Source organism: Neltuma alba, unplaced genomic scaffold (genome assembly GCF_004799145.2).
Source record: "Neltuma alba isolate B1F8T4 unplaced genomic scaffold, ASM479914v2 tig00012803_pilon, whole genome shotgun sequence".
In the NCBI taxonomy this organism is placed as follows: Eukaryota; Viridiplantae; Streptophyta; class Magnoliopsida; order Fabales; family Fabaceae; genus Neltuma; species Neltuma alba.
In genome coordinates this window covers 1-72,036 of record NW_021637200.1, presented here as the reverse complement: position 1 = coordinate 72,036, position 72,036 = coordinate 1, and the positions used below count along the sequence as shown (strand labels likewise).

The following is a 72,036-nucleotide window of genomic DNA, read 5'->3' as shown; positions in this document are numbered from 1 at the left end:
AGACTTCACAATCCACCTCCTTAGGACCCAACACCGTCGCTAGCATATCAATCCGACCCTGGCTCTGATACTAAAGTGTCACGTCTCCAGATCTCAAAATACAGTTGTAGCCACCCCAATATGGGACTTCACAATCCACTCCCTTAGGGCCTAGCATCCTCACTGGCACACCGATCTGATCCTAGCTCTGATACCAAAATGTAACGTCCCTAGGTCCTGAAATGTAGCCATAGCCACCCCAATGTGGGACTTCACAATCCACCCTCTTGGGGCCTAACGTCCTACTAACCCGACCTTGGCTCTGATACCAAAATGTAACGTCTCATGGTTATAAAGTGCAGCCATATCCACCCTAGGATGTGGCTTATATATATTGTTCACTTTGGTGCAGCTGTAGTTACCTCATGGTTTTGTTTCCTTAGGTGCAGCTGTAGTGACCTCACCATCATGCAATATCATTATGATGTTATTATTTCTCATGAGAGGATTAATTGTTTGAGCTGCACCACTTGACAATCTTAGGACTCGATGACTTGAAGTTAAACTATGAGTGAATGTGTTGATAGATGCTGAATGTATTAGGACCAAGTGAGGTTCACCAATAAGTGGATTTTGCCCAATAAGACCAACAATATCTCTGGTATTTCCTTTTATATAGTCATCCTCAAATCAAAGATTTTGAAAATCACTGATGAGCCTACTAAGTTCAGTTGCTAGATTATGAGGTTGATTGCCTATGTTGGCAACTCTAAATTGAAGGTTTCCTGACATTTTTTTCAGTCTACTAAAAATAAATAAAAATATATTGAGAAAAAATAAAAATTAAATAAACATTTAAGAAAAGACAAATATAAATAAAAAAATAATAGAGAATACTACATTAATCATCGTTGCTCCGTCTCTATGAAGGTGGAGGTGAGTGGATGGTTTTGTGAGGATGACAACGGGTTTTAATAAGAAATAAACATAAACAATACGTGTCCAAAACTATCAGAAATAAACATAAACAATTCATGATTAAATGTTTGCACATCTCTAAACAAATGCTTGGCCCAGGTTAGCTCAAAAATTTGTTTGTAATTTTATTTTTATTTTTTCATCACTCAAAATTTTAAGTTGAAATTTGAAGACGATATATAAGCTAAAAAATTTTAAATTTAAAAGATGAGTAAATATGTATTTCATTTTAAATTTTAATTTGATTGAATTATACTAAATTAATATTATATATAAAACTAAAATAATAAAAGTCATATATAATTTTTAAAATTAGAAGATAAAAATTAAGAGTAAAGTAATACATCCGCCTCCATACAGTCTTTTGAAAATTACATAGAGCTCTTTCTCATTTTTAAAATTTATACTTTAATCTAATTAAGAGAAAAGTTATTCATAAATGCGTTTTCAAAACAATGAAATTTTAAACGAGGAAAAAGAATGAACTCCTAGTAAATGAGTAGGCAATCCAATGGTGTTGAAAAGTTAAAAAACGTAACCTTTATAACTTTTATTAGGCCGGTTTACTATTTTTATCTTAAAGATCATGGGAAATTTTTTAAACATTTTATTTTGTTTTAGGAAAAAAATATCTTTCAAACTTATTTTCTTTCTCACCTTTTTATTAGGCCAGGCTCCCTCCCTTCCTCCGCCCCTCATCCATCCACTATTCATTCTTTCTGTTTAATCATGAGAAAAACTCCAGCGGATGAGAAAGAATAAATCAATTCATTTATCCTTTTTATGATTCTTTGACTTTGAAGTTTGATTATTTTCAAATATAAACACAATAGCTTATGATGCCATTAAAAAGTGGAATTCACAAAGAAAGAAGAAGGAGAGGCCGTTCGTTTTAATTTGCAAGCAAAATGTGTACAGAGAATGATTTAACTAACAAGAAAATTAAACTGTGGAAGATGATAGATAGAAGAGGAGGAAAAATGATTTTACTAGGAAAACAAAGGAAAGAACTGATGAAGAGAACTTCAAGCAGAGGCGGTGAGGTGGTGCTGCACATGAGATTACAATGGCAGTTAGAGGAAGCTCTCAAAAGAGAGATAGAGCAAGAGCAGAAACAAAAACTACTGAAAATGGCAGGCGAAGAATATGAACCATACCAATCTCAGCTCAAAGAAAGCTATGGAAAACAATTACATACCAAATACAGTGGTTTTTCTGTTCTTGAAAACCTGAGAGAAGAGTTATTAAGAAAGTGTTCTGGATCAGGGGATAATATATATGGTGAAGATGTATGTGTGTGATGATTGTGATTTTAAAACTGAATCGGTGAATACTCACTCACGCAAAACTAATTTCATGCACAGGAGCAGCTTTTCTTCTTATTGACCTGGCCCTCAATAGAAGCATGAACCAACAAATTAAAATTAAAATACCAGAAGTTCCTGACAAAATCTCATACCGGCATGAACCAACTAAAACACAAAGTTTTCTAATAAAATCCCATAATATCTCTACCTGTATAGAGCAGAGATGCTTTTTATTAAATTAAAATTTAAAAGACTGTGTCCTGCTACATCCATTTAGGCTTCCTATTTCCCTTCTCATGTTATCCTTGTGAAGGCAGAGGAAGAGCATATCACAAGTTTACAAAATAGGATGTACATATCAGAGAAAATCATCAGAGAAGTAGGTATATGTGTGTGTATCTAACCACAATAGTAAGAAATATCATAGTGCGATGATTGATTATTTATTTATTTCCCTTCCTCCCCTCTTTTACTCATCTATTTTTCATTCTTTTCGTTTAACCACCAGAAATGTGTTAAACATATTCAATGTTGTGGTTAGATGATTTAGTTAGGTTTTTGGGCTTTCTTGTAAATAATGATAGTTTTCAGTTTGGGCCTGTGCCTATAAATATTAGCTTTGTGGACTGGTGTAAGTGTGAAGCAATATTAATAAAACAATATTATTCAGTCATGCGTATTGGGTCTGCTCGTTTATCATGGTATCAGAGCAAGCCCATACCCATTTGAGGTGTTTCGGGTATTGGATCTTGTCAAACCGATCCAATTGAAGACCCATCAAAATTCACCTTCGTTCTTCTGCTCACCAGAGTGTCTTTCAAGATTAGGGATTCAAGATCCTCACTCTATCTCATCAGATCGAGTCACAGAAGGTTGCGATTCGGTTGATCTTTTGCTCCTTGATTGTGTCATCAATTTGAACTCGTCATCTCTGGCACATCTGCGAGTCGAGCTTTCCGTTGAAGTGTGTGAACCAGCATCGGCCTCAATCTTCCTCTTGTTCTTTGCATTCGATGGCCAGCCATATTTGATTGTCAAGAAAGGCTTTTATCAGCCTGGTTAGTATACTATTTTCCCTGCTTATCAATACTTCTTCTCCCCCTTTGTCCGTTCTTGGTGCCTTCTCACCCCTGCTAATGAACTTCTTCATTATGCCAGAATTAGATGAACAAAAAACCCAGAGTCTTGATTTTCAACATCCTTTGTTTCTGCACCTGGCTGACACACAGGCACACATGCTTGTTTCACGAATTCTTCGAGGATTTGAAAATTATGCTGTATCGAGTCGGGCTATGCATTTGGCTCTTCTGGGCAAAAGCAAGCTTGGCTTCATCTAGGGAACATGTCTCCGAGAGAAGCAGGAGTCCCACCTTCAAGAGCAATGAGACTGATGCAATGCTGTTGTACTGTCTTGGGTCATAAATTCGGTTGATGCACAAATTGCTAGTGGGCTTGTTTTCTCTTCTAATGCGCATTCAGTCTGGCTTGATCTCAAGGAGAGATATGATATGGTCAATGGTGCAAAGATCTTCACTCTATACCGGTCAATCATTCACTTGTCCAAGGAACTATGACTGTATCAGTATATTACACCAAATTGAAAGAATTATAGGACAAACATTCATCTTAGTACCCATCTCCAGCTGTTCTTGTCACTCGTCTAAAGAATATGCCAAAACTGTTCAAGAATAGAGGTTGTTCCAATTTCTTATAGGGCTAAATGAAATGTACCATCAAGTTCGAAGCCAGATACTTTTAATGAAGCTTCTCCCGTCTCCAAACCAAGCATACTCTATGGTCGTTCAAGAAGAGACACAGAGGCAACTTTCCTTTGGACAATCCCATGCTTCCTCAGAAAATTCTATTCTTGTTACCAACACAGGTACAGGAGGCAAGGGTCGGGGATGAGGTCATGGGAGAGGGAGATCCTAGGATGAATGTTCCCACTATCATAAGAAGGGACATCAAAAGGAAATGTGCTATCACCTTATTAGATTCCCACCTAGTTTTGGGTCCGGCAGCGAAAGAAAGAGTCAAGAGGACTAAGTCAACCCAGCTGTGCATGATTTTGTAAAGTCATCTGGAAGCAATGAAGCTCCTCAGAGTTCTTTGTTCACACCAGATCAGTATAAGCAGATTCTAGAAATGCTCAAATGTGACTCAGACCCAACAGAAAACGCAGTGAGCATTCAGGCAACTGCTCCAGGTTTGGCTGTAAACTTAGACTCTGAATGGATTCTAGATTCTGGGGCTAGTTTCCATATAACCTGTAGTTCACCTTTCTTAGATAAATATACACTTTATATTGGCCCTCCTAAATGGGTAAAAATTCCAAGTGGTGAAAGAATTAGAATAACTCATGTTGGACAAGTTAGAATTACCAGAAATGTTTTTTTGAAAAATTTTTTATACGCAAAAGAATTCTGCTATAACCTAATCTCTATAGCTAAAATCACTCTAGATAGTTTGTATGTGGCTTCCTTTTTCCCTAATCTTTGTATCTTGCAGGACATGTTCAATGGGATGATCAAAGGGATTGGTAGACTTTTAAGAAATCTTTACTTGCTTCGGAGAGAAACTGCCTCTGAATTCATGAATGCTATGAACAAGGTGATTCTATACATACTGTAAATTTTTCTGTTTGGCATCTTAGGCTAGGACATGCACCTGTGGATATTATGAAACACTTGAGTGACATGAAAGCCATTGATTGTACTCTTGGTAGTAATAAATGTGAGATATGCATTCAAGCTAAGCAACCTCGGTTGCCCTTTACTTCTAGTACTTCCCAGTCTTCTTTCTGTTTTCAATTACTACATGTTGATGTGTGGGGTCCCTACAAAACACTCACACATCAAGGACATTTATATTTTTTGAGTATAGTTTATGATTATTCTAGGGCAACTTGGGTTTTCTTAATGCTTTTTAAATCTGAGGCTAAAAAATTTCTTAAGACATTTGTTGCTTATTCTGAAAACCAGTTTTTTGTTAAAGTTAAATCTGTTAGAACTGATAATGGAATAGAGTTTGTAAATAAAGAAATGGGTGAATTTTTGATAATAAAGGCATTATACACCAAAGATCTTGCCCTTTCGCTCCCCAACAAAATGGTATTGTTGAGAGAAAGCATAGACACATTTTGAATGTTACTAGAAGTGTCATGTTTCAATCTAATGTTTCTGTAAAGTTATAATATGGATAAAACAGACTTCATGCCAATGGAGTGAAAAATTAACTCAATCTTTAATCAAAAGGGGTTTTCACCAAAGCAAGTATGATTATGCTTTATTTCAGAAGGAATTTAAATCTGGTATAGTTTTTTTGCTTGCTTATGTTGATGACTTAATGATTATTGGTAGTAATATTCATATTATAAATGAAGTGAAATCATTTCTGCACAAAGAATTTAAAATCAAGGATTTAGGGCCTCTAAAGTATTTTCTTAGTTTAGAGGTTTTAAGATCTGAACATGGTATCATTCTTAATCAAAGAAAGTATGCTACTGAGATTATTGATCAGATAGGTCTTGATGAGGGACAAGCTGTTACAACACCTATGGAGCAAAATCTAAAGCTCACAGCCCAAGAAACAAAAGATGATCATTATATTGATGACTTTGGAGTCTATAGAAGACTGGTTGGTAAACTCTTATATTTAACTTTAACCATACCTGATATTTCTTTCACTGTGCAGGTATTAAGCCAGTTTATGCAAGAGCCCAAGGAGTCTCATCTGAAGGCAGCATTGCGACTAGTCAAATACATCAAAGATAGTCCAAGACGTGGCATATATCTCTCATCCCATAGCTCCTCAAAGCTGGAATGCTTTTGTGATTCAGATCATGGAGGTTGCACAGATTCAAGGAGGTTCGTGACTGGGTTTCTAATCAAGTTTGGAGGCTCTCTTATCTACTGGAAATGTAAGAAACAAAGCACTGTTTTTATATCTTCAGTAGAAGTAGAATACAGGGCGCTAAGAATGGCAGCAGCAGAGATCACGTGGCTTGTAGGACTAATGAAAGAATTACATGTTCATGGCATTAAACCTGTAAAAGTACATTGTAACAGCAAGTCTGCCATTCATATAGCCACAAATCTTGTTTTCCATGAGAGGACCAAGCATATAGAGATTGACTGCCGCTTTGTGAGAGAAAAACTATTAGCTAGAATGATAATGTTCAAGCATGTGAGCTCTGAAGAGCAACTGGCAAATATCTTGACAAAAGCACTTGGAGGTTCACAACATGAATATTTTTTGAGCAAGTTAGGAACATGTGAATATAGAGTTCCTAACTTGAGGGGGCGTGTTAAACATATTCAGTGCTGTGGTTAGATGATTTAGTTAGGCTCTTGGGCTTTCTCGTAAATACTGTTAGTTTTCGGTTTGGGCATGTGCCTATAAATATTAGCTTTGTGGACTGGTGTAAGTGTGAAGCAATATTAATAAAACACAGTATTATTCAGTCATGCGTATTGGGTCTGCTTGTTTATCAAGATGCTTTAGCAAAAAAACATATAGGATGAAGAATAATGGAAGATAGAGGAATTGATTTTGGCTTGGGACCACTGCAATAGAGGAAGAGTGTGCGCGATGTAAATTAAAAGAAGTGTATTAGCTCATTAAAAAAAAAAAACAAGAAGTGCATCAAGTGACCGTTTGGTATAAAAAAAGGGGAAAGAATATAAAAGAACGGAATGGAAAATTTGGATTTAGTTTCAGTGCCCGTCATTTTTTATAAGCACTAAAATCTGAACCATCCAAATTTAATTTGAATGGTCCAGATTTTTTTTTTCATATTAATTGAAAAAATATGTTAATATCTATAAAATCTAAAATAAAAGCAATATCTTAACTATCATTTTTAAAAGATAACTTTCTCATTTAAAAATAATTAGTACACGCACGAGTGCAATTAGATGTTGATTTATGAAGCGTAAAATATTGGATGGAAATAATGTGGTTAATAACTTAAAAATCACAAATTTGATTCAGTAATTACTTAAGAAAACGATAATATTTATATTATAAATGTAGGCTATATGATAATAACATAGGATAATCTCATAATCAAATTACACCATAATATCAAGAATAAGGCATCCATAAATTTTCAAATTTATACAATATATCCGGATTCATAATCAACATTTTAAGTTAATACATACACACATATATGTTCTAAAGTTAAAATTTGCAATAAATTCAAATAATTCATCAATAAAAAAAAGAAGAATGGAACATTATTGGATTGATCACTGCAATGGTATTAACTTGATACTGCCGCATCTACCCCGTGTCCTCTTCACTTCTTGACCAGACTCATTCTGGTTGCATTATTAATTTATGCTGAAACAACATTTTTTTATTATTGGACAAACTGGGGGACCCTCTTTTTCCTGTAAATAGAAAGGCGTGTGGCAACTTTTATATGCATACTAACAACTTTTACATAACATTAATAATTTTTGTTTAACAAGTAACATAGTCACTATTTTGTGTCATTCACAATTTTTTAGTCAAATAGCCTCATTTATATATTTGAAGAAAGTTTAAAATTTTAAAAAAGTTTAGCAAATTGTTTATATAAATATGTGAGTTTAAATCTTAATGTTACTGTTGCGAGGATCTTAGTAATTTAAGGATCTATACAAACAACTTTTTAAACCATAAAACTTGGATTGATCTCATTTAAAGTTTTATTTATAAAAAAAGTCTATTCACTTAATCTTTTTTTTTTAAACTTTGAATATTCTTAATTAAATTATTAAAAAAATTATTATAAAGAATTTAGATGAGTTGAATTTCCAGAGATCAGATTAGCAGCATTAACAATTAAAGAAGGCTATTTTTATTGTTAAATTGCTAAACTTTCAGACAAATAAATGAGGTCCTTTGACTATAAAAGTTGTGCTCATTTAAAGGCTTAAGAAACACAAAGCCCCAGCAAGAAGCCATCGTAAAATCGACATTAACGTAGGATTTGAAGAGGTGAAAGGTCGAGTTTCGCAAGAGCAGAATCGTCATTAAGGGCTGAGTTGAAATCTATGGATAGGATTTGTGAACCATTTGTGTAAACGATTCGATTTTGTTGGGAAGATTGTTGAAAATGGAGCCTCGCAAAGTATGGATCCGAGATGAGAGAGAGAGCCATGACTTGGGCAAACACTTTATAGTTGTACGCATGAGAAATTCGATGGGCAAGTGGGCAAGGATTTTTAATTTCAAATCACTGGGAAGGTTGTCCATGATTTTGGGTCAAGGAAGGAATGAGAGGGATTGTATTTGATGGGATTGATGCTTCCAATGTGGATTAATACTATTTTTAATTTGTAAAATTTAATGTCATTTTGGTTTTTATCTCTGAAATTTGAAACCAATAATTTTAATCTCTGAAATTTGATTTTATTTTGGCCAGACTACTGGTGCTACAATAAGCTCTCATATGAACGTTTATGCGTAATTTGCATGCATGTCATGTATTTAGGAGTTTCATAGCATTGGGTCAAAAACTATTTTCCATTTGGCACTGCCAAAGCTCATAAAAAGAGATCTGGATTTTTGTATTTGAAGGTGAGTTTTGCTGGTTCATTCAACAGAAACAGGCCGTAGCAATGAGTAACTTAACCAGTTTCACTGGAATTAGGTGGCAAGTCACCACTCGTAATGTTCAATGGTGATGATGTTGACAAGGCTGTTGACCTTGCCCTCTTTGGCATCTTATGCAACAAGGTAAAATTGCTTTTTCAGGATACATATCTGCTTCACAAAAATGAGTTATACTTTCAGTGCTGATCATAACAAAATCCATAACATAAAAGGAAGGGGAAAACGTAATTGAGTTTTATAAATTAAAGAAGTTAAATGGTCCTTAACTTGATTATTTGATTCAGTTGTTATGCCAAAAAAAAAAAAAGCTTAACATAGTTGGAGACAATGAAATTTTAGTTAAACATTATAAAAAAAATACTACTCCTTTATTCCTTAATATAAAACCTAATTAATTAACTCATTTGAGTAGATTAAAGATGTTAGTTAAATTAGTTAATATGACATTTTTTTTCAAAACACCATAATTATCTTTCTTAATTTCCTTCCTCTCTCCCCTACCTGATTCTTGTTGAGGGAATATCAATAGAATTAATTTTAAAAAATTAATAAAAATATAAAATAAATCTTATATATAGGACCAACATTAATTTTTAAATTAAATCCTATATTAAATATCAAAGGAGTAATATTTTAGTGCTTATCATTATTTCTGATGAAAATTGTAATATCCCGAATTTTGGGTTTGAAAATATAAAAATTAGCCTATAATGGGTAGGTTATTATGTTCCTTTGAGTAAGAGTTCCAGAAATGTGAGAGGAAAGTTAAAAAGCTTTCAAGAACTAAACTGTAAATTCAAAAGGCCCTAGAGGTTAAATGTAAATAAAATTAGAGGTTCTAGTGAAATCTCAAGATCCAAAAATGATAAAAGAGACTAGTTACAAGTCAAAGGTTATGTAAGAGGCCTCAATGAAAGTAATTTATCCCAATCAAGGACAAAATCATAAATTTAGAAAGTTTCTGGTCAAAAAAGGTAAACATGAAAAATATTCATAAAATTCTAGAAAAATTTTAGAAAAATGAGATATGGCATTTTAAGGCCTTTTGTAAAGAGAAATGACAAAAATATCCTTAAGATAACTTTAAAGAAATTTTTAAGATTATTACTCATTTTGAGGTATATAAATAAAATTAATTATTTGAGCCATACGAAGGTCTCAGAAGAATGAGTACAAATGAGGTCTCATGAGTTAAGAGATTATAAAAAAACTATAAAATTAGCCTCATCTGTAAAAGGCCAACATAATGACTTTAAAAATATTTAAACCCCAGTTATACTATTTAGGGGCCATTTTATGGGAGTTTCAAAAAGAAATACCTACAGGCTGAGTTATGACTTGTGAAAATTTAGAAAATTTTTCTAGAATTAAAAAGAGTTTATGATATGGACAAATAAATTTTTGAAGCTCTAGATTGTTTAAAATGCTTCAGTCAAATATTAATTATTTAATATTTTCTAAAGAGGAGACAAAAATAAAAAAATATCTAAAGGTCATTAATGAATGTGCTGAGTCACTAAAATGCATTTATGATGCCATTATGAAGGCTCTAAATCATCATCTGAGTCACCAAAAGATATGCAATAAAGCTTTAGCTGTGCTTCTATGGTCTTCCATTATAAAGAACAAAAGAAAATATTGTTTGCATGTTGCAAGTTTATTAATTTTAGAGTGAAAGAACAAATTTACTTATTATAATATTAAAAAAGAGCACAGGTACCATAATAAAATTGTGGGAGCAATAATATACATGAACTTTTGAAAATGAAGCCAAAAAAATGCCATTTTCGTTAACTCTCATGAGCAGCCGTTACTTTTTTTTGCTGGCCTCACCCAGTATCCACGTAATATGTACTTTATCCAATAGAAACACACCACTTCACATCACATTAATCCTATTTGTTATAGGGCCTGTTTGGGTGACCCTCAAAACCATGATTTGGGAGGCAAAACCATGGTTTTGGTGAGATGTCACCCAAACAGCATCAATTTTGAGCCAATAATCTGAAACTATGGTTTGAGCTAAAGCTATGGTTTTGGAACCCAAAACCATGGTTTCATAAGAAGTGAATTCATTATACTTCTAGCTCAAATTGGAGAGATGATTGTGCCTGTCAGAGTAAATTTCAACAATAATATAACTTTAACATTTCTCAATTATTTTTTTATAAACATATTTAACCTTATATCTTATAAACATATATACACATATTAATTATTTATTAATTACATTATATTATGTATTATTAATTATGTTGGTAAAAAATATATTATTAACAATTTTATTCCTTCAAATTAAAATATATCATAAAATTTATCTTTTATATAATTATCATATTAATTTTTTTATAGTAATTTGTATATATAAAAAGTACTTCTAATAACAACTATCCGAACACTCTCACTTCTCAGAATCACTTTTTTACAAAATCTATTCTCCAAAAGCTATTCTCCAAACTATGATTTGGTTTCATCCAAACCACCCCATAATCTCTCTTCTTTATAATTACTTTACTTTAAATTATTTTAAATTTTTTTAATTACCTTCTAACCTAGAGCTTGTGTCGGCGCCAGAGACTTACCCTAACATCGCCACCTCATTGCCTCTCTGTCTCTCACGCACAAAGGTCTTGTTGCTTTGCAAACGAAAATCGAAACCTCGCCATTGCTCGGTCACTGTTTCTCGATCACCGTTGCTTGCTCCCGTCGTTGCTCGAAGAGTTGAAGCCTCATGTTTGTCGTTGCTATCGTGCTCAAAAATTTAAAGCCTCAACCTCGTCGACACTTGAAGCTTGCTCAAAGATCATAGATTTATCAACTAATTTATCACTAGGATAGTCGAATGGTGGTTTGAAATTTCTTGTACTTGTTGCTTAAGTCGTTCTTCACTATCCCGAGCCATTATTGACTCTTCATCTAGCTGAGAAGCTCTTCATCTAGTTGTTTGAAGTCACACTTGAATAAAATTCTAATAACTAATTTACTGTTTCTGTGCAGAATCACTTGATTAATCACCATTATCATTTTTCGAAGTTACTTTTCATTCATGGTTTTTGTTGTCTGTCGTTGCTACTTTCATAATAATGGTTTTCTACTTTCTATGAATTTGGAGCCTCTGAAATCAAATTAAGTTAATTCTCAATTCTTCGGGTAGCTTTTTCAAATTAATTTAGTATTTGTTGGGAGACATTTAATCTTCTGGGTATCTCTTCTTCTATATAAGGGATCTCTGATCATGGTGGTTTGGATCAGAACTGTGGTTAGGGGTTTAGTTGACTTTTGCTTAAATGCCAGGTGAGGTCTATCACCGGCTCTCTCTTTCTCTTATTCAATTCTGCTTGTTGTTGAAGTCGCTCTTCACTATATCTGAGCCACTGACTCTGCATTGAATTTTTTTGAGTTCGTTGGGTGACTTGTAAAATTTTCACGATCCATTTAATGTTTGTGTCGATGGTGATGGTGGCGCCGGTGAGATGATTGTGGGAATTGGAATGGGATCAGTCATGAGGAGGAGAAGAACAGAACTTTCATAATTTTTAGATTTTTTAGTCAGGATATTATTATGCCACGTATGTACCCACATCAACATTTTTTTAGTCAAAATATTCTCTCCAAATGGTCAACATTGAAATTTGAAACTATTAATGGCATGGGTATTTTTGTTCCGTTTTCAAAAGTACATGTATATTTTTGTCCCCAATATTTTATTATGATATCTGATGCTCTTTTTTGATATTAAAATAGTTATATTGGCCCCTTCATCCTTAATTTTATAATTTAGGCTTCGGTGTACATCTGTTTATTTCCCCAGCAAATGATTTAGGCAGAAGATTGCAATAGATTGACGAAGGTTCGATTTGCTATTAACTTAGAAGGATCGCGTTTAACTTTTGGTTGCTGATCTCTTTGAATACTATCACTTAATGTTTAGAAATGACAAACCGGAATTTAGGGGCCGCTATAGCTCCTTATTTTGCCGTCCGCTCCTTCCCGACTGCGGCTGAATCCTCTCTGCACCATCACGGCATCACCCCAATGCTCTGTCTTTTATTTTTTTTAAAAAAAAAACCATATTAAAAGTACATATACTTTATTTTAATTTATAATTAATTCTTATGTATTTTTTTCTCTTAATTAAATCATTTAATTTTTTTGGTAACGTTGGCTCTTTTTATTTCACATTATGTATTGGAAAAAAACACTTTGTTGATCTTAAGTTTAGACTTGTTATTTTACAAGCGGGACTTGTCATTCTCACATAAATAGTTATCATTTTTAATTAATTTACATGTTATTTCACATTATATATCTAGAAAAAATGTCTTGTTAATTTCAAGTTTAGATTTGTCATTTTCCAATCAATATTTGTCATTCCAAGATAAATTGTTGTCATTTGAATTAATTCACATATTATTTCCTATTATATATCAGGAAAAAATATATTGCTAACCTCAAGTTTAGAATTATTATTTTCCAATCAAGATTTGTCATTTCTAGATAAATTGTTATCATTTTTTAATTAGTTCACATGGTATTTCCTATTATGTGTTAGGACAGAACACCTTGTTATATCAAGTTTAGACTTGTCATTTTCCAGTCAAGATTTATCTTTGCCAGATAAATTGTTATCATTTTTAATTAATTTACATGTTATTTCACGTTATATATAAGGAAAAAAGGCCTGTTAATTTTAAGTTTAGACTTGTCATTCCTAGATAAATTATTGTTATTTTAAATTAATTCACATGTGATTTCATATCATGTATCAGGAAAAAAACATCTTATTAAGTTTAGACTTCTTATTTTTTAATTAAGACTTATTGTTCCCAGATAAATTATTGTCATTTTTAATTAATTAACATGTTATTTAACAGTATTTATCAAGAAAAAAATGGCTTGTTAATCTCAAATTTAGATTTTTTATTTTTCAATTAAGACTTGTCATTCTCAGATAAATTATTGTCACGAGTTGAAACCAGAGTAAAGAATCTAACTTTTTTTCTTTTTTTGCATTATAATGTTAAGAAATCACTGGTGACCTACTTTTTTGTTGGTCCAAATGATCATGGGGTTGGGATTACCATTTTCCTCAAATAAGTTCCCATAGCAAAAAAAGAAAAAAATCTGCCAGAAAATGAAGAAAAATCCCACCGGCAGCTACCACGCCCAATGGCTGTCGCCAGCGTTGTCTCTGGCAAGGGATAAACATTTTTTAAAAAAAAACAAGAAGGTATTTTTGTTATTTTTTTAAATTTCAAAATTTCAATTTGAATTTACTTACTTCTATGTCATTTTTAACCCTTAGCTTCCTAAACTACGAAATCACAATTTCAGTCATCTTTTTGTTTTCACTTTCCCTTTTAGCAAAACATTAAAAAAAAAAAACTTATTTATTACTTAAGATTTTTTTTAAAGTTTTATCCTTCATCTAACGTCAGACTTTTTTAAAATTTAAGAGATATTATTAAAATAAGTAATAAATAATAATAATATTTTAAAATTTAAATGACAACTTATATTTAGAAAACATTCTTTCAATTCCGCTTATAGCCTCGTCCTATCATTAGTACCTGCCCCTTTTCACAAGGCAATATAATATAATGTTGCTCCAAAAAGGATATTCCGGCAGGAAAAAGAAATAGTGATGATATTTAGTATTGGCTTTTGGCCGTGTCATGGTTCAGTTTGGCACCGTCATTATACGACATGGCAGAATATGATCCGCATAATCCGGGAGAACATATTTAATTAAAAGACGAGAATTATAGGGTTTTGAGTTAAAAATCCACGTGCTTATAAAACACTGGGATTCCAAGTTCAACTATGAGAAGCTTTCTGATTCCAGTCACTGGATGATGTGAGTTGAGAATGAAGATATTGTGGAAATGAAGCTCAAGAAAGAGAAGACGCACCTCTTAATCCTATGTTTGGTATGAAGGAAATAGAAAGGAGAAAATGAAAGAAAAAATTTTAATGAGTTTGATTTAAAAAAATTAAAGAAGTGAAGTTTTAAAATTTTAATAAAAAAAAGATGTAAGATAAAAAATCAATAAAAATTAATTAAAAACTTTTAATTTCATTTTTTTTAATTTTTTAAGTGGGACTCATTAAAATTTTTCTTCCTCTCTTTCATTTTTCTCGTACCAAACTGGTTCTTAAAAGTCTGTATTATCCATGCAGGTCCCTTATGATTTATTTTCTTGCTCTCAGAATTTTGATCAAGGTCCCTTGAGATGCCAGCCTTGACAGAGAAAAACACAACTAATAAGCATAGTCTTGAAGCAATTGCATGAATCTAAATATTTTGTTCATCAAGTGGGTTTTCCCATTTTCACACCTAAGATAATATTTCGGAACTTTATAAATGTGTGATTTGTTCCTTTTGGCTTGATTGATTTTTTCCTAATTTTTGAAATTGTTTTTATCATGAACAATTTTAAGTATGACATCTTGTTAAATACTTTTCAGATGTCGGTAATTTTACTACGTGTGGTGTGTTAGTAAAGAAAAGGCATTTTTTCCACGGGCAAATGTATATTCGACAGAAGAATATACAAAAAATTTGGTGTGAAAAAGTGAAAGTTTGCGTTAAACGGAATTCAAAGCGTTTTAAATGAGGTGCTATGTTCTTTTCTTCATTACTACTATTAAATAAATTTAATAGATATTTAGGTAGAAATCAAATCATAATTTTAAAAGTGATTTTATAACATTAAAAATAAATATGTAAGAAATTTTGTCTCAACTTATGTTAAAAAGTAGTTTTTATTGTAAACTTTAATTAATTAAGAGCTAATTTGCTTCTATCTTTATAAAGTTCGTTCATACATGCCAGTTGCCACCCCGCAACTCCTTTAACTTTAATTAAGAGCTCATTTGTTTCATCTTATTTTAATAAATAAAACACTTTTTAAAAAATTTAAGAAGTTTGTTTAAGTTTTAATAATATTAAAATTTAGTGGTTTTTTTAGAAACTACCATGGCTAACTTTTTTTCCCCCCCTTGGGCAAATAACTTATTCAAAGTAGTCAGATGTGCTACATAAGAGACAGTATCGCTTTCCAAAACATGGATGCAAATGAAGATCTTATAGACCGTAAAAATTACTGAAATATACATATAAATATTTTTAATCATGGTAACCAAATGCAAAAATAGCTTATGTTTTTTTTTATAGAAAATTTATAAACAATTCTCAGTGAACTTTTTTCTGCTTAAGTTGTAATGCGTCTAACAATTAATATAAGTTTTTGCCGTTTTTTTTCAAAAATCCATACTACTCTTTTACTCCATCAGTTATCTCTAATTAATTGAGGTGCTAAACGGATAGTGTGAGGCAGTACCTCCAATATAAGGTCGAAGAATGAAACATTAGTGGATGGATCACCACAATGAGATTACTAACTTGATACCGTCACAACTGCCCACGTGCGCTCTTTATTTCTTTATTAGACCCCTCCTTATCTTCACTTCACGTTTCAATTATAAGATTATAATTTGAATGATCCAAATTTTACAATTTATAAAATTAAAATTTAAATGTTAAAATATTTTTAAAATAAGTAAATAAAATTAAACTAGTAAATTTTAGTTGACTTAAGACAACAGTAAAATGTGTCTTATTTATAAATTTATAAAATATAAAATATACATCGTTCACTTAAATTTTTTTTTTTAAGTTTAGGTGAGTTGGGTCCAGGAAGCTTATCAAGGTCAGGGCATGCCTCTAGGGTCAAAAAACGCTTACAGAGGTATTTATAGATTATCCACCAATAAGGTCCTCATATTAGCGGTGAGATTCGACCTCATAACCTTGTGGGTTATGAGCCGACTTCTTACCAACTAGACCAACTCTTATTGGTCATTCAATTAAAATTTTAATACTTGAAGTGGGAAATAAATGGAAAAAAAAAAAAACCAGAGTAGAGAGGCTCCTTGCATAGTTGCATTATTATTTATTAATTGGTCATGTTGCCACATTGTTTGGAATTTATTTTGGGAAAATTGCAATACATTCCCATCTAAGAGAATTAAATACAAAAAAGTCCATTAAAATCATCAAATTATTCTAAAGTCTCAAGGGATTTTATTGCAATAAATTTTATTTGTTTAACTACCAAATTGCTCTTATTGTTTCTTTTTAAGTTTGCATTGACAATTGAAACTAAAGAGCAGTCGTTGATAATTTAAGGTGCAAGGATTGACAGCTATCACGACAGGTATTGACAACTCATACATTACATTTTGTGATGTGTTGAGAAAATGTGTTGTCAACAACTATTCTTTCAGTTGTCAACACAAACTTTAAAAAAAATAATAAGGACAATTTGATAATTAAACAAATAAAATTTATTGCAATGAGGTTCCTTGGGACCTTAAAATAATTTGATGATTTTAAGAGACTTTTTTGTATTTAATTTCTTTGGATGGGACCTTATTGTAACTTTTCCATTTGTTTTTTATGTATGTCAATGCATGGGTTGCCACAACAAGTGAAGCCACTAGACTCGCATTTATTCTTTTACGTAGAGTTTTTTGTTACAACAAACACTTACGCTAAAAAGGAAATCAAAGCATACAAAAGTCTTCTGGATGCAAATTAAAAATAAAGACTACAACAGCATTAATCATTCTCACCTGCCCACATTACTTTCTCAAAAGAAAACTGACAAGTTCTGTATCTTATATCCAATCACTTTCTCAGCTTTTCTAGATCTTTTGATCCAAGAGATGACTTTTTCTTTCTCCAATACACCCATTTATCATGTTACTCTGTCTCTCTCTGTAAAAGGTAAGATTTATTCAAAATCATCAATTAAGTTAAAAATTGTAATATTGTCATTCAAATATTTAAAATCTCATGAAAAAAGAATCCTATTTGATCTGACATTTACAAGCATAATTAAATGATTAAAATATTTTTGTATCAAATTTTTTAAAAAATACTTGTTAATAGCAATTCGCAACTTATTAATAAATAACTTATTTGATTTTTGAAAGGCGTGTTCTTAAAAAACAAAGGCAACTGTGACTCAAATACCACAAAAGAAATCTCAGAACTCACATGCATTGAAAAGTCTCATATATATATGATGTATATATACACGTGTAAAAACCTCTTGTGCAAATTTTTTGTAAGGTGAAAAGGGTTGATTGCCTATATAAACTTCTACTACCATAAAGATAGTCACATGTTTTACTATTGAGCATCATTACCATGTTATTCTTTCAATCTTTCTCCCCACCTCGAAACCTTTTTTGTGTCAATTTTCTTTCTTTTTCTTCTTTCATTTATATAATTGTCTTGTTTTTTTCCTTATTATATGTGTAACGTCTCCAAATCTCAAAGTGTACCGTAACCACTCCAAATGTCGCTTGTAAATATTGTCCATTTTGGTATAGTTATAGTCACCTCACGGTTTTGTTTTTCTGAGCTAGTATTTAAAGTTTTTCCCAAAAAAAAACATATATAAGAAAAGATATCTGCACCTTTATAAGGCATGCTTTGTTTTCCTCTTAAGCTGATGTAGGACTTTACAATCCACCACCTTTAGGACTTACTGTCCTTGCTAGCACACCATGACTCTGATACCTCAGTATCAGAGAACCTAACCCTAACTTTGATACCCTGGTATCAGAGCTACAGTATGCTAGAGAGGACATTGGGTCTTGGGAATGGATTGTAAAGTCTCACATCGACTGAAGAGTGGAGTGAAACACGTTTTAACGAAACACATGTAAATACTCATATACTTAAGATTTTTGAAACAATACTTATTCGCCTTGTAAGAAATCTTGATGGTGCAAGGACCTTGAAATTAGAATAATAGATGACCAGTGTTATCGACCCTCTCATAGAATAAGGCGCTGATACCTTAGTTTTTCTATATAGTCACACATGACAGTAGAGTTAAACATGATGATTCAAGAACTAAGTGCTTTGAGAGATGATCAAATAAATGAGATTAATTCTGTCGTACTCGATGTTATTGGAATACTAGAACATAATGGAGCACATGTAAATACCCATATACTTAAGATTTTTAAAACAATACCTACTCGCCTTGCAAGAAATCTTGATGGTGCAAGGACCTTGAAATTAGAATAAGAGATAACCAATGTTATCGACCCTCTCATAGGACAAGGCGCTGATACCTTAATTTTTCATGATAGAGTAGCAAATCCACACAATGTGAGTATAAGAAGGGATCAAGCTAGGTATCTTTTGTCACTTCGTAGAGAAGATAGGCGTCCTACTTGGAATCAAATGCTGTTTGACACATATTTTGAAAGTTTCCATGAAGTAGAAATTTGGCTATTTAGAGAACGTCATGCAGGCAACCGTAAGAAGGGGTAGAAGGGGTAGTCATACGCTTATGAAAATTAAGAGGTAAGGCCTATTTGAGTTTTGGATTTAATTTGATTGGGTTTATTTATGTTTATTTTAATGAGTTGTTTGTAATCCATATTTATTTGGTATCAAATTTTAATGTATTTATTTAATTAATATAAGTTTTTTTCTGTTTTGTTAAAAAGTTACGTATCCTTGCTCTTTTTATTTTAGCGACCTTTGTTTTGGTTTTTAGGTTCAAGAATAAAAATGGCAGCATGTGCCTTAAATGGATCTTAGTGAATGGTGATTTGGCTTGATGTGACAGAAGTGTTCAACATCTAGTTTTTTCTTGTAAGTTTTGATACCGTGTATTTTTCCCTTGTTTGGGTTTGATATTGGCTGCTTAGGCTATTTTTTTCTTGTTTGTTTGGCTATTATCGGCATGTGTACTGAACAATTCATCATGTTACTGAAAACTAGATTGGACTAGTTTGGTTGGGTTGGAAACCAATGACCAAGCACTTGTTTGATCCGGTCGATGATCAGCTTTAGTGGGTTTTTTATCCTGGTAACATGATGCAATTTAGGAGTAACTCAAGTAGCTTGCTATGCTAAGCAAGTTACTTGGTTCACATTTTTAATTGCTTGAAAAGTACAAGAACTCCGACAAGAAGAAAATCTCGAGAAACAAAAGAAGAAAGGAGAGTAAGAAGAAAAGGAAAAGAGGAGATGCTTATTAGACTTGGGATATGTGGATGGCATGAAAAGTACTTTTTAAAAATATTTTTTTACAAATCAAGACAAACTCCTCCATATATTTACTTCGTATATCGTAAATCATTTTTAAAATTATAATTTGATTTCTATCCAAACACTTCCTTGAAAGCATAGAAGAATGAAGAAAATGACAATTTTTAAGAATATGAAAGCTCATAGATCTTTTTTTTTTCCTTGTTGATCAACGCTTAGCACTCAGCAATGATATGCTTTTCAAACAAAATATTAATATAATATTATGTATTTTCTTTCTCTTGTTTTTTCATAATCCCATATGTCCATCACCATCATCCTATATACCTAATTAATTATATATGAAGAATTTTATCAAACAAAATTATATATGAAGAGAAGAAGGGAAGCAGATCTTTTATTAATTATAATAATATATACTCCTTTATTTTGGAGGGAAAAAAAGATAAAATAGAAATTTAATGTGATTTAAATTTAGCAAACTTGATGACAGAGATAATATATGAAATCAGATGACGTCTTATGATCGCCTTTGTTGATTATATATATATATATTAATTTATAATTAATTATCAGTAATTTTTTCAAAAAATATATGATGATATTTGCTTGCTTTTATTGAATTCCTGGCACGCACTTCCTCCTAAAATGTACGTCAATGGGAACAAGAATTACAGGCCAACAATCGCCAGTGTTCCGCGCACCCCACGTGTTTAGCATAACCTCCTCACCTCTTATTTTCGTTTTTTCTTCTTAACTTGTTTTTTTCACCATCTGTACTTAAACTATTATGTCACTCAATTTTTTATTTTCATAATTTTTATAATTAAGAAAATTAAACATTGTAATTATTTTTAAAAAATATATATTTAAACTAACCCCCAACTAATTTTAATTTAAAGCAACTCCTAATTATCCCTAACATCATTAACACTTAGTTTTAACGCATATAAAACACTCTATTTCTATTTATAATTCATTTGTGGAATTTTTTTTTAAAATTCGTCCCAAATATAAGTTACTGTGCTTGCGTTGCGTGTTAATTAATGAGCTTTTTGTAATTTTACTTATGTTGACTTAATAAATATAGAGAGAGATAAATTAAATATGTAAAAATATGTAAGAAAAAATATAAAATATTTTTAATTTTTTTAATAAAAATGTGAAAAATAATTATCGATTTAATACATTTTTTTTATTCACAGACTTGAGATATAAGTAACTTATAAATAAAAATATAATGATGTTTTTATACAAAACGAATAGAGCGAAAAGACAAATAAAGAAACTAAAGACACGTTTAGATTGTCTTTTAAACAAGCAAACGTGCTTTGAAATCTGTAAAAATGAGATTTGGACTTTATTTGGAGACTGTGGATTATTTGAGTGGATTTTTAGCCAAGTAACTTGTGGAGCAAAATTCTAGACAGCTGAGGAGAGCCATGTTTTAGCATTTAATAAGCTTATTTACTATTAAAAACATTTAATGTTCATTCAAAATTATTAACTACTAGAGCTTCCATTCTCTCTCTTCTCCCTTACACCTGAACGTCTCATTTTTCCTCTTCTGCAGAGCTCTTCTCCCTTCCTTTGCCAGTCACCTGGTCTTCCCCGATTCTCCAACCTAGTTTGCACCATTGTATCACTTTCCCAGTTAATCTAGTGCATGCAAGGGATAAGTGGCAAGGTTTGGTTTAAATCAAGTGTGGCGTCCAATCTGGTGTGTTATGGCATAGCTTTCTCTGATCAAGTTCTTTTCTACTTCTCCCTTACAGAGCTCGTGTGCTTGGCCTAGGTTTATTTGTAGGACAATTGGGGTATACAATCCACAGAGAAATTTTTGCGTGCACTGGAAGCATCATGTCATTTTTTTATCTCCCTAGTGAAATAAAACTAAGGACCCGTTTGGTTTAATTTCAATGGACCATGCAATGTAATGCAATGCAGTGCAATGGGAATGCAACGTAATATTAATTAAAAAAATATTGTTTGGTATGTTTTTAAGAGGGGTGCAATGAGTTTTTTTTTTAATAATTATCTAAAATTAATATAGTAAAAGTACCAGTTTACCCTTAGTAATAATTCAAACCCTCAAACGCTGGAAAGCTGCTTCAAGATTCTAACCCTATCGGCCCCATCATTCATCTCTTAATGGAAGACAATTTTCTAATGGAATTAATGGTCTATCCTTGTCCTTGTGGATTCTGGCTTTATGGTTCTTCTCTCTTTGCTAAGACAATATACAACTTTGTACATCATTTTCAAGTTAAAAGTTGTCGCTTTATGGATTTTTTCCCTATGTTATTTCTTCTTGCTATTTTGCTTCTTTTTTTTCAGGTTTTGATTTCCTATACTTTCATTTCTGCAACTTGATAGGCTTTTTTTATCATTCATATGAAGTTCGGACAATGATGAGCTATCAGCTTCGCTGGTCTGGGTAAAGGGGGGAAAAAAAGAATTTATCAACTTCTGATGAAATCCTCTGAAATTAGAGTTAATAGGAAAATGGTTATCAACCTCATTGTGAAACTTCTTGAGTTGTGAAACTTCTGCATAGTAGGGGGTAAATATTGTCTTCTTACCTAAGTTAGTGAGGACAAAATAGACATTTTATAAAAGATTGTACATCCGCAATGAGTATTCATAAGGGGTCCCCTGTAAATAGACATTACCCAAAAATGTGCAATCTTTATTACTAGTACAATCTTTTTTATCATCATTAAATCTAACCAAACAGATCATTTATGGTAATACAATGAGGATTATGTGTGCAATGACATTGAAGTATTGAACCAAACGGCCCTAACTCAGCTAAATTCAGTCATCACTGGTCTTAAAAATAAAAAGTCATGTGTCCCACAAAATTTTTTAACAATTTCTCTCCTGTCAATTTAATGCCTCTCTCTTCCTCCCATTTTCACTTTCTCTTTTCCTCTTCCATCAACCCACCAAATCCGTCAGCTGTTCAAATTTGAAAACCACCTCAAAAAACCTTCACTAGTTTAACTACATTCCACCAACGTGCCCTCCCCACAATATACTACCTTCAGTTCTAATTATAAGATTTTATTTATAAATTATAAATAAGGTTTTATAATTATGACCGGAGGTAATATTAAAAATATTTATTTATAAAATTTATACTAACTAAATTAATGTTATAAAATAATAAATACATAGTTATATATATTAATTTTTTGAGTGGAAAAACTATTCTATTACTTATTAAATTTGATTGTTATTTTAATTTTGCAAATTCTTTTAAATTTTAAGTCACAATTAGATAAATTTTCTAACTTGTCAATTTTTAATTGAATTGTCACACACATATACTTTTACATCTGTTTTTTAATATAAAAGTTAAATAAATAATTTATGAATATTAAAAAAATTACTGTGTTAATTATTTATAATAAATATGCATTGATTTTTTTAAAATATTTTTTAAACCATATGCATTATAACTGTGTTGCCCGTCTATTCGATCAAATCTTGTTATATGTGATTTTTTATTTACATATACATATGCATATATATTACTTATATGTTTAAGGTAAAAAAATTTAATAGATGTAAAAATATATTAAGAAACCCCTAAAATTTTACAATACCGCCGAATTTTATTTAAATGTATATCAGATATAAATAAATATTTTAATATATAACTGTGCATTTATTATTTTGTAACACTAACTTAGTTAATATAAATGTTATAAATAATTATTTTTAATAATAATTAATATATTGCTGAGAAGCACGCTAGGGTCTTGGTGGAATGAAATCAAAAGGATGGAAATTTTTTGGGGTGGTTTTCAAACGGCCGTGAGATTTGGTGGTTTTTCATGAAAGAGAAAATAGGGGCATTGTTGGAAGTGAAAATTGGAGGAGGAGGGAGGCAATAATAAATTGGCGGTGAGAGAAATTGTTAAATATAAATTTTTGTGGGATCCACGACTTATTATTTCTGTTACCAGTAATGCCATCCGAGACTCATGTAATTGGTAGATCACAAATGACGTGGCGTTCTCAGCAAGAATTTCTCACAGTCTGTATGATTTTGATTTGTTGTCTCTCCCATCAGATCTCCATGGGAACATTAAAGAAAAGGACGGATGGAAAATGGTTGATTTGCATCTTATGAGGTGGATCTTTGCATTTAATTAGTTGTTCTCTCTTTTATTTATTGTCAGTTATTTATTTTATAATTATAATGTTAGTTTTTTTTTTTAACAATTATCATGTTAAAAACTTAAAATCATATAGTATAAAACACTACTATTCAATAAAATTTATATTTTAATTTAATATCTTATTTTTTTAATCAATCATTTAAATAAGTTTTAATTTTTGAAACTGATTTTTTATAAGTTTTTATAAAAGTTTTTATCAGTGCTAATCCAAACTGATTCTAAGGCAGGAGAGCTTCCAAGTGCGTAAATAAAGCGTCAGGGCCAAGTATTAATAATCCTCCTGATGATGGCGACGGCAGGGGTGGCCATGGAAATCAACGTTTTCGCGGTGGCGGAAAAGGAAGAGAAGAGCGTCCTCATTTCTCGGTGGATGTGACGGAGGCGTGTTGCTCGGGAAGCAATGGCTTGACGAAGCTTTTTGTCTTTTAAATAGCGTTTGATGAATTCAGAGGAGTATATTATTTAAATTATTTTTTTTTGGGCCAAAATTTAAATTATGTTCAGACACATAATTATATAATATTTCAAAAACTCGATAAAGATTAAAGATAAGAAGTGAAACGAACATGTTTAATATATTTTTCTGTACTTAATATAGGACTTAATTATTAAGTTAATTTTTGTCCTAAATATAAAAACTATTTCTCATATTTATTATTTTTTTCTAAATTACCCATATAGATACTTCCTCAACTATAATCAAGTAAGTGAGGGAGGATATTAAGAAAGATGATTATAGCGTTTTAGGAAAAACATGTCATATTTTTTATAATTAACTAACTTACCTAACTTTCTTAATCTAATCAAATTAGTTAAATAGGTTTTATATTAAGAACCGGAAGAGTACTAATTTTAAGAAATTCTAACGATTACATAAAAAATTATAATTTCAAGGGAAAATTAGTGAAAAATCCCTGTTTAAAATTTTAATTGGCCAGAAGAACCTGATTTGTACAAGTACAAGTATGATCCGTGAGTGCAACATGTTATCCGCTGTGTGCAAATTGCATTTACCAGTTTTTCCTAATTCGAATGCATTTTCCATTCATGATTAAAACAAAAATTGGGATATATGTTCAAGTTTTATATAAATGAATTAACATGCACAAGATCCAAGCTTTAAATAATTATATAAACCTTTTTTTTTTGTGGTGGTGGATGATGAAATGTACAAAGCGGGCCTAGCAGAGCAGTCTACTTTTACAAATAGTGTTGATTTTATTATCAGAAATTATTTTTTGTCTATACAAACCTATTTATTGAAGTTTTTCGCTGTGAGAAAAAATATACAAAATTTTTTTTAAATGAAATAAAAATGACATAATCATTAAATGATAAATATATCTATGTTGATAATTAACCCATATGGACTAAAAAATACCATCTCCTATCCCATTAGTAAGATCTCATTTGTAGGCTATAAATAAAATCTTATAATTGAGAATAAAAAGACCAAAGCTGACGTGGCAATCATCCAAAACCACCTGGTTCATTCGCCAACAGCCTACCTCCGCCACTTTGCATCTAACCACAACCTGACCCTGTTGTACCCGGAAGCCTCGTTGCAAAATAAAGCTAGCGTGAGAAATTCGAGGAGTTCGAGTTTCAATTTTTGTTTATATGAACAGATATTCCCAGATCTTGATTTCAATTTTTTTTTTTTTCAATACAAGATTTCAATTTAAGAAACTAACGAAATCATTACCAACTACGGGATTCAACATATTTATGGCTCTCTCACAGCTTTCTGCCACAATACAACGGCTTGGCTTTTCAATGCAGGATGCTAATTTCTCTTGATCACCCACAAAACTTACAGACACACAGGTGTGTGACATCCATAATTTTTAGTTTTAATGCCTTTAGTGCCGCGATAGAGCTTTCTACAAGAGAAGTGGAAGATTCTTGGCCAGCTAAATTGGATCCACACGTAGTTATTTACAAGGGCCTGACTCATATTTCATATACAGCACAATAATATAGTCCATTTACACCACTGCGTGAAGGATGCAGTAAATTTGGTAATGAACAAATATCTCCAGCTCCAATGACTCAGCTCCAACGTACTATTATCAGGCCATAGTGTGAGTCCTTTATTTTCAACCCAATGACTGAAGCAGATGAAAAACAGGTGAATTAGCATGTTTCCTTCAACTCATCAGCACAGAAAGACAGGGGACACAAAAAGAGAGTACAAAGTGAAGGCTTCTGTAGTTCTGGCACCGTCAGAAACTGACTCCATGGGCCTCCCACATAAGCATGAAGAAAGAATAAAATGGGTAGATAACTTTAACGGCAATGCGTGCAAGTTGAAGTAGTACTTGAGTGGTTTCTCATGCATTTTTCATTAGGTTATTAAACAAATAAGCTATGCATAGTATTTATTCCACAAAGCTATCTATGGCAAGGCATGCCCTCTGAAGACGTCTAATTGCTATCAACATTGTTAGAAACTTAGAATTTCATAATTGTTCATGGTCTCTGAATAATGCAATATATTAAAAATTTTACATCTTCATACTGATTTATGTTGATTCCCTATCTCCTCCTTTATAAGTTCCAATGCAGCTAATAAGCTTGCAATTTCAAATTTCGAACAAATAAACGGCCTCTGAAAGATTTATGCAGTTACACGCTATCCACAAAAATGGGATGACTTAGTTAAAATATTAGGACAGTAATGGAAAAGGAGTGCTTGCTAGAAAATGTATGAGAATGTGACAGAATGTAATAGATTTGGTAAGGCGCTAAGAGCTGCAAGAGTTGAATAGAGCATGTGGTATGAAATCCCAATACAAAGTATTTAAGAAATTATTTGCCCATGAATGAATTGAAAATAAACATGCAATTGCCAGTAGCAATTACAAGTGGATAATTTAATCCCATTGGAAAATAAAAGGCATCCTTGCTCATTGGTCAAAAATATATAAAAAGGTGCAAAAAAACGATGGAAGAAGGGGATAAATAAAACTCTCACCTCAGGGTAGCAGTCTTGCCGGATGACAGTCTGGTTATTTGTATTCACATACACCAGACATGATACTGTAGCCTGAGTTGAAAATACAATGTTTTAGATAGATGGCAGCAAATAAGTGAATAACATGCATATGTTAATTGCGTTCAATTAAAATCATGAAAACAACCAGACAAGATGCGCTAACAGGTAACATTCAGAAGCATCCTTCAGCAGGACATCACTGTGACTATGTAGACTCTTAGCATGCACGTACAACATAGAAAAATGTGTAAGCATTTTACTCAATAAGGTTCAGCTCCAAACTAACCACTTTAGGATCAGCATGACTAGAATATAAGTAGACAAAAATTCAAAGTAATTTGCAGCAGAAACAATCTGTCAAAAGTTGTGGTTACAAACCGGAATTGCCATATTTTATCTTACAATCTTGGTAGCTAACTTAGATAACACTTGGCACACAACTTAGTCTGATGGATTTGAATAAAGTTGATTATCATGACACAAGAACTCCCATCACCTTACTCTTGGAATTGGTATGGTAGCCTCTGTACTTGTTACTTTATTAGTTATCTTATTGTTCTCAAACAGATTGTTCCCATCAAAATATCCCAACATAACTGATCAATTCTGAACTTTATGGTTTCTATGATACCATAGGCTGAACCCTTTTCGTTAAATCATGTAGTACGGTAAAGTTTGTCGGCAAGAAAAATCACACTCCGTGTAAATAGAGCAAGAAACAATCCTAAACTAAACTGCTCTGCCTTCAAACAAGAAAAGCCCCACTCCTGGTACAATTATAAAGACAAAAAATTTATGTCGCTGACGAACAAGCCAACACTCAAAATTTTCATACCCAAAAATAAGCGACCCATCAAGTCAATGCTAAAACCAAAACCAAAATCGGGGAAAAGAATAAGCAACAAATGAAAAAATAGATAATTTTCTTAGAGTACCTTCAACGGAAAGTTGAAGAAGAGCAGCCCGAGAGTCCCTTTGACTCGCGTTTCAGCATCGAAGGGAATGACACCCTTAGCCAAATCTTCAAGCAAGTAAAAGACGTCATGGATGACCTGAAATCCATTGAGATCAAGCGTGGCGTTCATGTACGACGAACCCCTCGCTCTGAGTCGACCACCGTTAGAACTCACACTCCCGAGCTCTCTCCCTCGGTAACCCACCGACACGTTAATGGAATCATAAGAAAGAGAGAAGAAATTTCTATTCCGGACCTTAACAGTGAGGAAGAACGAAACGTCAAGGACGAGTTTTGGGGAGGTCTTGATCCCAATGTGATTGAGATGCAATCGGGCAACCCGAATATCGGGATCCGACGGGTAAAGGAAGAAAGTAGCGGCGGCTAGCAGAAAGATGAGGAAGAGTGCGCCGGAGCAGTAGAGATAGCGACGGTGGCGACGGCTGTAGGGAGGACGGTAGGCGGGGAGGATTACGATGACGTTTTGACTCGGCGGGTCAGGATCAGGGGTAGGGTTCGCGGGGAGGGGCGAATACCGAACGAACTCGTCCTTCCCGGTCATGTTTTTGTCCGTCCACTCGGTATCTGTCTCATTCGGCAGCCTTTTACCTCTGCCTGCCTTGGACTCTATTCTCCTGGACGTACATTACTGATTTTCTACGATGGTGAGTTGGCGTTTCACTTTTTTACTCGGTCTTGTTCAGTATATCTGATAAACAAATGATGCAGTGTTCATATTTCTTTTTTTAAAAAGGGAATAAAGTAAGAAAAATGGCTAAAAAGTACTTACAAACAAGTTTTTTTCATTTTAATTTTAATATGCATGAGCGGGATAATAAATTTTAGGAAAAGTGGCAAAAAAAACATCACTGAAATAACAAAATTGCAGATAGAGATTGGTTTACAAAAATTATTGTCAAAACACATACTATTGTTATCAGAACCCATACTAATAATATCATGAGTTTTTATTTATAATTTTTCTATTTCGGCTTTTTTTTATCATTTTTTCTAAATTTTAAACTAATTTAGTTAATTTTTTGTCAATAATTTATTTAAAATTTTTAATATAACTAAATTAATTAACTATATTTTATATTAAGTAACAAGTACTCTCTCTAATTTAAAATATAAGATAAATTTAATCGATTTATGTTTATCAACAAATCAGTTTAAAATAATAAAAATATAAGACATGTATTTTTTGTATTTTTTCCTAATATATTTGTATTAATGAAGAAAATAAGTAAAAATACAATAAATGAATTAAAAAGAAAAAAATGTATCAAGAAATATTAAAAAAAACTCATTAAATGTTTACACAAAACTAAAATATATTCCTTTGGTACTTAACATGAATATATTAAAGATGTTAGTTAAATTAGTTAATGTGATTTTTTTTTCTAAAACACTCTTAATTAATAACCAAAGGAGTATCTTGTAAAAAAATTAACAGGATAAATTTAAGAAAAAATTAACAAACAAATAAAATAAATTATATATATAAAATCAATGTCAACTTCTGAATTAAATTCTATATGTACCAGAAGAGCATCTTTTTTTTTTAAAAAAAAGCCACATAACAAAATTTGTCCTAATATTTTACATTCAGTTTACATGAGGACAATACTTTCACCGTGAAAATATTTCATCGGGAAAAAGCAACACTCCGGGTGGGATCAGCCACCGGTAGTTGAAAGAAGTGTGTGCGCGGGTGCCTTTTAATTTTTTTTTGGTCCGTATCTTCAAAATTACTTTCTGCTGTCTGAAAATTAGTAGGGGCAGGAGCAATCCTGTGGTTGAGCTCATTAGCCGGAGCTGGAGTCTTCGTCGCGAAAGGGAGAGTAGTCTGAGAGTGAATCGCAAGGGGTTCGAGAAGCAGTCGATCCTCTCGTCGATCTCGGCTTAATGTCGGTAAGCAACGAGATTATATAGTTACTTCGTTAACATCCTTGTTCTGGCATCTTTGCTACGAGGAAATTGACTTTTCCTTGTTAGCACACTCGAAGAAATAATTTTTTGCCTTATTTATGTTGTTATATGAGGACCACTTGCTATTCCTGCTGTTCACAGCTTTATTTTCTTACCATTGTCGATGACTTCCCTAGGTATTCATGGGTGGATCTCATGAAAAATGAATAAGAAACCAGACATCAGTTGCAGTCTTTTATCTCTTTGTGAAACTCAATACAGCACGAAAACACAAGTTATTCATTTGGATAATGGCCCTAAATTACTCATCATGTTCTTTTATGAATCTGGAGATACTTTACACTAAACTTCTTGCATTGAAACTCCCCTACAAAATGGCATTGGGGAACGAGAACGTCAACAGATATTAAATGTTTCTCGAGCGTTGCTTTTAATCTCACTCCCTAAAACCATATTGGTGCTATTCTATTTCTCATGTAGTCTACCTTATCAACTGATTGCCCTCTACACTAGTACAAAATTCTGCCCCTTTTGAGCTATTGGATCAGAAATCATTGACATTAGACCATCTTAAAGTCTTTGGTTTTGCGTGTATTGCTTCTGCTTCATCTGAAAATCGATCCAAGTATGGTTCTCAGGCTTGAAAGTGTTTCTGTTTGGGTCCTACAACTCGCCAAAAAGGTTCCACATTTCTTGATATTCTTAACAAAATCATTCATTTCCAGACATATCATATTCTATGAACATAATTTTCCTTTTGATACCCTTTTCTTATGGGCATTCTACAACTCCTCTACCGCAGAGCTAAAACTTTTTGGACTTTCCTGATCCTCTCCCCCCCCCCCTCATTTCTCCTGCGATAACAGAACCTCAGCCCGAATCTCCTATTGTTTATGTTTCACCACCTCCAATCCAAAAATCCACACAGACACACACAGCACATCATTGTATCCGCAGAACTATCATTACTCACTTCAGGCCGTAGCAGGACCATTTTCCACTGGAAGAGGTCATCTCTATCCTATTTTGTCTGTTTTTCTTGCACTAATTTTTCCTCTTCTTACAAAGACTTCACCTTATCCATTTTGACTCCCCAGGAACCTGAAACCTATAATTAAGCAGTCAAGCATGACGAATGGATAAATGCTATGGTTGCTCAAATTAAAGCACTTGAGCTGAATTAAATCTGGTCTTATGTCTCTTCTGCCTTGTAAGCAACCCATTGGCTGCAAATGGGTTGATAAAATTGAGTATAAAGCTGATGGTACTATTGAGATGACAAAACAAATTGAGATTGACTGTTACATGGTTTACGAAAAGCTGCAAGCTAAAGCCATTCATCTCTTACCTATTTGGTCCTCTTCTCAGCTAATTGATGTATGTATATGCTACAGTTTTTTAGCTAGTAATGTTAGTTAATTGAGACTTCAGACTAGTTGTTATTCCTCTGTAAATGTGTACAGTATAATCATAATGAAAAGTATCTTCTTTGGCAACAATGCTTCTTTTTGTCAGTTCCTTTAGGTTACGTCCATGTGAATTCAATCTAGTGGTTGTTGGTCCTAATCAGAAGGAACGAGCAGATGGGTGTTGATTAAGTAAGATTTGGCCATTCAGTGCTAAGCCAGTATGGAGTCAGAGAGATTCCATGGAAGTTGTTCTAGGAACACCAGCAACAACAGTGTCAGCCAGTTAAAGATGGTTAGTCGCAGAGAGGTAAACCCATCATTCATTTTTAATCCATTTCATATATGTGAGGTTTCTGAAATGTTACGGTTCATTTTGTAGATTCTTGCCAAGAAGAAAGCCATTCAAGAACTAATAAAAGCAGCATATTTTGTGAAAGACCATATTGCTTTTTTCCCCTCATTCTGCCATTATGACAAAAACGGTGAGAATATCAGAATATAATTTACTGCCCATATCGTAAAATAGTGATTCTTCATGGTAGTAATATCAATAAGCCTACAATTTGGTGGTGTGATTAGATGGATATTTTTCTTCATATTAATCTATGGTGAAACTTATTTATATCAAAGTAGATCGGTCATTATATAAAAAGGGACAACTATAACATATGAAATTCTGGTTCAATAAAACTTCCAACTACGGAACAAAACTATTGCTCGAATTTCAGAAGTACTACTCATTCTGTATTTGGTTTACTGTTCATTCCTAAATTATAAGGCCACTCCTTTGGACTGTAAATTTGCAAGGGAAATTATATATGGTCAAAGTTCTTTTGTAGCCAGGTGGTTTCAATGTTTCTTAAATAAGTTTTTGGCTAGTAAAAATGTTTGTTAAGTAAATTTCTGCTACACATGACACTGCATTTTGTTTGATATAAGAATTTGGAGTCGATGGAATTTAGATGAAGTGAGAAGAAAGTGAAATTCAGAATAATCACTTTTTAAAGTGGGATTGGTTTAGGGGGGTAAACTGGAAGTTACAGGAGAAATGGCAGTTAGAGGGTATAGAAAAAGAGCAAGTGTGATGGAACTTGAATTTTACTATTATTTATGTGGCAATTCCAGACCTTGGCCCATGTGATGGACCACTGTTTCGTTGATCTGAGAGTACCCTCTATCTAAGCATCTAGTACTAGAAATAGAAAGCAGAATAGAAGAATCAAAACGGATGCATAGCATTCCATCCTCTTGGCATTTGAGAGACTAGGATACTCTCATCTGAAACTAGAAACTCCATACCCCCTCTTAGTGCGCCCTCTCTCTCGTGCACGCAACTGCAAAAGCGAGTTACATGTTTCTGCCCGCTCACCCTCTTTTCCTCTTCAGGCCTGCTTCATCTTTCTTCAGCATATGTGAGGCCCCATTGTGCCATCCTCTGGGACGCATTCCTTTTCTAGTATAAAATCTCCCCAGTGTTTACAATTTTTGTCAAAGTAACTGGAGGAAGTATGGAAAAATTACAAAAAGAGGTCTGGGGAGAGTGCCAACCTCTCAAATGCTAGTCTGGGATCTGTTGTATCTGTTTTTGTCTCTCGTTCTGTGCAGCTGTTGTCTATGTTTCTTTGTTTTATTTTTCTGTTTCGGAGTTAATTTGTGGTTCTTTGTGAATTATAAATTATTGTGATTTTTCCATTGCTGTCTATTTTTCTGTGCTAAAATTTCCATGAAATGCTTGTGGATTCTATCACATTTTCACTTCCTCATCTCCTGGCAAGTTTCACATTTTGATTGATCATTTTTGTGCTTCTTGGCGCCCTCCACATCAAATATTACTTTTAGGTCTCTCCGTGTATTTGGAATCTGGGCGTGGCGATAAATTGTCCATTACTGTTAAGAACTACATTCAAAATCTTCTCAAGGTAGAAGTAGTTGTCTATAATCCCCTCGCTGTTTTCCAATTTGTTGAAACTTCTACAATAATTTTGGAAACATGTCATTTTTCTCCTGTTCATAGCACTGTCTCTGTTTTCGTTTTAGTGTCTACTCCAATGTTGCACTTAGCTTCTTCATTATAAATGGAAAATGCACCTGATTTGTCTTTCCCTTGACTACAGCAAAACATGGAAGGACATTATGGCTCTGAGTGGCTAGTGGAAGAAAAGGTGAAGCGCAGAGAAACGGTTGCTCCGGAAGCACGTTACATATTTGTGCATGAGGTTACCAACACAAATTTTAATGAGAAGACAGCGATGTTAATTGGGGAAAAAACTTCAACTAGCTTAGAAAATAGTGGCCCCCTCGTTGGATTTGTACAATACAGATTTATTGTGGAAGAAGACATACCAGTGCTCTATGTGTATGAACTGCAGCTTGAGCCTCGCATCCAGGGGAAAGGACTGGGAAAGTTTTTAATGCAAGTAATCGAGCTTATAGCCCACAAGGTGCTGATTCTTTTTTCACGCTTAACTGATTTTGATTAAAACCTTGAAGTTTTTCTGTGCTGCTAAGGACAAAACTAGTAAGCATGGAAGTGATGGGCTGTTAAATTTCAAAATATTATAAGTGAGCTCTCTCTCTCTCTCTCTCTCTCTCTCTCTATGGACACACATGCACAGAGTCAGAGGAGTTTTCTTTGGTGAAAGATTAGAGGAGGAACTAATAAGCATTGGATTAAAAGTAAATGTTCAAAATTCAATATTGATGCAAAAATCAAAGAATATGTTACGCATATCTTAATGGTGGGATTTGGATCTTATATATTCAATGCTTGCATTTATATCTTGGGATTTTACGGCTCCACATCAATATGCAGGCATTTTCCTGGTCTTATGAGATTTTGATGATCAAGGTTATATCAGAACTGCAATCCCTGATCTGCTCTCTTCATTTATTGCAGAACTGCATGGGTGCTGTCATGCTAACCGTTCAGAAAAAGAACTTGTTTGCTATGAATTTCTATATAAATAAGATGAGGTACAACTTATGTATGCGGCCAAATTATATTCCTTTCTGAAATCCTTGCTTAGCAAATTTGAAAAGGATGGAAGGAAAAGAAGGATTCTTTTTGCATGCCACCAGTTGTTCTTGTTCGCTACATGTATATTTCAAGAGGAAGACATTCCATTTAAAATAGTTTGTCATACTGGTTGCTCTTTTTTTTTTTGGCCAAAGTATTGAGTTGGGCATATCGGTTTATTGCTTAATTTCATGGCGGTGTGCCATTCTTAGGATAAATTAAACGTTTGAATCTTGATGAAAAGCATTGACAAATAATGTATGGACTAGTTTTAAGGGGAAAAATTGGTGATAACCTGAAAGATTGATATGTATTCAAAGATTGTAGCTGACATATTCAAATCACAGGTTCAGAAATAACTGTGTTCTATGTAGACCTGATAGCTATATGCGGGGATCTTATCCACAATATGATTATCACGAGCCTTTCTTTGTTGTGCTTGATTTTTTTGTGTTAGGTGACGTCTACTTTTAATGATATCATTTAGAACGATCCCATCCATGAAACTATGCTAGTCCATATCATTTTTAGCTGGAATTTGCTGTTAGAATACCTAGGTGAATCCTAACTTTTTCTAACTATATTTTTCGTCTATAATTCCCAGTTCTTCTCTATGTTACATTTGTCTTTTGTTTAATTGATCAAATTGTCATCTATACACTGCAGATATAACATATCAACTATGTCTCCATCAAAGGTTAACCCAATGGTATATTGCTGTTTTCATTGCATAATGCTAGTGATATCCCCTATTTTCTACTCTAATGAGTTGCAGCATGTGTACCTTGTGCAGATAGGGAAGGAGAGTAGTTACGAAATTCTTTGCAAAACATTTAATGAAGAAGCTAAAACTAAATTGGAGGTAAACACTAATTGTTTCATCAACTGTCTGAATCTGAAATTTCTACAAGAGCTTTTTCTTTTTGCAATTATCTGAGGTAATGACGTTTTCACTATTATATCGGACTTCTATTTTCCCCTCAGATTCCAAAATTTGAATGTATGTCTCAGAAGATTGTTTCTGTTTTAACGTCTCCTTCTTTCATGCCTTGCATTAGTTGTGCTCAAAAGTGGTTTCAAGTTTTGTATGGTTGGATTGTATGTGTCCTCCGAGGGACTTTCGAACGTATCTGTGCTAACTGGTCATTGGAGCTGACAAAGATGGGGGAAATAACAATTTAGAAATATTTGTAACCTTATGTTTCTTTCTTTGAAAGACATGGAATTGGAGACCTCCCTAATTATGCTGTAGCACCAGATGTTACATGAAAATGTATGGTTAATGATAAAATCAAATCTCAGGCGGCTTCTTTGTTTAGGCTTGTGCTGTAGTGGGGATGGAAAACAAAAATACGGAGTTGACATTTCATCTGAGACTTTTTCCCCCACAATTATATCTATTATTGTTTTCTTTATCCATAAGGTCTACTTTCTGTATGCAGGATCCAGGATGAATTGAAGGAAGTTATCATGCTGTGCGTTATAATTTTTCAACAGCATGAATTAGTTGGATGTACTTGTTCCCATGGCCATGAGAATCTGTTGAATTCTTTTATGATGCTTTCGTCGTCTACTTTTAAAACGCAGAGTTCTCTAATAGTGAAGAACACAAGTTTGATGGAATTTAGTTCAAAGTTTTGTGATGTTGAAGGAGTTTAACTCGGCTTCTCAGTATGTAGTGCTAAAACTGAAAACTGTCAATTTTGAATGAAATTTACTACTTACTTTGGTTTTAAATATAAAAACTAGTTTGAATGTTTATTTTGATTTAAGTATAAAAGCTTCATTCAATTTGCCTCTCAAATTTATAATTTTTTTAAAAATTATTTTTATTGATTGTATATGTAAAAAGGAGTTCTTATTTATGGAGTAATGATAAAAAAGGGTATCATAGAGAAAATATATATACATTTACTGTAAATAATTAATTTAACTATTTTTTTAAATATTTATAAGTTGATTATCTAACTTTTATATTTAGTATAGGATTTAAGTTTTGATTTGATCTTAGCCTTAAATATAAGATTTATTTTTTATATTTGTTAATTTTTTTCAAATTAATCATATTAATACTTCTTAAATCATAATCAAATAAAAGAGAAAGAAAAAATATTAGAAAAGATAATTATAATGTTTTTAAAAAAATATGTAATATTTTTTTATAATTAAATAATTTATTTAATTTTTTAATGTAATTAAATTAGTTAAATAGATTTTATATTTAGAATTAGAAGAGTAATAAATATTTTGCGGAAGACATTCCGCCGGAACAAATTTTTGACACAGCGCATTTGGCGGAGTTTGTGGCGTCAGAATCTTGCATTGGTTGAGCTTCTATTTTCGTGCATTTGAACAGTCTTCTATTTTTGTGATAGTAATTATGTATTATTTTTCTGTGAAGGTAATTATGTCTTTTTGTATATAGCCACCATTGTTTTAGAAAAGTATATAATATTTTGATATAATCACACAGTTTTGTAGGAGTATTAATATTTTTTTCACACTTTTGTCAACACCTTTAATTTTAAAAATAAATCAAAACAATCAATATAAGTATGTTCATTAGAATTTTAAAATTTTTTTATGATGATAACATATTTTCCCACATATTTTTAAATTTTCTGTAAATTATTATTATCAAAAGTTCTCACATTCTTTCTTCTTCTTTTTTGTTGACCAGGAAAGTTCTCACATTCTAAAAACGCTTGAAGTCAACTTTCGATTGAATAAAAAAACGAGTAGATTGACAGGATAATGTGTATACAAATATTTATTCTAAGTTCTTTTAACAAAATGCATAATCTTATATATCTCTAAAATTAAATTTTAATTAAAAGGAACATAAAAGTTATGTTTTTGGGACTTGAGCTTTTACCTTAATGGCCTACGCCTAAAACATTAAAAAAAAAAAGAAAAGAAATCTTCCATATGATTAAAAATTCAAAAGTCAAGATTGAAATTGAAGTATTTTCTCCGCTTCAGCTTGTTATTTGTTTTGGGCTTATCATGTTACGATCTCAATTAATTCAACAAATTGCAACCAGCTGTCCTTTTCAATGAGAAGGCGAAAGTCTACGTTGAAAAAATTGAAATGTTCAAAGTGATTATATCAAGAGAGGTTAATAAATAGCATCCTTCTGGTTTCGAATAATGGTATATCGGGGGAAAACAAACTCTATTTCTTAAATTTATATTTTCTTCCTAAACTACTCTAATTAATTACATATAAATTGAGTATTAAACATCTTTATTGATGAGAAATTGAGAATAGCTAGTGTTAACGTAAATAAAGGAGTATTTTAGAAAACCAACACATGCCTTTATAAATATTTAACTTAACTTATTTTTTAAGTCTTTATAAATTAATTATCTAATTATTATATTTAAGAATAGAAGAAGTATTATTACTGTTTAAACTAACAATAATTAAAAAAAAACGTTGGGTGAACATAACTGATGATTCAACAGTAGGAACAACTAGCAATATAGTATTGAGTACAGATAAGGTGCATCCTCGTATGGTTCATTTCATTGCAAGCATATATATATATATATATATATATATATATAATTAAATATGAAATGATAGTGATCAACATATTCCATCTTTTCAATAGGGCAGGTGGGATAAGACCCATTTCTCATCCATGATTATCCCTTTGGAAATTATCTTGTTTCTTTACTCTTTGAAAAGGAAGAACATAATTGAAACAGGAAGAAGACAGCGACATATACATATATTTATATATATGAGTGTGTAAAAGATAAGGATACAATAATTATGGAATTGCCATGTCATTCTCAAGGTCGGCCACCCTCTGTTGTTGTCATTTTCTTGCACTGTGGATGAGATTTTGGCTAAAATAATAGAAATTCCCCAATCCATTTTCATTATTCTACGCAATTCCACTAATTAACAAAGATCTATTCCGATCAAGAATCAAAATCATGTGGACGCGTGAGCCAGATCTATCAGCATCATCACAGAAACAAAAAAGAAATTAAAGAAACAAGTTATGGTAAGAACAAAACCAGGTAGGTACGTAGATCATTCATGAGAGAACTCGATCAGAACACAGAACACAGATTTACATAACAGACGGATACAGAAGTTCTTAGTGAAGAGATCACAAGGCGAGAATAATCCCAGAGCTTTCTACCACAATAATAATAACAGAAGCATCGTGAAGAATCAAAAGAGCACAAGAAGAAGAAGAAGAAGATTATTTAAGTAGCAGAAGATGGAGGAGAAACAGAAAGGGAATGCTTGTTGTGACCAGGCATGGAATTAGAGCGTTTGATCCAAGGGTTTGATGAGGAGGAGGAAGAAGAGGATGAGCGATGAAGACGACATCGGAAGGAGCCTTCGTGGGTGGTGGGAGAACACAAGCAGTGGCCTTTTCCGGCGCCGTTGTCGCTCGTCGGGGAGGTTGAAACCACCAGCTTGCCATCGGAGGCCTGAGAGTGAGAAGCCATGGAGGATGAAGTGACGAAGGAGATGTCGCAGAGAGCCAAATCCAGGACAGGAGGAGGGAGCAAGCAAGCAGTTACAGTCTCACATGATAAGGAATCATAGGACCGAACCCAACATTTATTTATATAGCAGAGGCTGGTGCGTGGGTCCCACCACCAAAAGGACCCAAAAAAATCTACCAGGTGGTGCGCCCTCATTAATGCACTTGTTTTTCTATGTTTTGTGATATCTCATCCTCTTTCAGGATTTTGGATAAACTTGAGAAAATATAAAAAAAATTATTTTAAATATAAAATATAGTTTACCTGTTTATGACGCATTGTACTACAAATTAGAAATTACATCAGATGTCCTCAAAGCAAAAGATGTTATTAATTCTTCAAAAAAATGCTCATATTTAGCACTTCTCCTATTCTTAATATAAAACATAATTATTGAGTTAATTTTAATCTTAAATATAAGATTTATTTTTTATATTTATCAATTTTTTCTAAATTACTCTAATGGATACTTTCTCAATCATAATCAAGTAGAAGAGAGATAGAAGATATTAAGGAACATGATTATGGTGTTTCAGAAAAAACATGTCATATTTCTTATAATTAACTAATTTACTTAACTTTCTTCATATAATCAAATTAGTTAAACAGGTCTTATATTAAAAATCGAAGGACTAGTATCTAGCAGTATATGGTGCAAACTCTTGATAAAAATACACTTGTGTTTAATAAATAAAATAAAATATTAAAAATACTATTCATATTCATTTAGCACCAATATTTTGGAAAACTATCCTTAGCAAATCACTTTTCCGTCTATGTTATACTGTAACCTGTGAAATTATTCCAAAAAATGTTCTATAAAGCAAAACGGAGGGAACATTTTGGATCTCATATTCAAATCAGTTCAACTTAAATTTTAAAAATAAAGAACATCATTTTTTCAATTAAAAGATCAAAATGCCATTAAAGATAACAAAAGATAAAGCACATCATTTAAATTCCAATGATAACAAGATTTGCTTGAACAATGGTTAGAATTAATATAAATGTGGTTTAATTAGTCATAAATAAATTAATATGTTTAAAATAAAATAATTATTTTTCATAATAAAAATGTATATTTAAATTCAAAAAAATTAATATATATAGTGAAAAAAAATTCACCAATCCTCATGATCTCATACAAAGCATATGTACTTTTTTATTTATTTATAATTTTAAAACATGCACTGCACACACACACATATTTCTTTCCTTTTTTTCCCCCTTTCCTAGTGCTCATTGAGTGTAGATTTGCATTAATCATGTCTTAGAAACATGAAGTAAAATTTTTTAAACAGTATCAGTTGAGCCAAACAATCCTAATCTATTAAATTAAACTTAAAACTATAAGCAGGTTGCATGTGATATCCAACATAAATATTGTAAGATGGAGGGAAACAGTGATGAGACTGAACTTCCCTCTCTTTCTCTTTTCACTTAAAGTTTAGGTCTAACTGGAGGGAACTTAAAGCCATCTTTTATATTATACCAACTTTGAAAAATGAATCTCATTAGTTATAAATAATAAAACTTTTTGTAATTTTTTTATTATTCCAAAGATTTCAAAGTCTAATGATATTCCATCTCATCCCTAATCCATATGAGATTTTTTATCAAATGGCTTTTTATCACATTCATATGTGGGAGGCCAAATTTGTTTTGAATTTTTATTATTTTATTATTCTTATTTAGAAAAATAGCAAAATTTATAATAAATTTTGCCATTCATATAAATTATAATATTCAAGTAACACTTGTAAACTAAATGAACTTAGAAAAAATTGGTAAAAAATTACTGTTTAAAAATTTAATTGGCTAAAATGATCTGAATTTGAGCAAGTGCAACTAGAATACATGAGTACAACATATCTTCCACTATAAACAAATGACTTCCGTATTAATGATTGTTACATATTATTAATGATATATTGTATATAATAGAAGATATATTGCACTCACAGGTTATAGTTGCACTCGTTCAAATTCAGATCATTTTAGCCAATTAAATTTTCAAACAGTAATTTTCTACCAATTTTTCCATGAATTTATACATTTATAGTTTTTCATTGTCTTGCAAAGTTAACAAAAACAATAAATTAAAATAAACAAACTCACAAGTCACAAGTCCAATAGTGTGTGTGAGGAAATGGTTAGGACAAAAATAGTGAATAGAGAAATTATAAGAAACAAATCCTTCCTAGAATATTAGGCCAAACTAGAGAGAGATTCTAAATTTTTTATGTTGCGTTGTTTATTCCCCCTAATGTTAATGAAATCACTCTAAAATCCTTTTTTATTAATAATTTTTTAAAATTAAAACATGAAAGGTGTTTAATTTTTATTAAATGAAACTCATTTAAAAAAAATCATGCATATCATAGTTTATAAAGAATGGTGTGTAAATTACTTTTTCACAATGCCAAAGTTTCTAAAACCTGCATTGAACTAAATCAGATTATGTCAAGCTAAAGTCCATCTATTTTGGCAATTCAATCGATTGTTTTGGTAAAAAAATATTTTAAAAATAATATAAATAATTTGATTATCGTCTAGAAGTTAAGATAAGAAGGGATCTAATCTGTGAGGATAAAGATGATAATGGTTTTGGGGGGAAAGGAGAGAATCAAATCAAGAGAACATGAGGCACATGAAAAGATGAGGATGGGCACGTGGGAAGCATGTGATTTCCATTTGATAGATTGTTCACGTGGCCAGTTATTCCATATTCAATTACCCAACAAAGTCATTTTTTTATTTTAAATTAACTTGATTCGGGAACATTTTATGTTGACCCCGCTCATCAATCATAACTGTGTTTGGTAATTACACGGCACGACGCCGTATATAAATCCTTGGTGGTAACGTGTGAAAGTGAAATGGAGCAACTGATACATGTGAATTTTTGAGCATACTGTTTGATAATAAAAATTAGGTTAAAATACACTTTTACTCCTTTAACTTCACACAAGATTTTATTTTGGTCTTTTAACTTTAAAAAATAAATTTTTAGTCTTCTAACCCTAAAATGTTAACAAAAAATGATGATATTGAACTCTTGAATAATGATAAAATATTACTAAATACTAACATATTAAGTTTAATATTCAAAACAATCATGATTGTTACAAAAAAATTTCATTTAAGACTAACAATTTTGGGTTAAAAGAATAAAAATATACTTTTTAAAGTTAAGAGACCAAAATGAAACCTTACATAAAGTTAAAAAATTAAATATAAATATTTTAACCTAGGTGGTGAATTTTGTTATGCACAGATAAGTAATCATGTTTAAGACACTGTTAAGCATTAAATATACAGGCACATCTTATAATGAAAATTTGAATATTGGTTTACACAGATTAAAAATATTGTTAAATGATATAGACTCTAATAGAATCCAGCAATATTTGAATAAAATAATGTCATATTAAATTATTTTTGTGCCGTACCTAATTATATTCACCGATAAAAATATAAAAATGAATAAAAAGGACAAAAATATTTCATTAAAGTTTGACAATAAAAAAATATTTTAAAAAGTTCAGAAAAGCTAAAAGATAACAATCATTTTGTGTGTTAACATGAATTGGTTGAATCTGAGGCAACTAAGTAAACTTAGTTGGGTAATCTGAAGTCTTAAGTAATACTTAATGGAGCAATCAAACATTATGCTTCGTTAAGAACAAGGAAGTGAGGTGAATTAGGTAAATTGCCTTTCACACTAATGCAACTAATTTTGTCGTGTTTAGTGCCAATGGATAAGAAGCGGTGTGGAGGGTTCTTAATTAACTAATGGCCATAAATGAAGGGGCGGACTTTAATTAATAAAAGTAAATTTTAAGTGTGCTGATCGCCTACTGATAAATCCTTCAGCTTTATGGTGAGGATGCCTGCCTGCTTATTAGAAATCTGATCCAGCACAGAGTGGGCCATTGGGCCCATTAATCCACTTACTATTCTCCCTTTTGCATTTGCAGCTTGGCACTTTTTTGTCTATTTTATTTTTTAAAAAAATACTAAGAAGAGTTGATCCAATTAATAAAGAATTAGCTTATAATCCATAAAATCGTGAGCTCAAATCCCACTACTGATGTAAGAATCTTGTTGATTGGTGATCTATAAGTACCTTTGTAAAGCTTTCGGGACTCAGCTTATCTAAACTTTCTGTTATAAAAAAATAAAAAATTGAAAAAGTGTTATTCTTTATATTATTTTATGATAATCATTCCTCATTTTTTTGTTAATAATACAAAATGTGTGTTTCAAATTACAAAATCGGTTTTTTCCATAATAAAAAAATTACAAATCAAAATTTCAAAATTATTCGTTTTCTATCTCTTGTAATTTTTATTAAGGTTTTAAAAATGAGTCCGGTAATTGAATCGAACAAAGATGTGGTTTGAAGGTCAATAATCAGACTATGGTCGCACATTTTCATTTTGAGGAAGTTAAATTCCTCCTTTTTTTGTTTTAATAGGATAATTTTATATTTTTTGAGTGATCTTATGGGTTTAATAGTGTTTAAGTCCATATCAACAGAATTAACACTACCTGGGCAACTCATAGTTCTTTTGGTGTATTTCTCAAAATGAAGGAACTAAAGTTTTAGACAGAGAAAACAAAAAGAAGAGGAAATCACAAAAATAAATTGAAAAAATTGAAACGGTATTTTCCCAGTATTTCAAATTGAATGCTTTGCATGGTGTAATTGTTATTACAAGATATTAATTTTATTTTAGAAATAAAATAAAAATACTAACAAAATTATTCTCATAACTGTGGCCAGGGACACAATGTTATTCACTTTTTTAAAAATAAATAAATAAATAGCAATGTTAGGACAATCTAGGCCATAATTGAAGTTTCAAGTTTTTTTTTGGGGGGGGGGGGTGTCATATATATATAAATATAGGATTGCCTTAATTTCGTGTGAAAGTGGGAGAAAGAATAAGACACATCACACAAGAGTACAGCTAAAATGAGTTGAAAATAGCATACTTACCAGTCCAACTCCCAAAACTACCAGTCTTCTCCCCCTTCTTAAATTATCATCTCTTCCAATTTCAATCTTACAAACTCGTCAATCCCATTCACATCTCACTGTGTGGCTCCCCGGAAATAGTCCTTCGCGTCGTCGCTGCCATTTCCTTCTTCATCACCACTTCGATCATTAATCCCTTTCTCTGCTGTGTCCTCAATTTCTTCTCTCTTTCGTACTCATAACTTTCTCTGGGAGATTCAACACTCGTCATTAGCAATGGTGAGAAGCAGAAACAAGAGTTTACAGGCCAAACTGGTGGGTACGTCTTCCCTTTCTTCATTTCATAGTAAAGGGTTGATTTCATTAATTCATGGAATCAGCTTCTCCTTCTATCATATTTTGATGATGACCAATACTAGGAAACTAAACAGAACCGTCAGATTTCTATAGCATAGCCTGATGATTCAGGACAGACATAGGCAATTATGTTTCTGATCAAATTTATCTGATTTGTGTCTGCCACAAACTAAATCTGCAAAATTTGGGTGCAGGTACTTCTTGGGCACATGGGAACAGGGAAGACAAGCCTGGTTCTGAGATTTGTGAAGGGGCAATTTTCTGAGTACCAGGTTGATTAACGTTAAATATATATATATGATTGAAGAGGTTTGATTTGAATATATAAGATTGTTAATTGTTTTGGGGGAACAGGAATCAACAATAGGAGCAGCATTCTTCACACAAGTGTTGTCATTAAGTGACAGCACCGTGAAGTTTGATATATGGGACACAGCAGGCCAGGAACGTTACCACAGTTTGGCTCCTATGTATTATCGTGGTGCTGCTGCTGCTATTGTTGTTTATGACATCACCAGCATGGTATCTATCTATCTACTACTTCAATCTTTAATATAAGAACTAGCTGATTAATTTGAGTAGATTAAAAAATTAGTTAAATTAGTTATTTGTAATAAATAGTTGTCTTTAAAGTATCCTTATTATCAAGTGTATTGGCTAGAACTACCATTATTACAATGAATACTTTAGGGGGAAAAAATAAATAAATATAAGAGACAAAGTAGATTGAGGTTATATATTTAAGACTGAAATAAAAGTAAAATGAGTTCATATATCCAAAACCTAAGGTAGTACTAGTACATTCCTTTTTCTTTCTTTCTTTTAAATTAGTAGTACATTCATTTTATATTTGATAGGATCGTATTATAGGGTTATATTTGACTATTGTTTGATCTAATCAAGAACACACTCTCAATCGGAACTTTTTTCTTGTTTATAATGTTCAAATTTCGACCTTCATTGAAGAGGGCTCGGGTCCACTTTGAATAAACATCAATTGTTTGGCACCAACGATCATATTTATATCTATCTTCAATTTTGAAAATTGTGGTTGAACAATTGAATAGGATCTTGTTTATTCATGTATCTGCTCATTTAATGGTCTTTCATCATCATCATGTTAGTTTTAAGCATTAAGGCATTCAAAATTTAATGGTTGTTTTTGTAGAAATTTAAATATCAAAATTATGAGAAACTATGGCCTGCTATGTGCAATTCACTCAGGTTGTCCCAATTATAATTTCTAGCCATTAACTAGATTGATTTGAATTGTTAGTCTGTTCCTTTCTTCCAAGCTTGGTATGCAATATCTACTTCTTCACTATTTTGGTTAGGCTATGGATTTGAATTATTACTCTCTCTTTTTTACCTGCTTAAATCATGGGGACGAAATATTTATTTCCTTTTATTTTAATTCAACCGTTAGAGCTTAGAATTGAGCCAAATTATTTAGAAAAATCGAATTGAGATATGATCCAAAATTATATTATTATCATACCCTTTTTTCTTTCTGCTTTCATTACTTTGATGCTTAGTAATTTATTTTTCCTTCTCATAGGTAATGGATTAGTCACTCAAGTTGTGTCCAAATGCAATACCAAAATCTAGTTAGCTTTTAATAATTGTTAGTGGCAGAGTTAACATTTCAAGATTTGTTTAGCAATTAAAATAAAATGAGAAAAAATCACTTCAACATTTTTCTTTAAAAAAAAAAAAGTAAGTCTTGTGTCTCACCAGAAAAAGATAGAAATAAATAAAAATTGTCCAATAATAATTGAAAGAACACAATGTAGGGGTTTCATTTTCTTTTCCATGCCAAATGAAGCTTTAAAGTTAGTGGGCACAATTCATGTTCACTAATAAGTTCAAAAGTTAAAAAATATGAAGACATAATATCCAACTTCAAATATATATATATATATATATAGATTTTTTGTCGCCTTAATCTGCATGTGGCTCCACCACGAATGATAGTTGCTAGTTTTAATAGCTACTTTATGATGTTCTTAGAACAAAGTATAAACACACTTGAGTATCTTAGAATGCTTTATTTATTTGGATATTTGTGGGCCATGGAAGAGATTGGGATGTGAATTTTGATTTTGTGTAGAGAGATACCAAAAGAATGTGAAATTGATTTGGTTAGATACTTAAGATGTAGATCCACAGTTGATATTCAAGTTTTGGTCATGGATCCTCCTTTAGGTCGCAAAGGTCAATGGAGTTAGATATTTTACAGCACTTAGGGAACTCTAGTTTTTGTTTTGTTTTGTTGAAAATTTTTAAATAGACAAAAAACCAGAATGACTTGCATCTTGAAGGCTTACCATAAAAGTAGTTAAATTAGTTATTTATTAAAATATGTATTAGTCTTCCTAAAATATTTTTTTTAATTGTTTGCATTGGAATTACTCTTTGATACAAAACCCCCCAATATATGGGCAATGATTAGTTTGAAAAAAAATTACAAATTTAAAGATAAATAGATTGAAATTTTATATATATGATGAAATAAACTCAAAGTTACTTCCTGTGTCTTCCACAGCCGGAGGTAGCAGATTTTACAACTAAAAGAACACTCTTAAAAATATTTATAGGGTTAATACAATTTTTATCCCCTTTCATCTATCGAGTGTTTTTTTTCATTTAAAACATTGATCCATATAATTCAATAAAAATCTGGATCATTTTTCTTTCTTGAAAGACCAAAATCTATAATTTGAAATTTAAGGGATCAAAAGCAAAATGAGGACAAACTTGAAGGACTAAATAACCCATATTTATTATATATCACCCGCTAATGAAAATTGAACTCACATTCTTGGATAAATTCTTTAGAATTAACTCTTTTTGCTTGTATATTACTTGTTGCGTTGCCGCCTAATTAATTTTGATGTGTGTGTCAGGATTCATTCATACGAGCCAAGAAGTGGGTTCAGGAAGTGCAACGACAAGGTAACTTGGGTGATAGCCATACACACACACAAATATATAAATATAAATATATATATATATATATATATATATATATATATAAAGGAACATGCATAAGAATATGATATTAACGGGACAGTTTACTGAGCCGGGTAAATCAAATTTCAGGAAATCAAAGTATGATAATATTTTTGGTGGCTAACAAGGCAGATTTGGAAGACAAGAGAGAGGTGTTAAACGAGGTATTCCTAAATATGATTTTGCTTTTATCATTTGTGACAAATTATTTACTAATATGTAGCACTATTGACTAATTGAGATTCAAATTTGATTATGGAATGGGAAAGAAGGTTTTATTGCCCTTGGCTGTATGGTTTCAGGATGGAGAGCAATATGCCAAAGAAAACGGCATGACTTTCATGGAAACTTCAGCTAAAACTGCTCAGAATGTAAATGAGCTCTTTTATGAAATAGGTAACTAACTCATTACTCACCCTTTTACATTGTTTTACTCCAAAATACCACTACCACCTTAACAAAGTTTGAAATTTTATATTAATTTTTTTAACTTATATATTATTTTCAATGAAATTCAGCAAAAATCCTTATAATTCTCGAATCCTCTGCGTCTTCCCCTATCCCCTTGAATGAGCTATGATGCTCTTGCTTTACAGATAGTGGATTTTCATAAATTTTACTCTCCTTCGGTCCTTATTATAAGACCCAATTTGACTTTTATTTGGTCCTAATTATAAGACTCAATCCATTTTGTCTCTTATATTTATGTATTTTTTTTCCAAGATAATCTTTCTAATAATGATAGTTTTAGCCAATATACTTAATTAGCAAGGATATTTTAGGAATGACAACACTTATTTATTATAAATAACCAACTTAACTTACTTCCTTAATCTCCTCAAATAAGTCAATTGGGTCTTATAATTAGAACCAGAGGAGTACATTGTTTCTATTTGGCACATAAGCAAGAGATTAGTTGGAAAATTTGGAAGTGTAAAATGGATGAGCGTGTGACATTTTTGCAGCGAAGAGATTGGCAAAAGCTAACCCTTCACGTCAAACTGGGATCAAGCTGCATAGCAGACCTCAACAAGAAAATAGGAGACGATTCTTTTGTTGTGCCTGATCATTACTTCTCTTCTTATCTTCTTTTGCTGGTTTTCTTTCCTCCTTTCCAAGTATTTGCTCAGTTATCATATGTCTATTACACTCCACAATAAAACCTCAAAATTTATGTTACTTCACTGGGGGACCACTTGCACATCATCTCGCAGGAGCAAAATTACATATGCCCCTCTTCCTCATCCGACTCAAATACCATCACCAACATTTGTTTTGTGTACAAAGATCATTGTGCAAGCTGAAAAATGTTTGTGGAGAGTATTTCTGCTCTTCTTATATCAAAACTAATTCCATTTTGTGTGGCTTTATAAGAGGCTGGCTTATTTTATTGTATGATTGTAATTTTTTATTAAAACAACATTGATATGTTCCCTGCTTTTCTTTTCTTTTCTTTTCTTTTGTACATTTAATACATTTCATGAAAATAGGATTCTTTAGCCATGAACAGAACAGTACAGGACATAACAATGACTGAACATAACAGGCAGAGTTAATGCGAGAAATAAGGCTTCTTGCCTAATGGGGTCGAAGCAGACAGCTGGAATCGTCCACATCGAATAACAGAATACACAGTTTTTGTTCGTTTTTCTTTAATACGGAGCATTGGAATCAGACGTCGAGGTCCCTCAAAAACAGAGATCATTACCAATTTCATTTTGATCACGAGAAACATAATCTAACAAGTATCATCATTTCTCTTCCAGCCCATACTACAAAATTCACGTGCACTCTCACAATCCCAACGACAGAAACTTTTTTTTTTTCCTCTTTTTGGTGGTGGGGTGGGGGGAACAGAGCTTGCTATCACAACCAGGAAGAAAACAAGAATGCAACATCAATATGCATTTCTATGTTCAAAATGTGGAATGAGTAAGTGGTGAGAATCAAGGTTTTTTTAAAACAGAGATCATTACCAATTTCATTTTGATCACGAGAAACATAATCTAACAAGTATATCATTTCTCTTCCAGCCCATACTACAAAATTCACGTGCACTCTCACAATCCCAACGACAGAAACTTTTTTTTTTTTTACTCTTTTTGGTGGTGGGGGTGGGGTGGGGGGAACAGAGCTTGCTATCCACAACCAGGAAGAAAACAAGAATGCAACATCCAATATGCATTTCTATGTTCAAAATGTGGAATGAGTAAGGGGTGAGAATCAAGGTTTTTTATTTTTTTTTATTTTTCTACCTTTCTTTCCATTCTTTTCTTTTTGGACCAGAAAAGAAAGAACGGTAAGGTAAGAACATGGGTGGCCGAGCCAAAGCCATGCCTGCAAAAGACAAAGCGATTGTCATCTTTCTTCAGTGTCAGGCTGCTCCACTGCCACTTTTGTTCTTCCCACATACTATGTGTGATGTTGCCCCCACAAATCTTACAACATCTCTGCCTTCAATTTGCGCTGCAACTTTCTCATTTCTCAGCATACAACCCAAAAGAAAAAAAAAAACCAAAAACAGAGTAAACAGAGGTGATGAGTGTTTTGGAGGGAAAAGAGTTGTGACACAGCCTTGGCCTTCACAAAAGTATGCACATATAACAAGGGGGAAAACCAAGAAGAAAAGGCCATTTATGGTCTAGCTTAACCATTGAATTGAATCACCATGAAGGAGAAGTGCAGGGGGTGGCAGATGATGTAGATGAGAGACCATTGTTACTGTGAGAATCACTACCTGAATGACCCAATGACGTTGCATCTTTGAGAGAAACAGAGGAAGCCTCTGGAGGGAGCTTCTTCATGGGAGAAAGAGGCGTATATGAAGGTGAAGCCTGAGTTGCCTCATCTTCATCAGAAGAACCAACTGTTTCCAGGCGAGAAGGTGAAGTGTGTGGTGTTTGGAATGGAGTATCTGATCGACTACTTCCCTTGCCTTCCTCGTCGTTTTCATAAATGGGATTCGAAATGTACACAACATGTTCCCCACAAATAGTCCCCCTGCTGGGATCATCACTGCTTTGAACTGAGTCACGCGCTTCTTGAATTGACTGTGGTGGAGAAGAAGCAGAGACAAGTCCAAGGTGACGAGGGCTTGTTATGAAATCTCGGGACTGGATTTGAATAGCCTGATGATGAAGCTCAACAAGCTGTTTCTTTGCTTCAGTTAGCTCCTCTTTGGAAGAAAGTAGAGGGAAAAGGAGGTTTCTTGGAGCTTGGAGGACTCCTTGAGCATAAATGCTAGTGAAGGAGGGAGGAGGAGGAGGAGGAGGAAGAGAATGTTGCTGGGGATATGAGGAGGGTGAAGAAGGTGAAGCATTGGTTCTGCTTGCGGCGGCAGCGGAGGCGGAGGCTCTGAGAAGGCGGCGGCGGCGGAGCAAGAGAGAGCAGTAGAGCTCAGTCAGTAGAACAAGGATGAGGCCAAGAACAACCGCAAGGGTCACCACCATGATCAAAGTGGCACCCATTATCACTTTGGACGTGCCCTTCATCTATGTCTCCGTCTGTCTCGTTCTTCTGCAGCGAAGGGAAGAAATTTATGGCGGTAAAAGTCTACACGAAGTAAAAGGCTTAAGTAACATCGGGGAGAACGAGAAGCCCTTTTTGGCGGGAAAACAGCCATTTAGCTTAAGACAGAGAGAGGATAGAGAGACCGAGTTGCGAATCTTGAAAAGGGTAATGGTCCTACTGTCCTTGGGAATGCAAAGGCTTTTGTTATGATTTCTGAACGAGCTAGGCGGAGTCAATCCTTCAAGGTCAGACCTGTCATCTCTCTTAAAAGTTATTAGCTTATCATAATCATCTTGTAAACAAAAACACTTGCCTTTAAGTTTAACCCCCCTGCAAGGTTGCAACAACAAAATACGCCACAGGAAACTGTGAAACAAAATTTCAACGCAGCATGGTAAGAACCAATGACAGTAATTAATCAATTAATTATATTACTCTCAACTTCTTTTACCGTCAAGTTGTGAACATGGGCACGCCAGTTTTGGTTACAAACACTTGTACAAACATTAAAGAAAAAGGGGGGCAAATTGAACTGAGATGGCATATAACTTGAAGTTGCATCAGAACCGAGCAACTACATAGATCTAAGCCCACAGAGTAGTCAACAGTTTGCTATTGAAATTGAAGCACCGCCATGCCATGCAATCTTTTCTTCAACGACACACCAGAATGAGATAAAGGTTGAAAAATCAAAACGCCTTATCTATACAGGCAAAGAAGCTCTTCCAACCACCCTTTTTTCCATTGTTCTTTCTTTCACCTTCCTCTCAAGGCCGCAAACCTAGCAGCCAAATCATCATAGTCAGGTAACTTGGGATGCACATGCCGAGCAGCACTTGGTCTATCCGGCTGAAATGAAGCAGCTCGAGCGAATTCTTTGTCTTCTTTTGCTGCTTCCGTTTCCTCACGGGGAAGAGAAACCGATCGCGGTGGAACAGCATTTAACGCTGGTGATTCACCATTCCTTGAAGATTCTCGTGCTGAGTTATCCCTTTGGTGTGCATGACGACTTCTACTCTTTCTCCTCCATTTTTCAGGCAAGATGGATGGTTTTTTACTATAATGGAGCAGTAATTTATCCATCATCCTTTCCTCTTCGTGACTTCGATAGCGGTCGTCGTCAAATAAGAGTTGCAGGCCACGTCTTGGGTCATCTCGTCTCCTGCTCCTCAATTTTCTTGTCACAACTCCAGTATATTCGGCGCTGGCATCATACTGAGTAGAATTGGCATCATGGTGACTAGAACGTGACTTTGAGTGCTTACGCCTTGAAGATTTCGATTTAGACACAGGGATTTCAGTAGCCAATTCCTTTTCTGAACCTAACTGCGTCCTCTCTGATGCAGTAGCCACAGCAGGCTTCCCATGTGGTGAAGGGCATGCAGAGATGTTGCCTTGGTCCTCTTGTGGTAAGTCGACATTGGGTCCAATTTTACGGTTCTTCTGTTTAGAACTGGATTTAACATAAGGAGGTGGCATGTGATTATTGTGATGGGAGCTAACCATCGGGGTTTCATCCCTATGAGGAGTTCTGCTTCCCCACTTTGACCCATCTTCAAATTGTTCCATCCTTTTATCCTGGGGCAAACCCCCTTTTACAATAGGCTTTACCATACTATCCTCATACTGGTGTCGCCTGTCCTTCTTAACAGTAAGCTCTCTTTTTTCATGGTCATGGCTATCACGTTTTAGAATGTCTACATCGCGACCCTTTTGCTGCTTTAATCGATATTTAGGAGGCCTGGATCTAGATTGAAGATCATCATCGTCTCTTTTTGAGACAATAGCATCATTGCTAGGATGGGCTGGACTTTGCTCCAACAAATCATAATACTTGTCTCCTTTCAGGGCACCGTCATTGCCATGTGCTGATTTATTATCATGGGTCAAATGGTTAGTTTTGTAAATTTTGTGGTCCTGCATAGGTCGTAAATAAGAAGTGGTTAAAATTTTAGCAACATTTTCAAACAGAATTTGCCTTTTGGGAACCAAGAAACAATGCGCAGAAGTATTAAAAAAAAAATTTTGGGGGGGGGGGGGGGCCTTTTGAAGTTGGCAATTGGGGGGGGCATCACACCTGTGCAAATGCAGAGGGTTTGGACATCCTCTCCTCAAAAGCCTTCGAGTCCCACTGTATTGAAAACTCTGATGCAATCTCCTGCATCAAGCTAACCTTCTTCTCCAGCGTAGAAGGCCTCACATTCAAGTTTGCAGCAAACTGGTGAAAAGCAATAATTAGTCATCAGTTCAGGTCCAGGAAGAAGTCGAATATGTAGAATTCGAATAGATATGAAAACATGAAAAATGACCTCTTGGTTGACATAGCAATAAAGGGAATTCCCATATCTCTCCTGAAATATTTGTCTAAGCTCACGTAGCTCTGGAAGATCAGAAAATCTTGCAGCAGCAAGCATTAGAGATGATACAGCCTCTCTGCATTCCTCAGGGCATCCACTGTAAATGAAATGAAAGCATTCATTGGTCGCGCTTTTACCTTTCCCATTCTTATATGCACATCATCAAGCATTAATCTAGACACTCGAGATATCAGTTCAGTCAAGTAAATTTGAGCGTTGAGATTCCAATTCAAATAACTTATCACTAAGAGGCCTACTTATGACATGAAAACTTGTGCCACCTGAATCTGATCAGTGTTTCAATACCAAAATTATCATAAAAACATCACATTGCATGATCATTTTAACTAAAGAATATGAAGCCACCTAGCATAGAAAGACTACACGTTCATTTCCCAAAAAAAAAAAAAAAGGACTGCACCTTCACACCAATGTTCAGCCAGAAACTTATAAAATCCGACCATGCACTCGTGTATTAATTTATGGCGCAGTACTGGGGACCGTTAAGTAGTTTGGTTTAACATGACAAAGTGTCATACGTTGTACTCTGAAAATTTGGTAAGGAACACATTACAAGAGTAGAAGAGAACGGAAGCAGGATGAACAATTAATAGCATTGACACTTGAAAGTTTGTTTGTTTCAGAATATCAGACCAAAAACAGATGGCTGGGCCCGGTTATTGAATGCAAAACAATATTCTTTTGTGTATTTGTGCCTATGTAGGCGTGGAGTTCATTTTTGCTTATTCTTCAGTCCTGCCAACGGTTCAGGTAAATAAATTTCTGCACAGGTTATGCAATTACGACGCAGTATGAACAATAATACTAGATAAATAAGTCCGGCAAATTCACTGGATCAGCCACGATTAAAATTTAATAAAGGAAAAAAAATCGACAGGGAAAAGGAAAACTAATAAGAGCAAACATCTATACCTCAGTTTCTGCATCGCCGGAAGGTGCTTCATTACAAAGTCACAAGATTGCTCGATGAAATCATAACAAGACGAAACCGTCCGCTCAACCATAAGTCTATCAGCCTGTTTCACCGCCTCGCAAGAAGGATAAAGCTTCATCAGCTCTATAACAAGGAGCCTTTCATAACGGAACAAAATAAATCGATTTTTCGTACTTTATCAGCTTATCCACATAAATCGAAACGCAAATAGTTGAACTCCCTACTCAAGTTCCTTCGTAAATTTCCTCCTCATTAGTTTCAATTTTCATATAAGCCAAGAATGTATAACAAGTTAACAACCACATACGACGATTATCAGAGACCATTCTACGCCTTTAATTGCCGCTAGTCCAGCGGGACCGAAGATGAAAGCTCCTCCACAGTAAAACAACACAAATTAAAACATATGGAAGATCCAAACCAAGAGCATTCATCCCAAGATCGCGTCCACTGAAGAATCAAATCGAACAACACATGGAATCGAGAAACAACACTAACAAGGAAAATACGCGCGCTTGCTTATATACGAAATGTACATACCCTTTCGTAGGCATTAACATCGAGACCAGTCGCCAGCAGATCAGCGACGTCTTTCTTAAAAAACTTCTCCGTCGCCTTCCGCTTCCTTCTTATCACATCGATCCGACTCTTGATCAATTTGATCAACGATTTGCTGCCAGAAAAAAAAAACGGAAAAACAAAAACTCAAAATTCATATCATAACCACATTCTCGAAATCCTTCGCGCCAACTTCATCAGAAACTGAACTCAACAAGAACTATAACAACAAAGGAACATAAATTAAGAGAAAAGAGAAAAGATCGTATAGACAACCATTTAGCGGCGAATCCGCGCCCAAGTAATCCGTCCAACATTGTGGACCGCCGACAGACTTCACTCCCCTCAGTAATGGATTTGACTCAGTCACTCAGAGAGAGAGAGAGAGATTCGACATTGAAGATGGCAATTACGAGAGCTACAGGACATGAGCTCTCTGTCAAAGAATGGAAGGAAGAGGAGGTGGTAGAAGAAGAGAAATGGAATTTAACGAAAAAATAATACTCGTAATAATCAAAAAGTGTTTCGAAATACGCAAAAGGCTCTTTGTGAAGGCGCTTCAATGAGTCACTTGGGGGAACTTTCGGCAAATTACGCCGAACATTGACACACTGGCGGAATCTCAGTGCGGGTAGCGGCCTTGGGCTTTTATAACGTGACTTGAGAGTGAAGAGGGAAGTGAGAATTAAGAGAATGCTTGAGGGGTACTATGGGGACGTGAGAAAAGGGTAATAATGGGGAGAAGCGAATTTAAGGGCGTGATTGGGAGTTGTCCTGAGGGATTGAGCGACCTTAAGGTGAACGTGGCAATCAAAATGATGAGCTGGAGTCTGGAGAGCACAGGACAGCGACGCTGACAAGGATTCAACGAAATGCGTGAGGTTTTTTTTTTTTTTTATACAAATGCGTTAGGTTTTTGAATCCCTAGAGACTGACATGTTAGATATAGGTTAGACCCCCAGCCTGGTTGGGGGCTCAGCCAGCCCAACACCGTGTTAGGTGTGGCCTCGCACCAAAAATCTTAATCATCAAGGGAGATTAAAAACATGAGCTTTATTTATTAAGAAAAATTGGAATAAATTTCTCGTTCAAAAATTAATCAGCAAAGATCTCTAAAATATGGATTACATTAAAAAAATAAGTTATATGCAAAAAAATAAATTGCACAATAAAAAATAGTTTGTACGACATTATCTGAATGTTAGAAACTAAATTGCATATAGGAAAAATAAATTGCATAAAAAAATATTTAAATGCACAAAAGAAAGATATTGTACAACAAAATATGGTTTCACACACACACAAAATTTAAGTTACACAAAATATTTAGAGATACCAATTAATTTCTCAATTGATTTGTCCCTATTTTCTCTTATTTATTACAAAAAGTATAATTAAATTAAAATTTTGAATAAAACTAAGGTTGAATTTTTAGGACTCTCAGTCATGACGATGAGGTTGATTGATTACCACGCAAAATATATCAAGAAAAATAGTCATATAAAATATCTCAACATTTAAAAAAAGGAAATAAAATAAAATAAAATAAAATAACACCCCTAAACTTAACTGCCATTTCCTACATTTCATTTTCAGCTTCAGCTAACCTTTTTTTTTTTGCCGGAATCAGCTGAATTAATTTGATAGTTTACTTGTAGTATATATATGCGATGTATGAATCAATTGATTAAAAATTGTATATTTATTAATATGATTGATTTGGAAATTGTTTAAAAAATTCTTTCTTTTTAATTTATAAATTTCATCTTGATTAATTGTTAATGAGAAATAGAATTTAAGCTGAGAATTATAATTGATTGACTGATTCCTAATTAATAGATTGGAATTGGATTGGGTAGGAGGAGAATATCCAATGTTAATAGATACTCAATATAATAGGGGTTAAGTGTTGTGGTTAAACAAGAACCACAGCTTGGGATGACGTGAGAAAGAACAAATTGGGGATATTTTTTTTTTTTTGTTTTGGGGCCACTAACATTAAATTGGAGTATACAATGCTTGATATGGATTTGTTTCCCATTAAGCAAAAAAAAAAAAATGACGCGTTTTTTTAATGAGAAATTCAAAGGACTGTTGTGTTAGGTAGGTATATTAGTTAAAGTGTGGTGGCTCTAAACCAGAAAATAACGGATCAGGAAAGAGGGAAGAAAAGTAAAAAAGGTCAACAATTAACTTCAGCAGCTGAACATATCGCCAGAAAGTGGACCATCTGACCAGATGGATTTGCGTAGTCCATTCTGAAGTCCTAACAACTGCCATGGCAGTTGCAATCTAGAAATAAACTAGTTTTAATTTGAATTTCAATTACTGCTTGCCCAAATTTAAGACGCCAATTGACATTGTGTTCTAAATTTACACAACCTTTTGTTCTAAATTTAAGAGCTAAGACAAAATAAACTACTTGCTTTCATGCTTAATATAAGATATCAATATATTTTTTATCTAAATTTATAATCTTTTTCAAAATAGTATATATTAATGAGGTTTTTTCCAAAGAGTTGTTCTAATAAACATGATTAAAAAGAATATTTGAGAAAAACTAAAGCTTTTTAATTTCTAAAAATTAGTTATATATTTTTTACATAAAAAACTGGAAACAGTAATTGCTTTCTTATTTCTATTTATTGCACATATTAAGAAGATTTCTGTGAATGATAGTTCCAATACATATAATTCAATATGTCATATTTTAGGAAACTAACCCATATTTGTTACAAATGATCAATCTAATTAATCTTCTGGTTAATATAATACTTGATCTCTCAAATTTATTCTCATTTTAATTTTGGTCCCTCAAATTCAAATTATAAGTTTTGATTCCTCAATGAACGAAATAGTTCAAGTTTTTATTGACTTATTATAAGGACCAATATTTTAAATAAAAAGAATCTTGAGAGACTAATGGGGTGTTCGGAAGCACCAAAAAGTCCTTCTTGGAAGCATTTTTTCACAAAACGAGACAAATTCATCCACATATTTATTTCGTACAACGTAAAAGCACTTTTAAAACCATGGTTTTGATTCTATCTAAACACCCTCTAAGACGTAAATGAGAACAAATTTAAAGGATTAAAACCTGTATTAAACCCTTAATCTTCTTAATATTTATAACTTAATTATCTAGTTCTTATATTAAAAATAAGAATAGGATAAATAAGTTAAGATATATAGGTGATTAAATATGACCTACTCTTTTTATTTGGAATAATAAAAACAACCGTTATATCATTAGTGATTTAACCCACTTCCTAATCAAATAAATGGTAGGGGGATTTTAAATTTTAATGTAAAAGCATCATAGTTCAGCCCTCAATCAGCGCAATAAGCGGTAGCAGTGTGTCACTGCCGGACAACTATTATTATAATCAATCATCAAAGACAGCGGGAGAAGAGAACATGAGGGAAGAGTCAGCCTTAAAATTTGTTCTGGTAAAACTGTAGAAGGAATCTGATTCTTCAAAGTGCCTTTCACCCTCAGATTAAAGGCAAGTGGCTCCCACATGACTTCCCAGTCTGAGACATCAGCCTCAACCTCTGTAATTTTTTTTTCTTTTAAAAACATAATTTATTACTATTTTTTTAATATAAAAACTATATAACTAATTTAAAAAGTAGGGGTGTGCATGGATCAGACTGGAACGGGTTTGTTATCAACCCGAAGTCTGGTCCAATAAAGACCTCGGGCTGAAAAAGACAGTCCGAGGTCTGGTCCAATCCAGTACCAACCCGAGGTCGGGTTGGACTGGACTTGGTCCTTTGGACTGCCTGGACCAGTCCAAGTAGTTTAAGACCTAAATTTAATTTTTTTAAAATTTTTTTCCTTTAATAGGAGACAAGATTGTAACTTACTATATAAAATTTTGTACATATTTTAATCCAAAGTTCATCAAATTTAATCATTCTCTTTCAATTTCCCAATAATGTCATGTTTTATTAATTAATCCTCATTAATATAGACTTTATATTGTAGAAAATATATACGCATGCTCATTACTTAGGAAGTTAATAAATAAATCTTGATTATTTAAATAGACAAAAAATTTATATAGAAAAATTAAACCAAATTAAAATTATATAAATAATAATTAAAAAAAACGGGCTAGACTGGACTGGACTAACTAGTTTGAGGGGCCATTCCTTAGTCCAGTCCAGCCCGATGAGACTAGTCCGGTCCAGTCTGGTTTCGGGCTATTTTTTTTTTAACCGGACTGGACCGGGTTGGACCGGACCATACCGGACCACTAGGTTTTTGCACGGCCCTACTAAAAAGATTAAAAAATTAATTAAATTATTTATTTGTAATAAATATATGTTAACTTTTTTAAATTGTCTCATTTAATGGTGTGCCTTAAAACTACTTCCTGGTGGAAACCTCTTACAATTAATAAAAGATATTTTTAAAAAATTATTAATTTGGGAGATAAAAATTAATTGGAATTTCATATAAAAGATCAAATCCAACTCTTTGACTAGTTTTTATATTTAGAAGGGGAGGTAGTATTTTATAAATTTGTTTCATATGTGTCATGTAATCGGCTATTCCGTCCCCTTCATGGCTGTGATTTGTGACCGGCAGGGCTTAGCTTGTTCTGCTTTTGGGATTTTTTTTTTTTTTGGTGCAGGAATGAGAATTAGAACAGCAATGAAGTTGTATACAATGTTTAAAGAACTGATCGGATTAGACTCGTTAGCCGCTTGATTAAAATTAAAGAAACCAAAAAAAAAACTGTGTTCATAGTAAAATTTAGTTGGATTGGAGTTGTGTTGTTATTGATCCAGAACCGAAAATTAAATCCCTCAAATTAGACTGTCCCGCCCATTACTCAGCGCAAACATAATTGAATTTGGAGGAACAAGTAGTGATTACAAAAACAGGAAACTGCGAGTCTCCTATGAAAGAAATTAACAAACATAAAATTCGCCAGGAAAAAAAGAAACTAGAAGATCTACTACAGTATATATAAATAATATGCGGCACTGGATGTCAAATAATTAGAAAACAAGAATTAACAAAAACAAGTCATGAAGGTGATGATGAAGTTGAAGAGGTAATTTTCCTGATCAAGCATCTCATGGCGAACCATTCGGAGAAGAGCGAGGTTCTGAGGAAGAAGACGACTGTAAAAGAGTATGGTGGAGATGGAGGAGGCAGGTTCAAGAACCAGAGAAGTTATCAGCCTTACCAATGACATCAACATCCAAGTTCTCACAGACTGCACTAAAACCACAAACCAATTCAACAAATTTGCAACTTAAAGTTATAGAGGCAAAAACAAGAAGAAGAAGAAGAAGAAAGAGTGGGAGGTACCATGAAATGAATCTGCAGGCCAGGTTGATGAATTTGGGTTTATGTGAAGGAAGGAAGGAAAGGACACATATATTATCAGTTTGTTTTTAACAAGTGTCGCTTTCAAATGTAACGCACATTCATACCTAACTTTCAGAGTCAACTCCCTTTTGGACTCAAACTATTCATGAATCCACCTCCAACAATTTTTTTTTTTCCTACAACAAGGTTAGGTGAGTTAAACGCTAGGAGCTCACCAGAGTCAGGATATATCTCTAAACTCAGAGAGCTCCTATAAAGGTCTTTATAGATTACTTACTAACAAGATTCTCATATTAATAGTAGGATTTGAACTTAAGACCTTGTAGGTTATAAGTCAACTCTGTATCCACTAGACTAACTCTTATAGGTACATCCAACAATTTTGGTGAACGTAATATAAGATTGACCCCACGGGTGTGTGCACGCATAATTTTTTTTGAATGATGCATATAAATAATTTTGGAAAAAAATGGATTTTATAAATATACATAAACGGGCTGGTATGTAGCCCATGGCGTGTCCCCAGTAGCGCCCATCCTGTATAATAAACAAGCACGTTATTTTTGGGCAGTTTATAGGTGGGCCCAAACGGGCAAAATTTCATGGGTCATTCGGTTGGGGTATACCGAGTCATAGATCACTTGCTCGGGCATTTCCTTCCATTAGTGCATGAGTTGAGGACTGTTTTGTGTGATTAAAAAAATAAAATAAAAGAATTTAGAAGTGCTTCCAAACTAGCCCTCTTATATGGCTCGCTTCATGAAATATTTTGGAAAAAAAACTAAAATAGATAAATACCTGGATTTTGAACAAAAATAAATTACACACATGTGTGTGTGTGTGAAACAAGCCATTTACTTGTGAGTCCAGAAATATTTGTGCAATGGGATTTAAAATAAGACAAAATAGAAAAAAATGATTTATTGTGCACTTATAAGAATCCAAATTGCTTCATACATTTTCATTAGTAATTTTTTGTTTGACCAGGATACATTTTCATTATTATAATTATAAATATCATTGAATGTTATCATGGTTGGTAAGTTTTTCCTTAAACATCTATTCTGGATTTAATGATATAATCTCTTAAGATGACTCACCTAAAATAATCATATTTGACATAATTATATTGATGCACAAAATAGTTTATCTCAAATTCAACTAAAGGTGCTCATGGGAGTCTTGTCCCAAAAAGACACACGAGACGGCATTTGGGTCCCGTGTCCCGTTTCGTCTCAAAATTGTTTTGGTTCTGTCCGGGCCGAGACATCCCTAAAAAAAAAAGACAGAGCCAAGCAAGACTACAACACAGAACTACATATGAGTTTTCGCTTTTCAAGATATTCATTATTTTAGATTTCAACTCTATTACAATAATCCCAAGAACAAATCACAATCCAAATGAAAAAAAACAAAAACCAAACAGCAAAAGATGAAGAGTGAAAGAAAAAATAGTGAGATCAAGGAGAGAAAGGGCAGCGATGACAAAACACAGAGAGGGAGGGGAAATACCTTTAGCTTCTATCATGCCTAGCATTGCTTTTCTTGCCTTCAATCTCTCTTTGTTGATTTGTGCATGCAGGAAGTAACTGATGAGATCTGTGCTTCCCTGTTTGGCGTTTTTGTCTCCATTGTTTTATTTCCCATTTGACTATGCAAGTGCCAAGCGATGGCAAGAGACAAGAGAGTGATAACTGATAAGTCTGGTTGGGCGGTGCAGTAAAAGGAAAAGGATAGAAATAAGGGTTTGCATTTATTATATTATATATATATCGATATATTAATATATATGTTATACATATAATAAAATGGAAAAAAAAATAAAACTATATATAAATATATTCGGGATGCGACGGGGCCATTCTGCGTCCTGTCTTGTCCCAAAAAATTTCAGGACAAGCTCATCCGGTTCTAATAGGAGCGGGACCGGAACAAGCCAACGGGAACAGGCCCAGCATGAGCATCCCTAAATTCAACCATCATGGAAAAAGTAATAAAATGGAAGGACAACTAGACATAGTGTTCTTTTTATAAATTTTTTTTGCCGTCATATTCTCTATCAAAATCATAACATTTGCATAGACTTCTTTTAGAGTCTCATCACTAGAGGATAAATGTGAATTCCTATCATAATAATCTATCCAAATGCATATATTCATAATGTTTCAGTTAATTCATTAAAAAAAATGTCATAATAAAATATATCACTGACGTTGTGGGTAACATTTTAGGCCCAAGAATCACGCCATGCATGCGAACTCTAGTCTAAAGCTGTAATGGACCGCAACTGTTCTGTAAAAGCCCGTGGCCCAAAGCGAGGTCTTAGCAAAATTTTGAACCCGAGAGTAGCAGGCCCCATGGTTTTCATTTTTGTTGGGAAGTAATATTGGCTCCAAACAAATTTTAAAATAGTAGTTTCCTAGAAGAGACTAGTCCCTTATAAGATGATGAATCGATATTTAAATAAATGCTGGGACAGGTATTACATTTAATAGCATCGCTTAATTCTGTCTTCAATGTCCACAATGGTCACAAATATTCATTTTAAAATGATTTAACAATTTTGTCTTGAAAGTATTAACATTTTCCCAAGGTCTTGGATATGTAGAAAAAGTGAAAAACAGACAAAAGGCGCTAAATAAACACAAAACAATTTAAGTGTTGAACGCATTTGAAGTATTACTTTAGAATACTAGATAAAACTTAATCCTAAAATAATTACATTCAATATATATTATTTTCTGTTCTTAATATAAGATCCAGTTGACTCATTTGAGAAAATTAAAAAAGCTAAAAATTACTTAATTATAACATATATTACATAATTTTTTTCAAATACTTATATGTATCATTAGATTATATATCAGTTTATAAGTCAGACAAATTAGTTTAAAAAATAAATACAATATTTTAAAAAAATTATTTAAATTTTTTAATCTCTCCAAACTAGTTAATTAAATTTTATATTAATAATTAATATATATATTTTTAATTAAAATGGCTGCATCAGAAATGAAAAGAACAAGAGACCTCGGGAGCACAATGTGATACAGTGATACTACCACTAGTGATAATTAGTTTAAATTTAAATGTATTTAGTTTTGGATTAACTTTAAGATGGGCTATTTAGATTAATCAATTAATCAATTTTTAATAGTTCATTTTGAAGAGATCAAACAAAGTTGCAAAGTTGCTAAATTATTAATATCCTTCATTAGAAAGTGATTTTCCAAGCGGAATTTTCAATGTTTATTTATTTGTTCCGTTACTGATGTGAGCTTCGAATCAAAGTCGTGCATGTGTCCAGCTTGGTCAGAGCAACTCTGTTTCAGTCCAAAACGCATGTGATTATTATTATATTTTTTTTAACTAGCGCATGTGATGGTCTTGTGTTTTCGTACATACCAGTATCAAATTTGAAATTTGATTTCGAGAATGATTATTGATTCGGATACGAACAAGAAAAATATCTCCAATTTTTCTCAGAAAAATTATTTATTCTTAACCTATCAACTATACAGAGTTTAAACCCTTAATACATTACATTAATTATTTACAAATTATAAAATAGAGTATTTTATTTAATTTTTCGGTGATCTGAATAGCTTGTCGAATCTTGTTAATTAGGTTTGGTGCAATGGATATGATTACCATTAACTCTACTATTACTTTTTGTTAGATCCTTCATAATGATGCAGACGGCGGAAAAGAAAAAGGAAAGATTTTAAAAGTATTATTTTTTTTGGAAAATTTCATTAGTTAGAAAAACCGGAATTATGTATGTACAACGTATTTTTAGTTATATGCAAATAATATTCTGAATTATAGGTAAATACTTTTTGTTTCAAAGATTTTTTTTACGAGAGTGCTTTAAAGATCAACGTACATAACTAAACATAAATTGCACCAATTTAATGAGTTGCAATAAATCCTTTCTTAAGCAAATTTCCACACAAAAAATCCTAGTAATGTAGTAAAACAATTACACATACAAATTAAAATAGAAAATATCTCACTTTGGGACGAAAATGCACATTCAAACTCCCTAATTCCGTCTGCGTATGCCGAATCAACGGTCAAAAATCGCCTGGATCAAATGATTTATCAAATGCCGCGATGCACCGGAGTGGGGCCCAGTACTCGACGACGTGAGCACCGTCAACGCTACCCGAGGCTCTTTACTGGTGACAATTCACCTACCCAACACGCCTGACTGCTTCATAAATGCGCGTGTCCACGCGCGGCGAAACCGGGCGTCGCTGCTTTTTTGAATTCTCCCCCGCGATCCAGTCAAATTGGCGGAAATCCGCGGACCGTGGCTTCGGTTTTTGAAAAATTACTGGACCCCGCTCACGCACTGTACTCTCTTGTTTGATTGCACGTCCAGCACACGCGCCGCTACTCTCTGTGTGTTGCCCAGGAGACGGAGAGACATAAGGTTCGCCTTTTGGAAGTTTCAAAATCATTTTCTTCCCACTTTTCCCGAACAGCAGAGTTCGTTACCTGAGGAAAATAGAAATTAAGCATTCAAAAATCATCCACCAATCCTCACTTCTGCATCTTTTGCAGACTGAGTGAGAGTGGGAGGGATTGATCGAATTTTGGAGGAGTATGAGCGTGATGGGGAGGCAGATGCCACGATCTAATTCCTCAGTGCACCACCAGCGTCAGAATTCCGATAACTTTCTTGAGACCACTTCAAGGGGAAGATGGTTTCAGTCGTCTACTTCCACGCAGGTAAAATTTTGCTTCTTGAACGTTTTAGCCTTTTTTTCAGTTGCTTCCCTGGAATCAAACATGGCGCCGGCTGAGCTGAGCTGATTTGGAATTGTTTTTGGGGGCGTGCAGGAGTTTGGTTCCTATGTGGGAGGACTTCAGGGGTTTGGTGGGTATCGGTCTTCCAGCTTAAGGAAGAACGATGACGATCAAGTCTTTCTCGGTGGGCTTACCCATGGCCTTCTTGATCTGCATTCCTTCAATACTGAGCTTTTACCTGAGGTCTGTATCATTGACTTGCATATATGTGATTTGATTTTAGCTTATGTGCTTTGGTTAGACGAAGTCAATGGTTGTAGTCGTTATGGATGGTTTATGATATGAACTTGGTATGGATTAAGCTGAGTTAGCCCTATTCTTTCGTTGACATTGCATTCTCTTTCTCTGAACTAGTTGAATAATTGGTAGCTCGTCGGACAAAAGTTTCATGTTTGGGTGAAATGTAAAATCTGTGCACCATGATTGACAAAAATGAGAACACGCAACTGACTGGTATTTTTTGTCTGACTCTTAATAGATGTCTAGTATTCACGATGAATATTTAACCAATCATCCTGCTCGTGGTAGAAGTTTTGATGATTCCGAGCCGTTTTCTTCCATACCTGTAAACAAAGCTCGGGGCTTGCCTGAGACCAATCTTAAAAGTCTCTCAGCAGATAAAGAGAGAGCAAACAATGTTGCTAAGATCAAAGTTGTGGTATGATATTTAATGTTTGATACTGCATATCATCATTTTATTATAAACTGGACTACTGAAAGCAAAGGCCTTTAGTTCCTGGAGCCGACTGCATTTTGACATAACACCTCTGCTGCAGGTTCGCAAGAGACCACTAAATAAGAAAGAAATAGCAAAGAAAGAGGAAGATATAATCGCCATAGATTCCAATGCTCTCACGGTTCATGAAAGGAAACTTAAGGTGAGTATTTGTGTTGTGGGCTGTCTTAAAGAACATAGCTTTTCACAATATAAAATCTGTTTTGAATATGTTCTCCAAGATACCTAATCAAGAATTGCGCAGATGTGTTTGCCGTATCCTTACTTGCCATTGAACATATGCTGATCTTCATATGACTTGCTCCAACTTGAAGGAGAATTGCGCTTAAGAATTATAAATTCCGGAGAAAGGCTTATTAGTGCCTAAAATAGAGAAAGATAACTTCTGATACATCTAAGTTATTGTTTGAGCATCCTGTGCAGTGTGCACTGCATGGGTCCAAATACTAGTTGTTTGATAGTCTCTGTCTTCCACTGTAGCTTGTGATGAACGTTTTTAATTTTACGATTAAACAACTTATAAGTTAACCCACAACAAAAAAACAACATTCTCTTCTGGCTTTTTTTTTTAATAAAAAAAACCACTTAATATTCAAAACTCCATTGATAAGTTAACTTTTGTTTAATAGCATTATGTAAATATGTTACTTCTTCACAGCCTTTTGGAAGTGAACTAGGCAGGTTGCAAATGGTAATCGGAGCTATCAAACCGTCATTTTTTCCTACTTAGATGAATGTTTCAATCATTATGGTTCAAACCAGCACCCATGCTTTTTAAAAGTTCTAGCTTTCTTCCATTCTCAAATATTTGGTAATCAGTTCTGAATTCCGCCCTATCTTCCAACTTCCGTCAGCTGAACAATTGGCTTAGTGTTTTGTGTTGGTACATCTTTGTTAACCTTTTGCCCTTAGAAATTTGACATACTGGACTATAATTTATTGGTGCTTGTACAACCTGAGTTTAATCTTCTCTAATGTCTGCACTTTACAGGTCGACTTACCAATATGTTGAGAAACATGAATTTGTTTTTGATGCTGTACTGGATGAAGATGTTTCAAATGATAAAGTGAGTATATAAGTAGCTCTCGCTCCGATTACCTCATTGACTGACTATTCCCCTTGTATCACTAGATCATTTTGTTTATGTTTTGTTCCCTTTTCACTTAATTGTTTCTACAGGGTATTCTGAGACGGTGGAACCTATTGTTCCTCTTATTTTCCAACGAACAAAAGCCACTTGCTTTGCATATGGCCAAACAGGCAAGTACTCTGCTTAAAGTTGATTGAGAAAAATTGGAGTTCATATATTGATTAATAACTATCAAATACTTACAAAAAGGATTATCATCCCATTTTTAAGATTTGAACTAAAATTTGTCTGTTTCATGTTATTTGAGGATAAGAACGCCGCATGGTTTTTGAATATCTCATGGTCATTTGCTTGCAGGTAGAATATAGTAAGGCATACGAACAAAAGAGAACCAATTATTAGTATGGTTTGGGATTATAACTAAATCATTTGCTCTAGCTCTCTTTCATTCTCAAACTTTTGGCTAATCAGTTCATTCCACATTTCCAATGTCAGATGAAAAATTTGGAATGTTTTGTACCTAGTGTTGGTACATCTTTGTTAACTTTTGTACCTTGCAGGAAGATATATCATTAAAATTGAACATTGCTGCATTAAAACTCACCTATTCATGTTTCGTACATTGAACACCTGATTTATGAGAAATTCCTGGAATTCTTCTTTTACTTGGCTAATGACTCTGATTTTTTTTTTTTTTTGGGGGGGGGGGCGTTCTCTTTTGCATCAATACTCCCTTCTCCCTATTGTCACAGATATTTCGTCCACTTTTGTTTTCAATTTCTTAAATCTATATCAAAATTAACTACTTGACGACTTAAATAGAACAATTGATAGTGTTACTACAGAGCTGGCAAGATAAGTATATCTCTGTCCTGTATGCAAATTTATTAATAACCTAACTATCGTGTAGAATTTAATATGTTTTTATTTTCATTTCTTTACTCTTTCTGAATATTTTGGATAACACAATCTTGATTTTTTCAGGAAGTGGGAAGACTTATACCATGCAACCACTGCTCTCAAAGCATCCCAAGATATTTTAAAATTGATGTTTATACGTACCGGAACCAAGGTCTCCAATTACATGTTAGTTTCTTTGAGATATATGGGGGAAAAATTTGATCTCCTCAACGATCGAAAGTAAGCCATATCAACTTGTGAGCCACAAAAAGTCTTGCTTTTGGGTTTAGCTGCTGACTGGTTTATGTTTTTGCAGAAAGCTTTTCATGAGGGAGGATGGAAAACAACAGGTTTGCATTGTGGGCTTGCAAGAATACAGAGTATCTGATGTTGGGGCAATCAAGGAATTTATAGAGAAAGGGAATGCTACAAGAAGTACTGGTACAACTGGCGCGAATGAGGAATCCTCTCGATCACATGCCATACTTCAGCTTTGTATCAAGAAATCAGTTGATGGTACAGAATCCAAGCCTGCTCGACTTGTTGGCAAGCTATCTTTTATTGATCTTGCTGGAAGTGAGCGTGGTGCGGATACTACAGATAATGATAAACAGACAAGGTGCGGCTGTCATTTTCAAATTTAAGCATTTCCGCATCATTACCCCTCTTCAGAGCTTATGTGTAGATTTTCCATTGTTTTCTATATCTTTTCTCAGTCTTCAGAAATAACTATGATAAAATGCCTGCCTAAAATTGATGAATAAGGTCTTGACTTTATTTCAGGATTGAAGGTGCAGAAATTAATAAAAGCTTACTTGCTTTGAAGGAATGCATTAGAGCTCTTGACAATGACCAGGGACATATTCCTTTCAGAGGAAGTAAATTGACAGAAGTCTTGAGAGATTCTTTTGTTGGTGACTCACGCACTGTAATGATATCATGCATTTCACCGAGCTCAGGTTCATGTGAGCATACTCTGAACACTTTAAGATATGCTGACAGGTACGTTATTTGAGTAGTTAATATGTATGCAAGTGATGCATCTGATAATGTCATGAGCAATTCTAAGTGACAATCGCACTGTAGGGGGTGAAGAGTTTGTCAAAAGGAAATACCACCAAAAAGGAATCCGTTCCTTCATCTTCAAACCTGAGGGACTCGACAACATTGCCTTCGTCGTCAGTTATATCTCGTGAGGATACCTTTGAAGATGAAATAAATTACATTTCTAATGACAAGAATCGTTTTGGTTGGTCCAAAAACTTGAAAGAGAGCCCTCTCCTCCAATTAACATGGATCGTGTTCCTAGTGGAAGGATGGGGGGAAATTTCGCTGCATCTGTGTATTCAGACTCACAAAGGGGCCAAAGAGGTGGTCAAAAACGAACGAAGCGTGAAAATGACGTTGATTACCTTAAGCCAACATATGAACAAGACAGAACGAGAAAGACGAGTAAGAAGGCAGACACCACCCGATTAGCTTCTGTGGAGGACAAGAAGATAGACTCTCATGTGAAACGTATGGATCAGCCTAAGGCTAATCATAAGAATACTCCTGATGATGACCTAAATGCCCTGTTAAAGGTAATTATATTCTGGGCATGCTTTGACGAAATGTTTTTCATAGTTAAATTGCTGGGTGATGACCTTTGTGTTGGTTTATTAACTGAATAGGAAGAGGAAGATCTTGTAGCAGCTCATAGGAGACAAGTGGAGGACACAATGGACCTGTTAGAGGAGGTAAGGACAATCTCTTGTTCGTTGTTTTTAAATCTGCTGCACTGGTTTTTTTTTTCTTTAACGTGATGACTGTACATGCAGGAGATGAATCTGCTCGTGAGGCTGATGAACCCGGAAATCAACTCGATGGTTATATTGTCAAATTAAATTCAATTTTGTCACGGAAAGCTGCTGGAATTCTTCAACTGCAGACCCAGTTGGCTCAATTTCAAAGACACTTGAAGGAGTACAATGTTCTGGTGTCCTCTGATAACTAAGTACCAACCGTGATTAGGTATGATTGTTATTATTATGGATTTTCAGAGTGGCGAAATGGTATCAACCCAGGGTTCTTCTTACTACTACCTCTCAGAGGGGCCATTGCTGTGACTTGAACTGACACGAACCGAAGATATCCTCATCTGTCAAGCTCTTTCTGACAACCTGAGGAATGTAAACTAATTCAAGTGAAAGTCCCTGGGTTGCTGTTTTGCAATCGGGAATCCTCGAGAATTTTTTTTTTTTGGGTTTTAAATTGGTCCGGCCTTGTTGGATTTTACTTTGTTTGGTTGTATTGTCTTTTTGTGTTGTATAGACTGTATATTTGGAATGGTTTTATTTTTTAGTCAGTTTATAAATTGAGTTTTGGTTTTGGTATTCCAATATTCTGTTTTTGCTTCGTAAAGTTGAGTTTTTCACATCATCTTTTTATTATGAAAGAGTGGATTTAATATGAATCATATCATTTCAAAAATATGAATCATATCAAACTGAATTCTTATCTCACCTTTGAATGTACAATTATTTTTTGAAAAAAAAAAAGAGTCAAAGTCATGCATACAAAATGTAGAATATATAATAATCTGTACTATTAAAAAATTATCAATAGTATTTATTTTTTAAATATTAAGTAGTCTGTGAAAAATACATCAAATTGATCTTATACGTGTTCGCTGTTTGACTGAAAATTAGCACTTAGGGGAAACAGAGAACCTTTTTGGACTGAAGAAAAACAGAGACATTCAAATTTCAAAACCTAATATTCTTCAGGCAAAATATTTTTTTGTTTTTTTTCATTTCACTTTTCTTCCCTTGCCTTTAGGATGGTGGGGTGGGGCAGCAATAAGGCTCAAAAAACTTTTGAGAAGTGTAAGTATAATAAGAGGCCAAATCTTGGAAAGCTGGCTGGCACGCACGCACAATAGATTCTGAGCAATACTTGTCTTCAGGTGAAGACAATGTCTGTTTGATTCCCGTGTAGTTCCAACTGTGTCTCTCACACTCTAATGCGTTGTGAGAGCCACTTGTACCCATGAACATGAGCCAGATGGCTCGACCACTTAACCATTTTAAAATTGTGCCTTTTTGTGGCTTCTTCACAGATCCTCCGCCTGCATTCCATTTTTGACCCTTGGGCTTCTTCATGGGTCATTTACTCATTATTTGGTCCAGTCCTATCCCCAACACTGGAATCAGTTCTCCTATATATTTCCACCAATTTCACTTTTTTGTGGAATTCAATTCTTTCTGTTCTGCTACCCCGTATTAGGATCAAAATTATGTGTTCCATTAAGTTTACAAACATCAATTTCATTACTTATTTGCACTCATCCTTTGTTTCATATATACTATTTTTTCTTAATTAAGAACTGTTGGCTAATTTGATTAAATTAAAGAAGATAGTTAAGTTAATTAATTATAATAATATAACATGTTTTTTTAGTTATGAAAGAAAAAAATAATGAGATCAATATTTTATTAAAAAAATTTTCAGAAAAACATCTAATTATTGAATGGGTACCTGCATGTTTAAAATTATTTTTACAATAACAGGGGAATTTTCCTGAGCCTGACATTAATGCATTTTTTTACAATAACAATCATTTTATAGGATATCTGGGGTACATTATTAAGTTATTGATGTATTTAATTATCGTTGAGCTACTATCAATAGGAGTAGTTTAAGAAAGATAATAAATATAGAGATAGATGAGTCTTACATTTAGGATCAAAATTAATTTTTAATTATATCCTTAGTGACTAGAAGAGTAACTGTTTGTGTAATTATATCCTCATAGAATGCACATGAAATGCAGAACATATAGCTCACCTCTTTCATATATTGAAAGAGTTCTGGTCTGAAGAGAAGAGCACACATTCATTGAGCATCTTTTATCTAAAGATATTCATGTAATTATGGAAAATTATTAGTATATCATATAATTGACTACAATAAAAAAAATCATTTTTTCATACCAACTCATTTCTAAATCTCGCACTCATCCATGATTAATTTGAATTGAGTTGGGTTAGTTCTGTGTGGTAACAAAAACACTAAATCTTATCTCATAGATAAAGTTAGCTACATGGATCATTCTATCAATAACTAAATTCTTAGATAAGTTGTTAACTAAAAGATCTCATAAAATGATTTTATTAAACGTTTTCTTTAGTTGAAGTATGGGTCGAGTTATATTAAACTTGAGATCTTATTGAAAAACAAGTGAGAGAAACTCTTTAATCGTTGCGTGTCAAATTACAGTGAACTTTAAACTAATATATATCTCTATCTATAATTTATCTTTAAAAAACAAGAGCCCAAGGTAATACATTCCATGTTTATATGGGGAAAGAAAAAAGAAGGATAAAGTGCTCATTTTAATTTGGACCATTCAAATTGTTTCTGGATGATCTAACTACATTCAATTTAAATATTTTTTTGTTT

At 33.3% G+C, this 72,036-nt stretch overlaps 5 protein-coding genes and 1 pseudogene across 6 annotated transcripts; 3 read left to right on the top strand and 3 right to left on the bottom strand.

Annotated features, from left to right (window-relative positions):
• Positions 1-25,887: 25,887 nt before the first annotated feature.
• LOC114731102 (uncharacterized) lies at positions 25,888-28,724 on the bottom strand. Its single transcript, XM_028918227.1, has 3 exons — positions 28,077-28,724; positions 27,121-27,192; positions 25,888-26,254 (listed from the first exon to the last, which is right to left on the bottom strand). The coding sequence occupies exons 1-3, from the start codon at positions 28,656-28,658 to the stop codon at positions 26,243-26,245; spliced, it is 666 nt and encodes a 221-aa protein (XP_028774060.1). The 5' UTR covers positions 28,659-28,724; the 3' UTR covers positions 25,888-26,242.
• A 1,103-nt stretch (positions 28,725-29,827) lies between these two features.
• On the top strand, positions 29,828-36,166 carry LOC114731101 (N-alpha-acetyltransferase 40-like). Its single transcript, XM_028918226.1, has 9 exons — positions 29,828-30,010; positions 31,544-31,744; positions 31,817-31,919; positions 33,277-33,356; positions 33,552-33,878; positions 34,334-34,410; positions 35,120-35,162; positions 35,247-35,315; positions 35,896-36,166. The coding sequence occupies exons 2-9, from the start codon at positions 31,658-31,660 to the stop codon at positions 35,905-35,907; spliced, it is 798 nt and encodes a 265-aa protein (XP_028774059.1). The 5' UTR covers positions 29,828-30,010; positions 31,544-31,657; the 3' UTR covers positions 35,908-36,166.
• Positions 36,167-44,049: 7,883 nt separating this feature from the next.
• On the top strand, positions 44,050-48,753 carry LOC114731093 (ras-related protein Rab5-like). 2 transcript variants are annotated; one of them, XM_028918218.1, is made up of 7 exons: positions 44,050-44,267; positions 44,504-44,581; positions 44,664-44,831; positions 47,216-47,264; positions 47,412-47,485; positions 47,624-47,717; positions 48,287-48,753. In XM_028918218.1, exons 1-7 carry the CDS (start codon positions 44,229-44,231, stop codon positions 48,385-48,387), a joined length of 603 nt encoding a protein of 200 aa, XP_028774051.1. In that variant the 5' UTR covers positions 44,050-44,228; the 3' UTR covers positions 48,388-48,753. The 2 variants fall into 2 exon arrangements, with proteins under 2 accessions (XP_028774051.1, XP_028774052.1); XM_028918219.1 differs by having other exon boundaries at positions 44,050-44,271.
• A 1,231-nt stretch (positions 48,754-49,984) lies between these two features.
• LOC114731097 (uncharacterized) lies at positions 49,985-50,788 on the bottom strand. Its single transcript, XM_028918222.1, has one exon. It carries the CDS (start codon positions 50,786-50,788, stop codon positions 49,985-49,987), a length of 804 nt encoding a protein of 267 aa, XP_028774055.1.
• Positions 50,789-51,236: 448 nt separating this feature from the next.
• Positions 51,237-55,320, bottom strand: LOC114731100 (uncharacterized). The gene is made up of 6 exons (XM_028918225.1): positions 54,978-55,320; positions 54,684-54,816; positions 54,122-54,225; positions 53,141-53,285; positions 52,909-53,049; positions 51,237-52,748 (listed from the first exon to the last, which is right to left on the bottom strand). The coding sequence occupies exons 1-6, from the start codon at positions 55,016-55,018 to the stop codon at positions 51,588-51,590; spliced, it is 1,725 nt and encodes a 574-aa protein (XP_028774058.1). The 5' UTR covers positions 55,019-55,320; the 3' UTR covers positions 51,237-51,587.
• Positions 55,321-64,512: 9,192 nt separating this feature from the next.
• On the top strand, positions 64,513-69,701 carry LOC114731096 (kinesin-like protein KIN-13B; annotated as a pseudogene).
• The last annotated feature ends 2,335 nt before the right edge of the window (positions 69,702-72,036 follow it).

Bases quoted from the DNA above. Each gene is read 5' to 3' on its own strand.
- LOC114731102 (XM_028918227.1), bottom strand. From the start codon at position 28,658: ATGACCGGGAAGGACGAGTTCGTTCGGTATTCGCCCCTCCCCGCGAAC. The intron at 27,193-28,076 runs GTACTCTAAGAA...TTTTCAACTCAG, and splicing joins TCTTCAACTTTCCGTTGAAG to GCTACAGTATCATGTCTGGT.
- LOC114731101 (XM_028918226.1), top strand. From the start codon at position 31,658: ATGGAGTCAGAGAGATTCCATGGAAGTTGTTCTAGGAACACCAGCAAC. The intron at 31,745-31,816 runs GTAAACCCATCA...TTCATTTTGTAG, and splicing joins AGATGGTTAGTCGCAGAGAG to ATTCTTGCCAAGAAGAAAGC. The intron at 33,357-33,551 runs GTAGAAGTAGTT...CCTTGACTACAG, and splicing joins ACATTCAAAATCTTCTCAAG to CAAAACATGGAAGGACATTA.
- LOC114731093 (XM_028918218.1), top strand. From the start codon at position 44,229: ATGGTGAGAAGCAGAAACAAGAGTTTACAGGCCAAACTG. The intron at 44,268-44,503 runs GTGGGTACGTCT...ATTTGGGTGCAG, and splicing joins AGAGTTTACAGGCCAAACTG to GTACTTCTTGGGCACATGGG. The intron at 44,582-44,663 runs GTTGATTAACGT...TTGGGGGAACAG, and splicing joins GGCAATTTTCTGAGTACCAG to GAATCAACAATAGGAGCAGC.
- LOC114731097 (XM_028918222.1), bottom strand. From the start codon at position 50,788: ATGGGTGCCACTTTGATCATGGTGGTGACCCTTGCGGTTGTTCTTGGC.
- LOC114731100 (XM_028918225.1), bottom strand. From the start codon at position 55,018: ATGTTGGACGGATTACTTGGGCGCGGATTCGCCGCTAAATG. The intron at 54,817-54,977 runs GTTGTCTATACG...TTTTTCTGGCAG, and splicing joins CGCGGATTCGCCGCTAAATG to CAAATCGTTGATCAAATTGA. The intron at 53,286-54,121 runs GTATAGATGTTT...TTTCATTTACAG, and splicing joins CCGGCGATGCAGAAACTGAG to TGGATGCCCTGAGGAATGCA.